Below are 59,276 nucleotides of genomic sequence, written 5' to 3'. Positions count from 1 at the left end.
GGATTTGTTTTGAAAACCTGGCAATCCTGATCTGAACGCACGTGCTGGAGATGTACTTATAATCACAGGAGCGTTTTTACTGATGAGATGCACATGAAAATTGCATTTGATTTTTTTGCACAGCCCTAACATCTAGTTAACAAAGCTAAACAGCGCTGCCCTTCGTGTAATAAGTTACAGAAACTGTTAAACGCACCAACTTAAATAATAAAATACACTTACCGACTGTGGGAACTGCTTCATCTTTCAAGAATAATCTTTGTGCGAATCCGGCATTAAACTGATTGAGATTGAGGAAGCTGTCCTCAGCAAAATGTGCTGCACATAGTGTTACATGTGGATTATAATTTTAGGGAACCGAGTTAAACATAAATTGTAACCATTGATCTCTAAGTACAGCGTCCCTGGGAAGCCCAAACAAAGGTGATTTGAGACGACTGGGTGAAGGAGGAGCTGGAAACAAGTGCGAGTTCAACAATTTAATGAGAATAAAACAAACAAACAAGAGTACAAAACAATGCTGGGAAGACGACAATCCAAGATGGTGGTGAGACAGTGAGTAATCCGGATGGTGATGGTGAGTTGGCAGCAGGAGAGGCTGGCACAGGAACTGCAGGGAATCGAGCCGAAGGTAAGTGGTGATGCTTGCGGAAGTGCGAAGTGTGGATGAGGTTCCGGGGGAAGACACGAACATCCAACGCAGAACAACACAGAAGATAAGTTACCATACACGGATCAATGTTTTCACAAACACAAGTCCACCAGGTACTGGAATCCTCGCCCCCTCCGTCTCGAGTCCAGAATACGATTAACCGAATAAGTCGGTTCTCCATCTACGAGACACGGCGGTGGGGGAACCGGAGTAGGCAGATTAATACGTGCATAAAACACTGGTTTAATTTTGGACACATGAAAGGCGGGGTGTATCCTCCTGTATGCTGGAGGTAATTTGAGGTGGACTGTCACTGGACTAATGATTTTGGTGATAGTAAATGAGCCAATAAATTTGGGAGCTAACTTGTTAGATACGGAATGCAGAGGAATGTTACTGGTAGAAAGCCACACTTTTTGACCCACAACGTAAATGGGAGGCTTTGACCGGTGGCGATCGGCCTTGGCCTTAGTGCACTCCCTCATCCGGAGCAGAGTCTCGCGGGCAAATGTGTGAGCGGAGGGGACTGCGACTTCAGATTCCTGACTGGGAAAAACTGGTGGCTGGTAACCTAAATTGCACTGGAATGGAGAAAGGCTCGTGGCTGACACTGTTAACGAATTGTGAGCGTACTCCACCATAGAGAGTTGTTTAGTGATGATAACCCGAATACAAGCTAACTGATGCTCCTAGCAATTTACAAAAATCTTTCCAAAATTTGGATATAAATTGAGATCCCCTGTCAGAGACCACGTCTACCGGGAGGCCATGAAGCCGAAAGACGTGATCTAGGACAGTGACCGCAGTCTCATTGGCTGTCGGTAATTTCATTGGCTGTCGTTCAGCAGGAGATAATCGATGGGGGAAAAACGTGCAAGGATGTACCTTATCGTCCGAGACAGCACATTGGGACAACACTACTCCTACCCCCACCTCTGATGCGTTGACCTCCACCACGAACGGCCGTGTGGGATCAGGGGCCACAAGGATGGGAGCCGAAACTAAGCGGCTTTTGAGGTTAGTGAACGCAGTCTCGGCTGTACTGGGAGAGATCAAGGCTGTCAGAGGTGAGGCTAGTTGGCTGAAATTGTAAATAAACCCAGAAACCGCTGTAGGGCCTTACGAGACTCTGGAGATGGCCAATCTATCACAGCCTTAACTTTGTCAGGGTCCATACGTATTCCCTCGGATGAGACGATATACCCTAAGAAGGGAACAGACTGTGCATTGAATATGCATTTCTCCGCCTTGACAAAAAGCCCATTCTCAAGTAACCTCTGGAGTCACTCGTCTGACGTGTGGAACGTGTTCCTGGAGAGATTAAGAAAAAATCAGTATGTCATCCAGGTAAACATGTATAAACTGATCTACCATATATCTCAACATGTCATTAACGAGTGCTTGGAAAACCCCTGGCGAGTTGGAGAGCCCGAACGGCATCACCAAGTATTCAAAGTGCCCTCTAGGGGTATTAAAGGCGGTTTTCCATTCACCCCCCTTCCTGATGCGGACCAAATGATAAGCATTACGTAAATCCAATTTTGTGAATATGGATGGTCCCTGTAACCTCTCGAAAGCTGAAGACATGAGTGGTAATGGATAAGTGTTCTTTATCGTAATGTTGTTCAGCTCTCGGTAATCAATACAAGGTCGCAGAGAACCATCCTTCCTACCCACAAAAAAGAACACCGCCCCCGCTGGAGAAGAGGAAGGGCAGATGAACCCAGATGCTAAGGAATCAGAAATGTATTTCTCCATGGCCTCCCTCTCAGGAATAGATACAGAGTATAATTTGCCTTTAGGTGGAGACTTACCTGGCACTAAATCTATGGCACAGTCGTAGGGATGATGCGGAGGAAGAGAAGCAGCACGGGACTTACTGAACACTTCCTTCAGGTCCAGATACTCTGCGGGCACGTTTGACAATACCATGTTCTCCTTCTGAAAGACAGAGACAGGGACAACAGGACAAGCAGAAACCAGACAAGACTCATGACAACTTTCACTCCACAATGTGACTGTGTTGGAACCCCAATCCACTCATGGATTATGTTTCATTAACCAGGGGTGACCTAAAACAATGGGAGCTACAGGGGAGTCCATGAGGAAAAAGGATATGGTTTCACAATGATTGCCAGAAGTGAGCAGAGTTATGGGTTCAGTGTAGTGTGTAAAGTGAGGCAGTTCCTGGCCGTTGAGTGCGGTGACATGGATGGGAAGAGACACAGGCAGGACAGGAATGTGCAGGTGAGGTGCAAGGAGTGAGTTGATGAAATTACATTCGGCTCCGGACTCCAGAAGGGCGTGACAGTCGTGTTTGATTCTCCCACCGCAGTTTCACCGGAAGGAGAGTCGATTATGTAGTTGAGGACTTCCCAGCCGAGATCCCACCCGATAGTTGCCTCAAGTTTACTACCGGGCTGGCTCTTTTACCAGGCAGAAATAGATGGTATGTCCTGAGCCTCCGCAGTACAAGCATAGTCCTTGGGACCTCCGCCGTTCTCTCTCCCTCCGGGACAGCCGAGCTCTACCCTCCTGCATGGGTTCGTGTTCGTCGACAGGACCGACCGCGTTCTCTCAACTCGAACAGCCCCTTCCTGGAGAGATGGGATGGCGCGTAGGACTGGTCTGACGACCCAGACGATTAATCCCGCATTAACTCGTAAGGCTAGGTCAATGAGACCGTTGAGTGTGGGGGGCAGCTCGAGGAGGTAGATCTCCTTTTGAACACGGTCGGCCAGCCCATGCAGGAATCGATCCCACTGCGCCGCCTCGTTCCACTGGCACGCGGCCACCAGGGTGCGGAACTGAATGGAGTAATCCGTGACCGAAGAGTTTCCTTGATGTAGGTCTGAGAGCTGGTGGAAGCTTACCCTGCCGGCCACGGCTCGATCGAAGACCCTCCTCATCTCCTCCGAGAGGGTGTGGAACGAGGCGCAACACGGATGTTGGTTCTCCCACACCGCCGTCCCCCATAGGGTGGCCTTGCCGGACAGTAGAGTTATAAGGTTCGGGGCTGTAAGGCAAAGTGCATGGAACACTTATTTAGGAAAATTCTGAAGAAAGCTGGCTCACTGGAGTAGTTTTCTGGCACCAGAAGTCGCGGCTCCGGCCGGAAGTGATCCTGGGGGGTCTCCCGGGGGACGGTCGGCGCAGGCGGTGCGATGGGCGCAGTTGGAGAGGTGAGCTGATGGATCTGCTGGGTGAGCTCTGACACCTGTCCCACCAGCGCTTGGATAGCGCGTCCGGTGTTAGAGATGCTCTCCTGCTGCTGATCCATGCGTTTGACGCTGTGGTGCATAAAGTCCGTTAAAGTGGTGGTGCTCACTGCTTCCATTTTGGTGAGAACGTTGTGTGACGACTGGGTGAAGGAGGAGCTGGAAACAAGTGCGAGTTCAACAATTTAATGAGAATAAAACAAACAAACAAGAGTACAAAACAATGCTGGGAAGACGACAATCCAAGATGGTGGGGAGACAGTGAGTAATCCGGATGGTGATGGTGAGTTGGCAGCAGGAGAGGATGGCACAGGAACTGCGAGGAATCGAGCTGAAGGTAAATGGTGATGCTTGTGGAAGTGCGAAGAGTGGATGAGGTTCCGGGGGAAGACACGAACATCCAAAGCAGAACAACACAGAAGTATAAGACGGTTACCATACACGAAACAACATTCTCACAAACACAAGACGTGAGACAAGCCAATATATAGGGAGAGTGTAATGAGTGACAGCTGCTGCTGATGACAATTAACCGAGACGCCCACAAACTAATCAGTGCAGACGCGAAACACACAGACTTCACCACAAAGTGCAAAACCCAGAAATTAACGGTTTACCAACCGTGACATGATTGGACTCCGAGGTGAAAATAACAGCGTTTCGACGACATGGCGACATACACAAACGTTGTAGGTGAATTCTGTTATATCTAGCTTTGAATTGAACTTTGAGCTTTAGAATTTTACAGATATTATTTATACTCTATCAACAACATTACACACTAACTAAAGTTTAAAACATGGGATCACGAAGAACGGGACCTTTAAGAGCGCAATGCGTTCGTGCCATAGCAGATCGCTGTTTACATGGCGGAAAAAAAGCTGAAAGCTTCTCAGGCGAAGATCTGCTCGAAACTCAAGAAAAGTGTACAATATGGGGCCTTTAAAATAGGTCAGGGTTTAAGATACCAGATATCATTGCACTGTACACACCACATAAAAATAAATAGAAAAATACATTATATACACACACACACACACACACACACACACACATATATATATATATATATATATACATAAAATTGATTACTGTGATTATTCCAATAGCAGAGTATAATTGAGCCTGGGGAAGTCAATATATCCCTTTTAATCGCTCAAACTTATTTAAGAACTATAATTTAAAAATGAATTTAAATGCAAAATTATATTTAAATGGAAAATTATACTTGCTGTAACAACATAGTCTCCACTTAGATGACAATGAAACTCTAACAGTTATTTTTGTTATTAAATAATAATTTTTACAGGACCACATGTCACACTAGTATAACAAGGCTGAATAGACAATTTGTGCATTTCTCAAAAAAAATGTATGTGTGATATTTATTTTTGATAACAGGAAAATGTATGTAGAAATCATTGTTCTATTTCAACATAACCTATTAATTTATATTAATAATAGTGTGATGAATGCTGAAAAATGCAATACATTAATTTGAAAATGTAGAAATGAACACAATCACGGATTTCATTTTACTAGATTATTGAACTGAAGTTCATCCTGCCCATTTGTATTGGCAACACAGCACTGGTTGCAAACTATGTGTGTGTGTGTGTGTGTGTTTATGCTCAATGGAGAATGAAATGGAATGTATTATTGCTGCGCATCACAGCTTGAAAGCAAAAACCCTCATATGACATTCAGAGTCACAGCTTTTCCCTTACGGTTTCTTTTTCCCTTTTCCTCTCAGCCTCTTTTGTGCTGAATCACACCATGAATGTTAATGCCAGTGTCATCACATTGCGACAGGAAATCTCTCTCTTTTTGAATGATGCAACTGTTTGGTCACATCCTGTATCTCTGTCTCTTTCTTTGCACTCAGCTTCGAATGTAAACTAGTTTGTTTTCAAAAAAGGGGGGAAGAAATCTTGGCGCGCAGGAAAATGACCCTGAAGAAAATCACAGATGTTCTTCCCAAGTGAACCCGACACCATGCACACATGCAGCGGTACAAAAAGTTTCCTTTCTGTGTTCCCTTTATCAGTTAGCATTGTGTGTGTGTTATGTAGAAGGAATCCAGCTGGACTGAGACTCACAGACCACAGCTGGACATGAACTATTATATCCTAGAAGCTAGATTTAACACACCACTCCATCACTCTTTCTACCCACTTCATTTTGAGTAATTTTCTCCACAACAGATGCATATACTTAAACACATTTATGCTTAAATCAAAAGAATGTGCTCAGTAAAGGACTCAATGAAATGGCTTGACGAGTGCAGATTGAAAAGTAAAAAATGAATCACAAAAATAATTGCGTGAATAATTTTAATGACATCTGGTGTACTTAGTCTGTTGTACAAAAAACAAAAAATCTATACTAATTACTTTTTTCATAACATTTTAAATAACAAGAACAGTCATAGCATGCTGAATAATTATCAGCTAATGTTAGTTTGTGAATTGTGAAAAGTGAAAATAAACTACTGTAGTTCGCAAGCAGATATAAAGAAGGACAAAAGAAAGTCTAACAAAGGAATTTCCAGCACTTTTATTTTTAAAATGTTTCTATTTACACAAAATCATCTCATGTTTTTAATTCAGGTGAGGAAAGGTACAGAGTTCAAGCTCAAGTTGGCAGAGACATTCAACATTTCCTACACGAGGATAGAAAGAGTACAAATTGTGTATTTATATACAGTATATTTGATTTCAAGTTAAAACATTTAGAAAGGTTCCTCAATGTCCATCTGTCATCATCTTTTTTCATTTGAAAGAGATTTCAAATGGAAACAAAAAAAGAAATATACAAGCATTCTCTTTATAATAATTTAGCAAACAATATTGACAAAAATAAGTGACAAGGAGTTGTATATATTGCTAGGCATTAAAACAGGGTGTTGTGATGACACAGACCAATATTGTGAACAGGAGGGCCAATCAGAGAGCTGTTCCCACGGAAACAACATCTTTAAATCCAAAACCACCTACCACATGACCTTTAAAACTTCTGTCACTGGTTTAAGAATTGCTATAAAGCTGTGTCTAATTGGTAGCATTTACGTTCTTCTGCTAAATTTGGGGAAATTTCCATTTTCAAACCATCAGTGGGGTTTGATGTAAGACTTCAGCATTGTGGGAGCACTCAAACAAAAAGCTAAGGTCATTCCCCCTGTTTTTTTCAGAGATCATGTGACCAAAACCAGAAGCACGAATACCAAGACTAAACGGGTTAAAGGGCACTTGAAGGGATGGTACACCGTTTCTCTGATATTTATAAGTGGGCAAAGCTACATCATTATACTCAATTCAGGAAACATTCAAACAAGTTAAAATGGCTTATAAAGAAAGCTTGGATTGATTACATTAGCAGATTTCACTCTTATATGTCCTCAAACTGTATTTTGGCTTCTGTTATAAATTACAATATACACTACAGATTGAATTTGCACTTCATTTAACCTTACAAATACAGACTTTGTCTCATTTTCATCCTTTTAAAAAAAAACAGAGGGGTTCAGTAGCTAACAGCAGTCTTCTGAGAACACAATCTTGTTGCTTTAATTTTTTTTTTTAAAGGCACTCTAGTGACCTTCAAATTGAAACATGAACAGGTTAAACATATTATAAGATACAGTTTTGATTTAAGAGGTAGCTGTGGGACATATGGCAAGGCTGTGACAGATAAAGAGGAGACATTATCTGGGAAATAATAGGCTGGGATTATAATATCTGACTGTTTTTTTTTTTTTTTTTTTTTGTCATATTCCGAGACTTTACTAATGCCCGATTTATAAAAGAGCTGAATAAAGAAATCCTTATGGCTCGAGAAAAATGCATACAAATTTGTTTTCTCTAATTTACTGACATCAAACCTAAGAAAAGCACCAGCGAAAAGGACTAAACTACAGTTTCTGCAGCACCACTCCAACTGGAGATTGGAGAAAACACATTTCAAACACACTTAACTCTGATGCATGAGCAGACACAGGGAGGCACACACTCATATTACGGTAACTGCATAGCTACATGAATTATGGATTATATTTTGGGATTATATGATAAAAATTTACTAATATCAAAATCTCACTATGGCCAATTAATTAGTATTCATTGTTTCAGTCTTAAACATATCTCTGTTTATATATGTAAAATCTGCATAATTGGTATTTTGTGACGCTTTCAAATGTGTTCTGGAAAATAGGATTATGGGATTTAGTCAGGGTAGACAACATTCAGTTTGGCATGAATGAGGCTGTAAGAGATTGACTGCTGCTAGCGCTGCAATAGGGCATATAGGGTGTCCCATTTACCATTTTAGGTTTCACTAAAGTCCGCTTTTGCTAATTTTGCACTGATGTAGAATATACAGTTACTACCCAACAGTCTATGCAGCATTATCTGACCAATGTTATGTCTTAAATGTTGACCACAAGCATTATTTTCCCATGTTCTCATGTTTTTCATTCCCATCAAATGAAAATTGGCGTCTACCCTGACTGAAGGTTCATTACGTTTATTCAGCATAATGATGGAGGATTAAGAGGTAGACACAGAGAAAATAAAGAGGAAAATAGCAGAAGATGCACCCAGCAACATGTCTTCTGTAGAACTACAGGGTAAGAATAAAAATGACAGTTACACTTTAAAATTCATGAGGAGATCCTAGCCAGGGAATGGAGAATTACGTGTTAATGTAAATGTTCAAACACTGAACGAAGTACCAAAGCAAACTGCTATCCTCCTACTCTACAGCTACCAACATGCTCTTCGTAGACATCTTCAGACAGCATAATAAGAATATTAAGTTTTAAAAAGGACAGATCCATAATGCAATATGTCCAATCATATCATACAGTCCTTTTTCAGAGAAATCCAGGGGTATATTCAGAGTTTCATATTTTGGCTGGTTTGAAAATGGAAGATGGTCCCAAGTAGTTGCAGAGTCTATATAGTTGTTGAATCAAGCTAGTTTGATGATTGTCTATAGAGAACATAAACTTAATACCAATTGAAACCATGTTGAATTTGGTTGACACCTTTCTTAACTATTGAAGGGAAAAGTGGTCCATTGTAGACTCAAAGTTGTAAATTTGTAAAATCCATTAAGGGCTGATTACAGGACATGATTACAGGACAATTTTACAGCTACTCCAAGCAATGCTGTTTGTGGTCAAAAGTAAGGGCCACTGGGCAGTTGTCAAAAAACATCATGATCTTACTGAAGGCCATGTTGAGATTCTTGGTTTGTGTAGTTCAGTTGCATGCTGTATGTTCCCTTTATATCTACATGGCTTCATTAAGTTCTTCCATGGGGATTGAAATGGCTGGCTAAGCTGTGCTGTTGGCTGGACGAAGAACAGAGGAATGACAGAGTTCAAGGAGAGGTCTGAATGGATGACTGTAGAATGGTTTACTTTAAAGGCAAGTCTGGCTGGTTTTACGCTGGAAAGATGGACTTACATTGTGGAATCTGGCTGGTTGAAAGTGGAATGGTGGACCTAAAGGGTAGGTCAACTCTTTCCCCTTCCTTGGCATTAAAGTGTGCTGGTTAAACTGAGATCTGGTTTTGAAACTCCAGATGCAGGAATTCTTTAAGGTCCCATTGATGTAACCCTGAAGACTTTTATTGAAGGTATGAAGTATGTATTTGTTTGTTTAAGGGTGTGTCTGTGTGTATTGGTGTATTGGTGTATGGGGCAGTGGAATTGTGTGGCAGTGTGTGTGTGGGGTGGGTGTTGACAGTTGTCTTCTTTGTGTACTTTTTGGGTGTCACAAGAGGCCACCCTCATTATCATTCATTACTGGTATCGAATCGTTCTTCAGTTCCCATGGGTGAATCTTGCACTCGATGTTTGCACTGGCCATGGGTATGTCGTGTGATGGAGCGCGAGTGGCGGGCAAAACAGGAAGTGGCAGTTTGTGAGCTGCAGTCACAAACTGAATCCTGCAAAGAAAAAATATTAAAATGTTTTAAAGATATTTGCTTGATTCAGTGTATATGATAACAGGGCTGGGCAAATTCGATCCTTGAGGGCGACTCTCCTGCAGAGTTTAGCTCCAACCCTAATCAAACACACCTGAAGTTGCCCAGCCCTGGTATAGAGGTTCATGGTTAAATGCAATCAACCAGATCAACAGTAGTGACACTAGGAATTGTATCTTACCTCCAGGGTACTAGAGCTTGAGCTCATTGCATCCTTTCCAGTGGCTACAAACTCTTCTCTTTGTGTTTTCATAAACCTTTTATTGACGATCTTCGTGATGTTGTCTGTGCCAATCAAGGCTCCAGGTAGGCATTCAGGCTTTGGTTCATCCATGGAGTCTGCTGGCACAGTCCTGCCGCAAACATTGTGGAGAAACTCCTGGACCATGCCATACTTCTGAGCTCCCGCTTCTCCCAGTCCGATACCTATGCTAGGATAGGAAGGTTTCCCAGCAGCTTGTCTTCCAGAGCATGGATCTGCTTTCCATAATGATTCAACACTTCCGGAGTGTTCCACCACACTGAAGAGACTGGTCAAGCCATCATTGAGGCCACTAAGCACTGGGCTGTCTCGGGTGGTGGTGGAACGTGCCCAGGCCGAACCGCTCTGAGATCCACTACGATTATGAAGATTCCATACACTGCGATCCCTTGAAGATGTTGAGGACGTCTCCAGTTTGGAGGAGGAGGTGGAGACCCTGCGGGTAAGCTTAGGTGAGCCATATTTCGGTGAGCAACATGGTCTATCTATGCGACTGTGGACTTTCTCTAGAGATGTAGAGATCTGTCGGGAGCGTGCAGATGAAAGTGAGGTGGATGGACGAGGAGACCATGCTTTCCCTTGAAGGCCTCTAGCTGTTGGAAAGGGTCCATCGGTTTGTAGGCCAATGCTGACAAACTGTGCTGTTTGCGTTCCTGTGCTTGAAACACCAACTGTCTGGCTCCCTGTATCTTTGCTGCACTTCCTCTCCAGAGAACTGGAACGAATGGCCTGTCGCACACAGTTGGTCATCTCCTTCATGTCATCACTAAGGTTGCCTGAAATTTCCAGTCCGTGGAATGGTGTAGAACCTCCCGTCCGTCCTTCAAGTAGGTCTCTATGCTGCTGTGAAAGTGAGCTAAACCACTGCTCATAAGTGGATGAGGAAGTGGTCGACAAAGGTGCAGATGCAGCAGTCTGACCTGATGGATCTATCATGGCTGTGTCTCTAGATGATGGTCCTTGCTGAGGATCCTGCTTGGCCTTTTCTTTGACTGGCCTCCTCTCCATTCTCCTCACTGTTGGAGGGCTGTAATAAATGCGAATACCCGTCTTATCTGGAGCAGTGTAACTTCTCTGGATGTACTCCTTGCTCAACTCCAGTCCAGGGAAGCTGCTGTTAGAGTTGGTGCTTGGGCAGTCCCATGTCTTAAACTGGTCACCTTTCTCCAGCATTGCAGAATCATTGGTCAGGTACTTCCAATTCTTCCTATTGAGATCACTTAAGTCAGTACGAGCCAAAATGGAGGCAGGAGCAGTAGTTTGATGCTGTGGAACATTGCACTCTGGCACTCCGCTGACCTTGTGACCAGGAAGGAACAGACTAGTGTCCAGAAGACACTTAAATTCAGAGAGGGCAGAAAATGATTTGGTCCTGTAACGAGAATGGGGATTATCATAAAACAGTCATGTCTGATAAAACAAGGCACAGTTAAGACCTTAATCAAGTCAGTTTACCTTTGCAGTCCTGAACCACTGGTGGCTGCATCTGCTGAGATTTCCTTTTCAGATGTTTTATCATGCAGAGCCTGAAAAGGAAATGTTTTATTTTAGTAAAGTTTTACAAAGGAGCATGCCATGGTCATCCCCCTGCAGAGTACTCACATTCATTCATGTGGTATTACTGAGTCAGCCAATATTCTCTTTAGGAAATGAGATCATTCAAAACAGCTAGTTTCCTCTGCGGGGGTAATGATAATTGTATGGTTCACAACGTCACCCAAATTCTCTCAATGAGGCATGGTATTAGACCTTTCTAATTCAGGATGTCAGCAGTAAAATTAAAGCACTGAGCTGGACTGTTACAAAAAGACAGAGAGAGAAAGAAGGGAAAAAACTATAAAGTCTCATCTCTTTTTCCTGCTTCATTACTCACAGTGTGGTTAGTACAGACACACTGACCACATTGTCTCAGGCTACTTTCCAACTGGACTACGCACACTGTGCACAGCCGCATGGATATGCAAAACTACAGTTTCTAGATAAGTGATGCAACATGCAGAGAGCCTGTCGGCAGGCGATTTGCGGAAATGTTTAGAGATACTGTCATATCCGTCCATTATGTGAGGTGAGCCCCAAGTAAGTAAAGGAAGTGTGGGGATAAACTATGTGGAAAATATGTCATGACAACACCCTCACAGACCCAAATAAAACAACAGATTAAAAGGACTCAGAAAAACATGAAAGTATTAATACACAACAAAACTTCCAAGCCATTTAATGCACTTGAAACTTGACCATAAAAAATCTGTTCACTATTCAGTAATTTCCTCAACCTCATGTGGTTCCAAGCTCATATGAATTGAATGTGGTGAACAACAAGAAAAATTTGGAGGAATAAATACGCTGCTTTCAGAAAGATATGTTTCATGTCTTTTCAAAAATGTACAGAAGACTTAAGTTTATGAGACAACTTTTAGGTGTTTTTGTCCCTTGAAACTTGAAAGTTTTTTACAAAAAGAAATAAACAATAATAGATAAATAACAGAATTTAAATTTTTGAGTGAACAAATCATTTAACCCCCATATGGCATCTGACCTGTGTGCCTTTGCTCTGGGCTTCTCGTAAACGCTGTTCCCATTGACTTCTTTCCTGGTTGAAGTGCTCCAGAAGCTCCAGCCGCTCTCGGCTCCAGTTCTTCTCACTGATCTGTAGTTGTTTGGTGAGGTCCATCACAGCAGCATAAGAGTCCGCCAACAGGTGTTGATGCTCCTCTCGCTCCTTTTTCAGTGCCCCCTTGAGGTCTGGAGACTCCTTTTCGCCCACAGCCACCGATGCCTTCCCCATCTTACCCTCCAGCTGATAATAAAAATAAAGTACAAAATAAGAGGGTGAGATAAAATGAGAACACTTGATGTCTTCAAAAGTGGATGATTAACCATGGAAACATCCCAATAATACACAGTAAACATTTACAGTCATATACTGACAGCTGCAGCAACCTGACATGACATTTTAGTTGATTTATCCTACACCTTTAAATAGGTGTATATATTTGTTAAAATACAAATAAATAAAAGTGCAATTAAAGAAATAGTTCAAAACGGAAATGTACTCATTCTCAGGCCATCTAACATGTAGAATTCATTTTTACATTGAGAAAGATTGTACAAAATGTAGCATTACATCACTTGCTCACCAATGGATCTTCTGCAGTGATTGGGTGCCGTCAGAATAAGAGTCCAAACAGCTAATAAAAACATCACAATAATCCACAAGTAATCCACATGACTATAGTCCATCTATCATAGTTTTGTGCATTGAAAAGCTGCATGTTTGTAATAAAAAAATAAATAATTTAGGCATTTTAATGTATGCTCCTGGTCAAAATATGAATCCATAATCCATGTCTATCCCCTGCTGGCCTTGCACATCAAATCCACAAACATTTTTTTTAGAATGGATTTTGCTTATAACTCTTTTTCACCAGAGAAAGCAATATTTGGATGCTATTGTTGTTGTTATGATATTATGGAACTCCTAGAAAGAGGTATTTTAGCTAGAAACAACCAGCTTTTATCAGCTGTTTGAACTCTCATTCTGACAGCACCCATTCACTTCATAGGATCCACTGGTGAGCAAGTGATGTGATGCTACATTTCTCCAAATCTGTTCTAATGAACAAACAAACTTGTGGCCTAATGATTAGATAGTCGGACTCATAACCCAAAGGTTGCGGGTTTGAGTCTCGTACCAGCAGGGATTGTAGGTGGAGGGAGTGAATGTACAATGCTCTCTCCACCTTTAATACTATGACTGAGGTGCCCTGAAGGCACTGATTCCCCAACTGCTCCCATAGCGCCAAAGCAAATAAAATGGCTGCCTACTGCTACGGGTTTGTGTTCACGGTGTGTGTGTGAGTGTGTTTTAGTTGTGTTAAATGCAAAGCAATAATTTACCATACTTGGCCACATCACATTCACTTAAGTAATAATTATATTTATTATTGAGAATAAATAAAAAAAGAAAACGATTCTGCTAAGTAGTATATTTAATAAACTGCTTGTTTGCTGTTTATTCAACCACTTGAATTGTTCAGGCTCTATACATCATATTGGTTGTTTTACAGCTGCTTCAAACATGGCTCATCCAATTAGATTGTCATGATACTTGGTTATATTTTGTATTATGTTCCCGGCAATAGTAATTATGAAGCCAGCCTACTCTTTATCCCCCCATCCTCATTTAAATTCCTCCTGCTCTCTAAGTTGGAGCCACAAATCTACAGAACTCATAAATTTTGTGAGTGTACGCGAGTCAGGTTATTAAAACACACAGCCTGCTGGGAACTCAACTCATCAGACAATCAGTGACTAGCTTCTCACAGTGATAATGCCTAATGAGTTTTGCTTTGGATGGCAATGAGAGGTTAATGGGTTGATGTGGTTTATTAAAGAGAGGGAACGTTTTATTTTGTTCCAGATACCTCCTCATAAATGAAAAAGGATCCAGAAAGCCTTTTATTTCCATCTGACTGTTGACGCGGCTTTGTGGATTGTGATTTATTTTAATCACGTTTGACTCACGTCATAAATTAATAATAGGTGGAAATGTGCAGCATTAACAGCATTGACTTTATAGCATTATCCAAACAAAATAACCGGTATGAATAACCTGTCTTGTTGATGCAGAATTTTCTGTGACAGGTTGTTATTAGTGACACAGAGGTTACAGCTAATTCTACACCATTCCTTGTATTATCGCATGGCTTATTCTCGGAACCACATTCTTAGTAAAACAGAGGAAGTACAGATTAAAACGAGGAGTGGCATGGAGATAGGAAGCCCTGTAATATCGACCTATCAGAGCAGTAATGGTGAAAGCGGCAGTCTAGTGTCATTAGAATCTCTGGAGAGCATAGGGCTATTGCTTTTGTTGCAATCTATGTTATGTGACCTTTTTTTCTGCTGTAACCTTTACAACAAGAAAGGGAGGAAAGTGAGTTCAACAACTGATTGCATGGCCTGGCTCTTTACAAACAGATGAAGACATCTTCAAAGTAAACACATTTGACGGCAGTGCAGGTTCGGCTCCATTAGCAGCATTTTCTTTTTTTCTTTTTTTTTATTAACAAATGTATTCTTGTGTAGAGCAACACTGTATAATGAGTACAATGGCATGCTTGTCTTATAATCTTGCTTGTAATATTTTGCCATATTACCTGCTCTTTAGATACTTTCATTGCTATCAGCCACTGAAACCTATATTGGACGAGCACTATATGAAAGTGTCAAGTGCCCTAGTGTTTACACTCCATTGGGCATTCATACTGCGATTGTCTTACCAGGATGAACATATTCTCCTTTCATACAGGACAGGTCTCGGATTTTAATATTGCCTAAAACATCCAAAGCAGTTTTACCAATAACATGCAGGTATTGTACATAATCGACCAATTGGAGGGCTGCGAGTGAGAAGATGAGATCTACAGGGAATGATCAAAGTGATGCAAATACGCGCATGTGTTCAAAAAAGACACCAAAGTAGAGAGTGATTCGAAAGCATAAGGAGCGTCTGTTCTGCACTCTATAGCTCTCATGAATGTCACACAACGATCTGTGACAATTCTGCAAAATTTCTGATGTTCATTTATGTTTATTTTGTGCTATAACTAGTAGTAAAGAGATGTGATCTGTCAAATCACATTAAAGAGCATCAAGATGGCATTTACTATTGAGTTTTTTTTATTATTGTCAGAATTTGTAAGCTGAGATTGTTTTATATCAAAAGTAATAAAACACAATGTTTATTATGATTATTAGATGGTATGCACTCTTCAAATAATGTTCAGTGAAGTTTTTCATCAACTGAATAGCTTAGAATAAATAATCTTGATCCAATAAAAATGTCGACCTAGCCCAAGCGTCCATGCAGCTGACAGGTTTACTTGTTGTACCTTATCCGTATTTAATGCACAAAATAGACACGTGTCCTAACTGCATGTGACGCGACACCACGATGCAATAAAAGGTATCTTCTCCTTGTTAATCAGAGGTTTTGTCCTAAGTAGCCACAACTGCAACACAAAAAAATTTTGCTTTTAGAAACTGGAACAACAATGATACTGTATAAACTAATGACAGTAATAATCTCGGGTACAGATTATGTGCTTTATTAAATGTTAATATTGTGTGCCATTTATAGGCAAAAACAGACCGTTTTCCAAAAGATGTACATTAAAACTGAACTCACTATGAACCAACAGTTATATTCCATAACAAAGATGGTATCAGTCATTCAGTATGTACTTTTAATAATGTTATGTGTAGTTAAGACACAGTGTTAGTAAAAACTAAATTTTCCATAGTCGAAATTCACTGCATCACTGCTTTATTCCATATTTGCTTCTCATCTGTAGCCCTCTGTGTTTATCAGACTGATGCACAAACTGTGTCTAAGTCCTCTTCCTCCCCCAGCTCATTAATTACATCATTTAAGTAGACTGTAGTCATGAATGCATCTCAGAGCAAAGATATTAAACTCATCTTTCACCATCATGCCCAGAAACAAGCCTGTAAGCACACACACTCCCTCTCGCCTCCCAGTGAAATGCCACATTGCTGCTGACACACTGCAGATGGCTCACACAGCTCTCTCCCCAGAATACTGGTGCATGTCCAAACCAACACCAGATCAAATAACAAAATTACAGGCCACATCCAGCATCTTTCCAGCCTGTGTGACAGCAAACTGATCACAATATATGTATCTGGCTTCAAAAGCTCTTCTCCAGAGGTTTCCAGAATGAATCTCCCATGAGGAATTACTGTAATCTGTGTATGTTAAATCAATGATTATGGCCCTGAGTGCAGGAGTTAAATTACCCAGTGAGATCAATGTTAAAGTAATTACTTTACACCTACAGTACAAAGTACCTATAAAATGATTCACCTCTATGGACTCTTTCAGATTTTATTTTGTTACAAGCTACAATGTATTTAACAGAGAATGTTCCCACTTGGCAAAGTACTCTGTAATGTATCTATAAAGTACTCTTTAAAGTACTTTTAATTATTAAAAAAATAAGTAACAGAAAATGACTGCATATATGATTATTCCTTCCACTATAATAAATCTTTAATAGGAGCATCTTTGTAATTACAAATTACAAATATATACAGTTTGTTTGTTTTTTGCCTATGTATTAATTAAGTTTTAGTCTCTCCATAACAAAATTTTCCTTTAAACTGCTTTCAAATCTTTAAGGGATTATTCCAGCAAAGATAAGTTTTCATCAACTGTCCACATTCCTGCTGTTGAGCTACAGGAATATTTTGATTTAAAAATATTCAAAGTTTCGAAATGCAAAGCAGGAAACAAACTGCATTTTCAGGCGTTTACTATGTAAAATGAAGACATCGAGTTCTTTAGAAACAAATTTTGACACTTGAATTAAGGAAAATACTAGTTATAAATTCAGCCATTATCACTCACCTGAGTGATAATACTCTTGAGTTCCATCCGTTCGACTTCCCATGATGCTTTAGCACGCGCAAACTGCTGCGTTAACTCCTGTGAACTCTGACGCTCCTCGCGCAGCTCAGCGCTCAGGTCTTGTAGCGCTACCTTCAGGTCCGACAGAGTACTGCTGAATCCACCAGGCTGTTGAGGACAACAGGAGACGGAAGCTGTTTACATCAACATACCCATGAAGCTTTGACCATAATAAGATTCAAATGTAAAGCATGTTAGTATTGTGCAGAAGTAAGGTGTTTCCAATCTTTGTTTTAACCCACCTGTGGACAGCTTTTCTCTGCCAGGCTGTGCTCTTTGGGTGTAGGATTGAGTGGCTGCTCCTCAGCAGCTGACATCTTGTTGTCTCCATAGTGGGAAGACAGGCCATCTTCCTCGAGCAGGATACGAAGATCTTTTACACTATTAACCTAAAAAAAACATACTGGACTTAAAAGGTACAATTTGTAAGATATTTGTAAAATATCCAAAAACTACTAGGCTAGTGTTATATATTTTGTCCAGCTGATTACTCACAATATCTCTAATGTTTTCAACTACTTGTAAATCATGAGAAAATTCCCATTCTAAATAGTGACACGGGGCAGTGCAGTCGCTTGTCAATGACGTAGTTACCCTTTGTTACCGCCTTTACTGACGTAGAAATCACATGACAACAGTGTCCTGGACAAATGCGGAAGTAGCTTCGCGTCAAACTTCAACTAGAAAGAGATGTCGATCTCGTGAGACAGGTGAGTTGTTTTGATTCGTTTCTTTAAAGAAAACATATGCTATTATAACGATCAACAAGATTTGTATTATGGGGCATACAGGCTAAATGCGGGGCATCGCGTCTCTAGACCCACACGAGGACACATCTGATCCATAGTCTGATCGCGTCTTTGCATTGACTTTGTATGTAATCTACTCGCGCAAATCATTGAACTCGCGTTAAATCCATGATTTATCTTTCCGTCTGATTGATGGCCATCAGTGGTTGGGTAGAAGACAACAAATCCCATCATTCCACGCTCCTTCTGAGCATCATCAAACCACGCGATTGTTATTGTTTTGATAGTGCGCCCTCTAGTGGCATGTCTTACAACCTGTACCTTTAAATCATATCTTCAAAGAACACGGTTAAAAAAATGTTGCCATCAGTAACGTTTTGTAATGTTTGAGAAAGAACTCTCTTATGCTAACCAAGGCTGCATTTATGTGATTATAATACATTAAAAACCAAGCGATAAAGATGGCTCTCAAGACAACAAGATGCTGGGCAGTGACAAGCTATGGAAAAAACAGTATTTTTTAAAAGAAATTGATGTGCCGACTATATTGGATCTGACTCTTCTTAGTGAACGCTTAATAGGTATTGAGTTATTTATTAGTTTTTGACCTAAATCACAGCAGAATCCATCTGTGAGGAATGTAGACTGTCAAACAAACACAACGTTAGCCAATCATAGCAGCATAGCATAGCATTTACTTCAAGTTTACAATCCGCCATGCCTATTCAAACAGAGCGTTCCCATGAGGGAGGTCAAAACAGTACAGAAAATAGCCTATTACTTCTAAATTATGCTGTTTTTATGTAAAAATCTTGATAACATTATAAGTGAAAAAAGCTGGATTTTCAGCATCATTACTCCAGTCTTCAGTGTCACATGATTCTTCAGAAATCATTCTAATATGCTGATTTAGTGCTCAGGAAAAAAATTATTATTATTATCAATGTTGAAAACAGTTCTAATATTTAGTATTTATGTGATACATTTTTCTTTGATTCTTTGATAAGTAGAAAGTTTAAAAGAACACCATTTATTTGGAAGTTGTAATCTCTTGTAACATTATAAATTTCTTTACTGTCATTTTCTGATCAATTCTATTCACTAGCCACCCACAATACAGTTTAATTAGGCTCCAAATGTGAATGAATTGTGCCATGCAGACATATGAATATGTTTGCACCATTTTCCAATTTGCATAATTCCCTCAGAGAATCAGGTGATAAAACAATGCAAACAGTATATGCAAATAAACCTGCATTCAGCATGCACAATTCATTCCTAGTGAATTCTCCAAATAAAAAAGGCTCCATACCTCTAGGATATCCTTGCTTTCGGTGTCTAGTTTCTTGCCGAGTCTCCACTGTTTGAGGAGCCAGCGCAGCTTGAGGCTGATGAGGAGCAGGCTCTCTTTGAGCTGCTGTGACTCCTGCACCAGGAGGTTTCTCTCCTGACTCCACAGCTTCTGCTGCAGACGCGTCTGTAGACTCAGACTCTGCAGCTGGAAGTCACAGCGGAGGAGAGCCTTCTGATGCTCTTCCTGAAGCTAGAGAGTAAGAACAAGAGAGACATTAAAATTGTCTGGAACCAATCAGATTTAAAGGTTAGTTTCAAGTTTATCAAGTGTTCAGTGTTTCAGAAAGATCTAAATTAGCACAGCATGTATTAACGTGTTTGCACCTGAGAGAGTTTATGTGTGTCATCGTGGCGTGCCAGTCTCTCCTGTGACAGTGCTTCCTGTGCTCCCTGAGCCTTCTCTCTCGCCTCAGACAACAGAGCGTGCAGCTCGCAAACCTGCTCTGTCAGCTAGAAAACAACATGAAAACAGAGAGAAGGAGAGAGAAATAGAAGTAATTGGTTAATGCTGTAGCTACACAGTATTTGTAATACAAATAAACTGGAACAAATGGCAAAACTTGCTGCTTTGTAAATGTCAAACGTTCCTGTCCTACAATGGGAGAATAATGTTTGCAGAGAACACAGTCTTTATTACTTGTCTTTGTAGCAGAAATGAGTCAAATCAGACAAATCAAAGAGTCTATCAGAGCTGTGTGCATTGAAACATGAGCTGAATTCCTCAGGAAGTCATAAATCAGTTCTAGTGCCACAAGAACCAAGCAAGATAACCAACCAACCAACTTGTTCACACAACAGCTTTCAACATTAACACCAATAGAACAATTATTGACAATTTTAATTCGAAGAAGAGATTGTCAAATTTATTGTTCGTGATTGGAATGCAACGCTGGACATCACATGTAAATCCAGGAGATCAAGTTAAATACTTGCATTGACTTCCCCCCCCCCCCCAGCCAGTGAAACCAGACTGAAATTCCTAAGGGGGAAGGGCTTTAAACCTTTGTCTTCACAGAAAAGTCCTTTGCCAGAGAATGGCAAAGAAACCCTTTTTATACATTATATATGGACCAGAATGAACTCAAAAAAGACTTATGAATGAATCATTCTATTGCTTAACTCCATATTCATTTACGTGTAACCCACACATTTGACTATCATGTATAATCACTTATTGTGTATGTCTTTTGATAACTATAGGATACATAGTGTTGTCTAGTATTAAAATAATCGCATTTTCTTGCTTGATATTGTCCTGACAATCATTTATTTGTAAAATATATCATAATCATGTTATAGGAATCATGTCCAAAATTAGACCCTGTGAGGCAAGAACCACATGCTTGGTAAGATAAACAAATGATTTATGATACCCACCCCAAGAACATATCTGATTGGTCAAGGCAACATTTGAGGGGTGGCCAACAGGAAAGTTTAAATACTTTGGATACGATTAAATTTTTGCTTTTAGTTCTAGTCTGCCTGCTGCTATTAGCCATGTCGGCTTTTAGTCTGCTTTTAGTTCCAGCCTTGCTCGTGCTATCAGTCATGCCTGCTCTTAGCTTGTAGCTTTGCTACCTAGCTTTAGCTTGTAGCATCTAGCCATGCGGTTAGTCATCATGGTTCTTCGAGCGCGGTTCCAGCGTGCCTGCCTGCTGCTACTTATGCCACAATGAGAAGGAACACAACCTAGTCTCGTCAAACTTTATTTCTTTTCTTTTCCGTTTGAGAGTTTCGTGTTCTGAGTTAAGTTTTGTAACGTCGACCTCGTCTGCGCGTTTGAACTCCGACCAGCCACACAACTCCAGCTTCAGCCAACGCCCAAGCACGGGCTCCCCAAGACGTCACTTCAGCCAACTGAACTTCCAGCCAATCAGCGACACCGGGATACCCCTTTCAACGGGAGTCCCTTTCACAGGAAACTAAGGCAACGTATCCCCAGATATTTGTTGTGCTGGTGTATCTAATATAATTTTAGTCACATTGAGGAACTCAATGCAAGGGCTAATTACGTGATTGATGGTTGTTCATGTTTATGCAATTTAACGTATTGCTGTAAACTTGGGATTCCATATTTCCATTCTCTTAAACTCATCTTTCCCTAACTTTCGATCTTCCTGCAACTTGTGTGAATGTGTGTGTGCGTGTGTTTATGTGTTAGATTAGTTTCTATGTCTTAGATTTATCTAATAAAGCCTTATTCATATTGAAAAGAGAAGTATCTTGTGTTTTGTGCTTACAAGTTAATGTCTTAAACTGCCGATCTTGTTACTGTGCTAATTGATAGTGTTTTCACTATAGTTTGGATATTAGTATCCAGCGCAGATTTTATGTTAAACGGCTCGTTCACTGAACCGCAGGCGCGTCTCCGTGAACAGCCGTGAAACAGTGATTCTGTTCAAATTCCCTTTAAAATCTTAAATGATTCCCTTTGAGCTAAATTGACCTGTTTCCCTTACATCTTTCTGTCAGACACAACCTAGTCCTAGAATAGCTGATTGTTTGGTCAACCAGATTTTTTCTTAGATTTTGTTTTGATTAGTAGTTTGGTTTGAAGGTGCTTGAAATTGGATAAAGTTAAGGTGCTAAAAATAAGTCAGCAACAAGCATACACTTGCTGATGGGCATCTTTGGCTGCTTTTTAAGCCACTGTTGGGTTAACTTGTTTCTTGGGACCCCTGTGTTTAGCTTAAAAATGTATATTAAGCCCTCTAAGAAACACTTCATATCATACTGAGGTGGAAAAAAACATGTCTTAAATATATAAGAATATAATATTTAGATTTTTTTTTTTTTTTTTTTATTGAACCCACCCAAAATTTCAAAACATGGGATCGGAGCTTGATCACAAGATTGCAGTTGTCTCTTTTTCTTTGTGAAAATCACATTTGCCAGTTGGTGGAAACGGTGGATGATAAATTGTTTGGGAGGAAACTGTTGATGGCTGGAGGTTTCACTGGAATGCTGCAAGGGCGTTTGGCACAGTGTTTGGGACACCAACTCGCATAATGTGTTCTTTCATGATTTAAAGCTCTGCATAATGGACTCTTTTTAATCATGATGTCAAAACTTTAAACTGTCTTCTATTTAAATACTGCATATTTCTCAGGAGTTTTTTATGACATCTTGTGCAAACCTAACAGATGACTGGCCTTCCAAATTTACTAGAGAAAATAGAGAAGTAGGCCTCAGTCTGTAGAGACACATCAGTTTCTGTATTGTGGTAAATATAGTGTAATGTAAGAACGTAGTGGGGTTAGGGCAAAACTAAACCATGTTGGCAGTGAGAACTATATTTGCTCATATCTCTGCATGGGTGAACAGGCCTTGTTTTGTTTATGAACAATCTATGAATGTCCTATTTAATAGACTTTACATTCATTACCTAATCCCTAATTTCCCAATTCCCTATGAAATTCAGATTTGAGCCTTCATTGGAAGGATGAGCAACATGCTGCCTCAGAGTTTGTCCAAAACAGATAGCTTACAAATTGTCTAGGTGAACAATGGTATTTGTTTTTGTGTGTGCATGTTTTAGTGCCTTACCAGATCAGAGTTTGTTTCCTTTAAGTCAGATTTCTCATCTTTGTTGCTGTCTTTGTGGCTGTTGCTCTCCTCCTCTGCCTTGCACGGGTGAACTTTGACTTCACAGTCTGGCTGGTCTCTAGAGTCAGGCTGTTGCATGCATGCATGGGCAAGTTAATGAAGGAAAACAAAAAACAACAATAAAAGACGAGCATGATAGAAGACAGACGAGATCAGGAGGAATATGATGAAGAAATAAAAAAAGGTGATGTGTAATATGGGTATATAAAACATTTGGAGAGATGTAAGGACAGAATAGACATATTTAAACAAAAATGACAAATGAAACATGGGGGAAAAAGGCATAAAGATACCCATGAAGCGCCAGCAAATAAAAATTCACAACACGATGAAAAGTATGTATAGGAAAAACAGTTTGGTCATTGTGGTATAAGACAATATGCCAAAAAGAAACAAAACAACAAGAAGTGAAAGCATCATCTTTGGTTTGAGGAGGAGGAAACAGGAAATGGGGTAGCGGGAAGCAAAGGAATCATAAAGAGAGGGAGAAGAAAAAGAAAAACAAAGGAAGAAATGTTGCAGCGACCACAGGTCATGGTGCCCATGCAGTGAGGAAAAAGAGAGAGAGAGAAGGAGGAAGGGAAGAGTCTGGATTGGATCTCAAGAGTTGGGCCTCTAATGGAGCCTAAATTAATGCCTGTTAGATTAAACCTCAAATGTGTCAGAAAATGACAAATCTTTCAGTGTTTTTCTGTCTAATACAACAGTGTTGTATTGGACCCTGCTGACTGATTGGTCATTTTCTAAAAATAAAACTAAATTATATACTTTTAACCACAAATGCCCATCTTGCACTAGCTCAGCGATACACGTCAGTGACCCTTACACATTATGTAATAACTTTGCAAAGGTCACACATGGTTAGTTCTTTGTCCATTTACTCCTGTTGTTAAAGGTAGGGTTTAAATCTCATCTCATTTTCTCCTCCCACTTCAAAATCGTCTGACATTGTTGCTTTACATTTTTTTGTAAAGGGGGTATGACTTTCTTTACATGTTTACTTTGTAAACACTTGGTCAATACTTCCGCCTTTCCAACATGACTATGCAATTAATGCAGAGCTAGTGCAAGACAAGCATTTGTGGTTAAAAAGTATATATATATATATATATATATATATATATATATATATATATATATATATATATATATATATATATGTATGTATATATATATATATACATATATGTATATATATGTATATATATATATGTATGTATATATATATATATATATATATATATACATATATATACATATATGTATATATATGTATATATATATATGTATGTATATATATATATATATATATATATATATATACATATATGTATATATATATATATATACATATATGTATATATATATATATATATATATATATATATATATATATATATAGTAAAAGACTGATTTATTTACTAAATAAAACCATTATTCTTTGGCTGGGATCATGTAGAGCCCATTGAAGTTACATTAAAACTGTAATTTGGACCTTCAACACATTGGTTCCCATTGAAGTCCACTATATGGAGAAAAATCCTAGAATGTTTTCCTCAAAAATCTGAAAAAAATGTATACTGAAGAAAGAAGGACATGAACATCTTGGAAGACATGGGGGTGAGTAAACTAATCCTTTAAGAGACTTAGATATTATCTTTAAAAAAATAATAATAATAATCTATAAATATCAAATATTGATTTTACACTTATTTGCTAACATGGATGGACGGATTAGACAGTTTATTATGATTGCTTGAATAGTCAGGTCAAAAAATGTATTGGAAACCGCAAAGTCAACATTTTATAACAAATTATTATACCAGTAAACAAACAAACAGACAAACAAACAAACTTATACTATAGGTTCTCATTTGAATCTACACATAAAATAACAATTACCAAAAAGGTGGAATCCTCAATCAAAATGAAAACCTTTACAACAGTTCAGTTCTTTCCCACAATAATGATTATCTACTCCATTAGAGGCCTAAATGCTATCCTCTATGAGGCCTTTTAATGCACTACAAGCATGCATTGTTATAGTGGTCAGCAACCCTTTCTAAGGGATAGAGCAGTGTAAATACAACTCAATGATCTAATCAAGCAAAGCAACAAAAAGAAAACTTGCTGGTAAAAACACAAAAAAAATCAAAAAGGAAAAAGGAAAGAATAAAGATGCAAGGGATTATTTGACTAAGAGATTGAATGTACCTTTTGTTGGGTTGTGTTCTGGTTGAACTGAGCATCTGGAGGGCATGGGCAATTTGCTGCAGGGTCTTCTGCCTCAGACAGCTGGGGCATCAGGGACATCCCTTCCACACGCTCCCTCTCCGGGGTCTGCCCCAGGGCATCCACCCTCTCACTGAGGGCCTGTAGCTGAGCCTGGAGCGACTGCAGTCTGCCATGCAGGGCCTCCACCAGGGGCAGCATGGAGCTCTGGGTCTGGCTCTTCTCTAGAACTGGTTCTGCAGACTCGTTTGTCGTAATCTTATGATAGAGGGCATCTGGTGAGATACAGGAGGGGTCGGGTGATGTCAGAAGCTGAATGGCTGAGGTAACAAGTAGTGCCTGGTCGCGGATGGCGAGAAGGTCTTTTATGCTGAGGCACTGAGCAGTATGAATGTGACTTGTTCCTGAAACTTTCAGATTCTTCTCCTCCAGAATATCATTCTGCTCATCACCAACTGGGCCTTCGCGGTGCGCCTGGCTGGGGACACACTCAGCCGAGTCCCCTGCTTCAGCATCAGTCTCCAGCGTTGGACGTGTGGATCCCTGGTTGGAGGCCAAGTCACAGCGTTGAAGGTTGGACAGAAGCACACGGTTTTCATACTGGAGCTTCTTTACTTTGCCGTTCAGCTCTACGATCTGTAGCCTGGCAACAAGTAGTTCTTTATGGCTGGCTTCGTTTAGACCAGATCCTCCATCTTCCGAAGCATCAGGGATGATCGTAGGTGAAGTGAGGGTTGTGGATGACAACGGCTCTATTTCAGTGACAGCAGAAAGTTCAGACTTGTAGTGGTTGAGCTCATTCATCAACAGCTTGTTCTGCTCTTCCATTTCTATCAAGGAGCGCCGCAGCAGATCTGCCTCTTCTTCCACAAACTGTAGGTGGCGCTGCAGCTCCATCACATTCTCAGACGTGGAAAGCAGCTGACTTCCGACTCCACCCATGACGCCAGCTCCACCCGGGGAATCTTGGATCTTCATATCATCCATTTCAGCACGAAGGCCGCGGTTTTCCACCTCCAACTCCACGATCCGTCGGCTTAGAAGGTTTGCCTCCTCTTCCACCAGTTTCAGGTGGACTTTGACCTCAGCCTCTCGGGTGTGAGGAGATTCGGCGACCTCTTCGACAGTAAGTGAGGCATCAACATCTCCGTACACAGAGCGATACTTTGCCAGTTCCTCCCTCATCGCCTCGTTGTCTTTGACCATCTTGGTGAGTTTCTTGCACATGAGAGCTGACTCCTCCTTGGCAAAGTGAAGCTGGCACTTTAGGTCTGAACTGTCTTCTGGAGGCTGGAGAGGAACATTTGCAGAGACCAAACAATTATTAGCCACTAAACACGTAAAGCCACACATTGCTGTACTTTACCAGTCCTCTTTCAAATAATATCACAATAGAAGCAAAGTCGTCAGATGTATTGTAGTATTAGAGTCCATTACCTGAGGCGATGCTTTTTTATCAGGTTTGTTGTTTGGTCTGGCACCTCTCTTCTTCAAGTTCTAGAGGGAAAAGATGATAAATTAATTTAAAACGTGTAAAAATATGAATGAGTATCTCTTGTTATCCTCCCCTCCCCAGCCACTGCACATCCACTCTATCACACATTACTTCTCTCTCTCTCTTTGTGATATTTTCACTCATAAATCATAATTTGTCAGCAAACCAGCATGGAATTAAACTGAAACACAATGGAGATAGGAGGATGACAGAGAGCTATCAGATACATTATAAAACAAATAGTTAAGTTAGTACAAGGTTTCAGCTGTGAGAAAGTACACAATATTCACAATAGGTGAATACAGACAGACTGTTGGGTAAAATCCAATTTTCACTTGCTGTTATATGTGGGCTAACAGAATGGCACAGGTTAATGGCAATGCTACTTTAAATGGCACCAAACATTAAAATCAATACATTTGTGCTGAAAGAAAATGAAAGCATTGACTTAGCGGTGTATCGACCATTTCTGTGCCACTGTTTATTTTAATTGAATGTGGTTTGCTGAGTCTATGGGAAAGAAGTCTGAACATAATGAGATTATAGCAACGTCATTTATCCCACCACTAACTCCCACTGGCCTCGATCCACAAGGCCTGCACATGTAAAAGCTGTACAGTGTTTATACATGCTGTGTGATGGGGTATTATTCTGTATATGAGTCCTCCAGCACAAACACACTCATTCACAGTCACTCTAGTGACTGAGTGTTTCCTACTCTGGCGCTCCATACACAGTTATGATAAAATTCCATCAATTCACAAGACTGATGGGACTTTACCTTTCTAATACAACAGACGTGTTTCCCAAACAGAGTTTTTTTTCTTTGACATGCAAAGTTTCACAATTTCATATATATAAACCTACAAATAAATAGGCATTTGCAAGAATTTATTTTGCCAACTGGCCAATAACCTTATAAGGAACTGTGACATAATAGATGGTTTAAAATGTTATACCATAATTGTCTGACCCTCACTGACAATTCAATTCAAAGACAATACAAGCTGTTTACTAAAGAAAAAATCATTCAAGACTCATGTTTCTTCTAACAGTGGAAGGTTTACCATCGAAGGTGTGCAAAGACGTTTTTGTCCTCCAGAAGTCATGTGGCACCATGAACATGGAATATTCCTCACATTAAGCAACCTATATGAAAATATGGGGAACTAAATCACAATATGAGGAGTTGCACTATAGAGACTGATTGATGCTTGAATTTGAAACCTTAGAATTAAATGTTGTTTTGACTGGAAAGTCCAGTTATGACATTTTGATTAACCATCTCAAGTAAAAAAAATAATAATAATAATAAATTGATGAATTGTTAATAAGATCTATAGAATGTTTTTAGAAAAGAGTGAATTTTCATTTCATAACGACTTTAATTAGAAGCATGACGGTAAATGTTTAGTCATGTTCATCATTGCTTAATTTATTGCTAGCACATGTTGAAACTCTCAATCCAAGTAGTCAGTCATCTGATCACTGAATAGTTTACCAGCTACCTGAATTTCAACACCATGAAACCTAATACAGGTACAGAAATCTAAGAACAAGCACGCACACACACACAGGTCTATTCAGCCGTGCCCTGATCTTGTGCCTGCTTGATTTATTCTTATGAAACACACTCATCCTCCAACACAGTCTGTAAGGAATAAGTTGAAGTCATGTTACAGTCAGGGGTGAAGAGTGTCACTGTATTGAACAAACCCCATCCATCCTGAAGAAACAACGGACAGCTCATTTATATCATTCTTTCTGATTCCACCTGCTCATTTGACTGAATTATGAAGACTTGAGTTAGTGGAGTGTGTGAAACTGAGAGGTCACGCTCTACTTCACACACTTTTTCCTTCAAAATCGAAGGAATGTTGCGTAAGAGAGACTGCTGCTGAAACACGAGGCTGGGTAAAGAGCTGAATGTTTCAGAGAGGATTCTCTTTCTTTAGACAGGAGCATCATTAGGATTTGAATTACATAACCTATCTATCTATCTATCTATCTATCTATCTATCTATCTACACACACACAGACACATACACACACACACACACACACACACATAAATATATATATATGTGTGTGTGTGTGTGTGTGTGTACAGTATATATATAAAGCATTTGTGTACACTGCTTCAATGAACTTGAGTCTTCATGTGGAGGCACATTTAAATAAGTCATTTGTATGACAGAACAGTTACTGCACTTTAACATGAACATGTCAAAAGGCATCACAGAATTGAAGTGTTAGTTATTTGTCTGCTGTCTCTGTCATCTCCAGAGGTTCCTGTAATCCTCTACATCCCAAATGACTCCAGAGAGTGTCACATTTCCTTTCTTAAAAATAGAAGGTGACAAAGCGAGAACACTAGGGGCCCTATTTTAACGATCTGAAACGCAAGTGTCAAAGCGCGAAGCGCAAGTAACTTTGTGGGCGGGTCTCGGCGCTGTTGCTATTTTCCCGGCGGGATAAATGGCTCTTGCGCCCGGCGCAAATCTAAAATGGGTTGGTCTGATGTAGCTTCATTATTCATAGGTGTGGTTTGGGCGTAACGTGAAATAAACCAATCAGAGCGTCATCCAACATTCCCTTTAAAAGCAGGTGCGCAAGTTCCATTATGGATTGCTATTATTATGGCGTATTTACCAGGCGCACGCCAGGAGCGGTTCACAGCCGAGGAGACTGATGTTCTTGTAAGAGCAGTGAAAGACAGAGAAGTTGTGTTGTATGGAGATGGGAGAATAATTAGCCTGAATAATTTGTGAGCTAGTTTTATGCCTATTTTTTTCACATCTTCGTGGCACACCACAATGATTTCCGTCATCTCATGTGTTAATATTTTTTTAGTGTAACAATTTCTGTGTAGATTACATGAGCAAAGTGTATGCGCGTTGTGCACGCTATACATTATGGTCAAGCATGCGCCCTTAAAATAGCATAATGAACAACGCGCAACGCGCCACTGACTTTAGACTAGTTTTTTTCTGGTCAGTGGCGCAATTGTTTAATGGAACAACAAAATAGCACCAGGGATCGTTTGCGCCGGAACACGCCTCCTTTTTTGCGCTGAACCGCCCAGGGAGCGCAAGTTCATTCACTAGTTTAGCGACGTGCTTCTGTGTAGGGAAAAGCGCGCTTTGCGCGGGTGCAAAATAGGAATGACACATGCGTCGGTGTACAAAGTCAATTGCGCTGGGTGCAAGATAGGGCCCTCGGAGGAGAGACACACTGGTAAAGATGTGGACGGATTATCTATTTTGAGAACTGCAAATAATTCCATGACAAACTGTTTATCAGGAGAGCAGTGTGTTTAGGTGATGTTAATAGGGCTGAATGAATAAAAAAAATAACAATCACAATATGGGTTTTCAAATAATGCCTTTTCAGCTAAAAAAATTAATTTGCTGCATATTGAAGAGTGAAGCACATCACTGTGTTTAGCTGCATGTGAGCAGCTCATGATCTGGGGCCTCATTTATAATTGTTGAGTACGAACAAAACCTGCCCTGAAACAGGCCTAAGCCACTGCAAAAGGTGGGATTTATAAAAAACAAACTTGACTAGAAAATTTGCGCACATGCACACAAATTCATGACCCATTCCTGGAGAAAGAAAAGTAATGAAGTAAACAATGATTTTAAACTTTTTTTCATCATTTACATTTACATTAAATATTTCAGTCTCGTTTATGGAGATAAGCTCTGAAATTATATAAAGTCATTATGCATAAGTTAAACCAAAATTATATGAATTTAGACATAGCCTATTCATAGTGGATACGCTTGATTACTTTTCCTGTGGTATGTTATGTTTTAATGACAGCGAGGAGTGCTATAGGTGCACAATAATTTATCTTTAAAGTAAACTGCACATCTCATGTTATAAGAAAATATTTTAGTGAGAACAATAATCAGTGATGCGCCCTTGCTTTGATATTTGAATAGGTCCAATGGTAATAGCTTACTGTACAACAACAGCTGCACAGAGGTGTTGATGTTGTGTGACGTCATCGCCACAACATTATGAACAATACCACTGTATTTGAAGGATACAACTTGAAGAAAATGGTCAGATTTGCTCATTTCCTTTTAAAAATAATTTGTCAATGACACGAGTCAGATAATTGTATTTACACTGCAATACATATAGGCCTATATTTTTCCAATAAAAATAACTAAAAGATGTTCACCTTATCAGCAAAACTGCGTTAATTTAATTTAATTTAATTTAAAACAATTGAAATATTATTATTATTGAATTATAAACGGTTGTTTATGAATATTTTGATACATTTATTCTAACACATAACAAGGATACCGGATGATCTTTAGCAATATAAATGAATGTGTATGGCACAAATGGCATTTATAGTCCGTATCTCATATTTCCTTAATGTCTTGTACCTTTGCCTGTGTTAAACATGGTGTCATGTGGATAGAAATATGCATAGCAATTATATGCAAATGAGGTTATGCATACTAAAACTAGGTGTTTTAAGCTGAATATAAGGTGATTTCGGGGAGGAGACAGGGTGGAGATGCTCGTACGCACAATCTTGCCCTGACTGGGATTTTTGAAAGGATTTTTGCGCAGCTTCTGCCGTACGCGTGTTTTTATAAAACATCTGCACGCATGAAAAATCTAGCTTTTGTTCCTACGTACACGTTTTATTAATAAGACCCCAGGTGTTTTCAGTCTCTCAGATTGGCGTAGTTCACAGTAAATTTTGCAAAGAGGACACTAACAATGTGCCTATATTCGTTTCAACCGCGGATAGATGACAATAAACACTATTTTTCAAGTTCAAGTCCACTGACGTTAATCTACTCTCCTGTCTGGTTCGTTTGTCAGACAAAATAGCAGATTCGGCTTTATGATTGGTCAGATCGAAAACTCCCAGTCAATTGCTCAGATTATTTAGACTACCAGGTCAGTAAAATCAGCCAAAAATTTTCCCTTTGTCTTGACTCAAATTATTGGAGGGTCAAATTCAGAAGTTTTTACACAAAGTCCAAAATACTTGTAGTTTTCAGCTGAATGCCACAAACAAAAGGTCCTGCAAAATGCTATACTATTACCACCGTGTGAAATGTTGAGCATTGCAAATGCTTTCTACTCTACATACTACTGTGTACCACTCCAAAAGCTGGACATATGCACAGACATAAGCTATGGTGAATCCATTTTCGCGTTGTATGTTTTTTCTTAATTCCCAGACCGCAGAGACACGAGTCCCCGACCGTTCCAGACTATAATGAGTTCCCATGACAACGGCTTTTGTGAGCAGTTCCCCTGTAGAGTTCAATGGAACAAATTGATGAATAAATGGGGGGAGGAAGTAGGGAGAGGGAAAACAGGAAATCAGAACCTTTCAAATCCATTTAACATGAGGAGGCCCCTCTCCTCCTGCACAAACAGGCAAAACAACTACAGAAAATGACCACGCTTCCCCAGCTTTCACTCTTACTAATTGTGCTAAAGCACAAGGGTGCCAGGAGCCAGATCATTATCAAAGCATTTTTCATAAAGCAACTGAGAGCCTGCAGGTGCTGTGTGTTTCCCACACAAATTCTGTCCCTCCGTACATGATTGGGAAATGAGATATTCTGTTGCTTTGATCCACAGCAACAGAATGTTTATTAGTTCACAACACCATGCCTTACACAAAGAACTGTTTAAATTATGTTTCTCCCCAAATACATTTCCAATCTTCTTTATATCCAAAAGCTGCCCACGGCTTTTCTGTCCACATTAACCTGAGGCAACTCAAGACCAGAATAAATTTGAACCTTCTTCTGTCCATCCTTATACACACATGGTTTTCTAGCATGTTCTTTTTTTTACCCCATTTCATGTTAACTAATGTGTCCTGGAATAGAAATATGAGATTGTATCATGATTTACCTCTCTGTGATGCTCCATATTAAACAGGCTGTTTTGGGCACTGTACCTTTAAGACCTCAATATGTAAATGACCTCTGTTGTGATTGGCTAATCTCTATGTACATAATTAGAGCATGCAGAACACTAGAGTAAAAATACATGTAAGTTGTACATCAACTACTTTACATAAAAAAAGAGAAGAAAATCCTAGTTTGCAGGATACATCTCCTTTAAGGAAGTCCTAATGGAGCATTTATGGTTAAATCACTCATACACACACACACACACACACACAGGTGCAGGCAGCTTCTCTGTCTGCCAGGTTCTGCTGCTTGCATCTGTCAGCAAATCACTGTTGCCATTTTACCAATGCGAACACAACGTGCGACATATTATGCTCATCCTGTTCTTGGATTACTTATTCAGGATAAAGTTTTGGCATTAAGCAGCATTTTCCTCCAGCTTTCTCACACTTAAAGAGTGACATATGCTTCTGTCCACCCGTGAGCAGGACGGTTCTTTTACATGCTTATCAGGCTGAGTGTTAATTAGAGCTGGGAAACACTTTTATAATTACATATGATGCCCTGAGGCCCATGAGAGAAATGCAGATATGTGTGCGTGTGGGAAACAGAAACAGAAGGGAGAAGTGATGGATGGAAATAATGTTACATGATCCTTCAGAAATCATTCTAATATGCTGATTTGATGCACATGAATAGAAAGTTGAATAGAATAAATTATGTGTGCGTATACAGTACAGACCAAAAGTTTGGACACACCTTCTCATTCAAAGAGTTTTCTTTATTTTCATGACTATGAAAATTGTAGATTCACACTGAATTAGAATATGGTGACATGCCAATCAGCTAATCAACTCAAAACACCTGCAAAGGTTTCCTGAGCCTTCAAAATGGTCTCTCAGTTTGGTTTACTAGGCTACACAATCATAGAGAAGACTGCCGATCTCACCGTTGTCCAGAAGACAATCATTGACACCCTTCACAGGGAGCCACAGACATTCATTGCCAAAGAAGCTGGCTGTTCACAGAGTGCTGTATCCAAGCATGTTAACAGAAAGTTTAGTGGAAGGAAAAAGTGTGAAAGAAAAAGATGCACAACCAACCGAGAGAACCACAGCCTTATGAAGATTGTCAAGCAAAATCGATTCAAGAATTTGAGTGAACTTCACAAAGAATGAACTGAGGCTGGGGTCAAGGCATCAAGAGCCACCACACACAGACGTGTCAAGGAATTTGGCTCCAGTTGTCGTATTCCTCTTGTTAAGCCACTCCTGAAAAACAGACAATGTCGGAGACATCTTACCTGGGCTAAGGAGAAGAAGAACTGGAGGAAGGGTGGAGAAGCTCATAGCCCAAGTTGCTTGAAGTCCAGTGTTAAGTTTCCACAGTCTGTGGTGATTTGGGGTGAAATGTCATCTGCTGGTGGTGGTCCATTGTGTTTTTTGAAAACCAAAGTCACTGCACCCGTTTTCCAAGAAATTTTGAAGCACTTCATGCTTCCTTCTGCTGACCAGCTTTTTGAAGATGTTGATTTCATTTTCCAGCAAGATTTGGCACCTGTCCACACTGCCAAAAGCACCAAAAGTTGGTTAAATGATCATGGTGTTTGTGTGCTTGACTGGCCAGCAAACTTACCAGACCTGAACCCCAGAGAGAATTTATGGGCTATTGTCAAAAGGAAAATGAGAAAAATGTAATAAAATTTAAATTTATTTATTTAGCAGACACTTTTATCCAAAGCGACTTACAGTGCATTCAGGCTATCAATTTTTACATAGCATGTGTTCCCGGGGAATCGAACCCCCAACATTGCGCTTGATAGGCAATGCTCTACCAATTGAGCTACAGGAACACTAAGAGAAACAAGAGACTAAAAAATGCAGATGAGCTGAAGGCCACTGTCAAATAAACTTGGGCTTCCAGACCACCTCAGCAGTGCCACAAACTGATCACCTCCATGCCACGCCGAACTGAGGCAGTAATTAAAGCAAAAGGAGCCCCTACCAAGTATTGAGTACATGTACAGTAAGTTAACATACTTTCCAGAATATATATATATATATATATATATATATATATATATATATATATATATATATATAAAAGATCATAAAAAGGTCACATGGGTTGAAAAACACTGCGTCCTTCAACCTCTACATGAACATATTATTAATGTGTCTGTAGCATATGAAAAGGTCTGTTCTGCCTCTTTCTTTCTTTCTTTCTCTTTGGTTTGTGAGTTTAATCTCTAAGCTTCTGTTGTGTGCACACTTCACAAAAAAAGCCTTGGCGCCACCACAGCTAAGGACACCTCCCTCTTTCTTTCTTTAATCACTTCATTTTCACCTCCTTCTTTGAGTGCACTCCAGTACAGCTGTTTCCATATTATGATTTCAACATTTAAATTTAACATTTAAATTAAACCTGATCAACCATCTCACAAATATAACAGGATGTAGACCTGTGAATACATACTGACAGTCTGTCGTCAGTGTGTTTTGTGCCATTTGGTAAACAGAGAAACAGAGAAAAAAGTGGTGGTGAATCCCACCTGTACTGAGGATCAAGTAATTGCTCCCAGTGTGGGCCAATCAAATCTAACTACAGCAGCCTGTTTCTCATTAACACCACTCACACAGCAATCAAAAGCAGTCACAGTTTGCCTTAGGTTGGGGAAATATCCCAAAAAAAACACCGTCTGAAGATCTCTTTATCTGTAACCTGAAAGAAAATTGAAACAAAGATTCCATAGATGTAACAGTCCTTACATTTTTCAACATGTAAATTGATGAAAACTGACTATAAACCTGTATAGGATCAGCCTGAAGGAATTGGCCCCTTCATCTATGATCTTTCCTAGATACCACCAAAGCTTTGGATCGAGTATCTGTCCTCGTTTTCTGCGTGAAAGACAGTACGTCATAACAGGAGCGAAACATCCAACTCCCCACAGCCAAATAAACTGCTCTTTGTCTTCGTATCTCGCCCTCCCATTTCAGAGGAATTCAATCAGGGAGCCCATGTGCTCCTTAGCGAGAATAGCAAGCACTTGACGCTCATTAGCGTGTCAGGTTGCGAACCGCATGCGGATGAAAACTCTCCTAACATTCCTCTCATTGCTCACTTGGTTCGTTCTCTCATTTGTATTAAGAACGACATTTGGCTTTCAGACTGGGAGACTGAACTTGGGGAAGTTTTTGGAATATGTGGAAAAGTCAGAAATAGGTCAGTTTCCTCAGTTTACAGCATAGCCAAGGATGGAAATATATGAGTAAGATTTGTAGTTTTGTTGACATCTGAGTGGTCTTTTCTTCACTTTTGCATAAGCAGACAGTCTGTAATAGTCCAGAACTAGAAGACATCTCAGACTGAATTCAATATTTCAGGAGAAACATTCAGGAGAACCTCTTAAATCTCAAGAGGCTATATGAAAAATCTGAGAGCGGGTGAGTAAGAGAAAGAATTACTGAGCTGGAGAAAATATGATGGGCAAGTACACACATCAGCACTATATCATAGGATATGGGATGGAGGTCTTAAAAAAAGCATACCCATTCATCTCAATGGCAATTGTTTGGCTGGACCAGAATCTACCTAGAAGCAGGCAATTTGAAAATGCACTCGGTTCTGCAGTCAGGCTGATTTGAGCCATAAATGCATCATGAAAGAGCTGACTGCACCAAAAGAACAAACCCCAGTTCAAAACACCCTGAGCCGTGAAGTCAGTCTGTTTAACTTTTTAAAGGCATACTGTCATACAGGGTTGTCAATTGAGAAGGATGCTATATATTGTTAGATGGTGCAGTTATGGCATTATAACAATGATTACAAACACCTTGAGGAGGCAGCTTATATATTTAGTTTTTTCAATGGTTCACAAACTTATCTCAAGTATAAAATATGAGTATACATGAAATACATAAAAATACATGTGCATTGAGAAGGCTACAGAGTTAGTGATGAGTCACAAAGGGGATACATTTTAGATAACGCTGCAGCAAGCTTTTGAAAAATCATTAATAGGTTATTGAAATGGTATTTAAGATATTTAGATGGTCAATAGAGAGAAACGGATTTCTAAACGGCTAGACAACAGACTTTTAAACCAGATTATTTATCCACGAGCTGTGTAATTAGATTGTGAGTCATTTAATGATTTCCTAATCAATAGCTTTTCTTTATTAATGAAGATAATTGTCTATAGCACATAAATAAACACATTGCACCTCAATCAGTATTGAATGGATTTGTTGCCAAATACCACGGTACTGCTTCAGCTGAACAAACTGAGTATGAATTCATTATGATAGCATGATGAATCAGTATGCATGCTGGTTTAAGGAATTTAGCTGCACTGTAACTCAAAGCATGAAGAAAATATATAAGTATACTGTGCACAAGCAGAGAAAATTGGTGGTTATACATGTACAGTGTATAATGGCACGTATGTTTCATGACTTTACGCACTGAACAAAAAGTTAGACAGTGGAGAAAAATAAAACATTTAAAATTAATAGATTTTATGACAGCAAAAAAAAAATATATGACCTGACCAATATGACCAATTAACTTATTTTCGAGGTAAGGATCAAGTAGCATTCACATAAATTCTCAATCTAAATAAACATGACTGTTACATAAAATGTAATCTTGCTCAACACATATTTTTGTGTATATTGTATGTACACCTAGGCCTAGGTTTAAATAAAATAAAATAAAAATAATAATAAAACTATTATTAAAATTATATATAAAAAAATTAAGCAGATTTTGCTCCAATTTTTTAATTCCTGGGTCACTTTCAGCTTTTTTCTTTCTACATCTAGTATGTACTGTGCAGTATGTAGTGAGGACTACAGTAATACCCTGTTATAATAGAGCTGTAGTTTCTGCTGGTCATATTTCCTCAGATTATTGGTCTAGACAGATTACAATGATAAGGTGAGCAGGTCACTTGATGCAGTAATAAACCCATTCTACTGAAGAGAATCGCTGACTGTATAATTCTGATGTGAGATTACACAATCAATCTCAATCTCTGCTCACCTCTCGAGTCATTATATCTAAACCAGAAGATCCTAACTACAATCACACTTCTCCAAAAGCAGTTCAGGAGCTTTGTCTGTAATGAACCCATCACATTTACAGATGACTCGTAAATCTATATTTAAACCACAGGATCCCCTTTTTGAACGTGCTAAAATAACAAGAGTCTGCAGATTCCAACAAGCCATAATGAATAACCCTTTAACAAATCAGTGAGGTGTACAGACGCAGATGAATATTGAGTTAGTCTTGTGCAAAGGCAGTGAAGCGAACACTGTTATCCATGCTCTATATAAATCAATGCAGCAAAGTGCATGCACATGCTGTTCTATAGCACTCAGTGTGTGTGTGTGTGTGTGTGTGTGTGTGTGTGTGTGTGTGTGTGTGTGTGTGTGTGTGTGTGTGTGTGTGTGTGTGTGTGTGTGTGATGAAAGTGGAAGATTGTTGGTTGACCCAGATTAGGTTCACAGGACAAGGAGTTCCCAAGAGCCTGGATATGAGGAGACATGTCTTATATAAGATCTGTCTCATACTCAAAATCAAAGCAACAGCTTACCGATCTGATTAGGAAGAAAGCGGAGGATTTGAGATCGAACCACTTAGCTTCACCTAAGGGACCAGTGAATTTGATCAGAGGGCAAGAGGCGCTTGTTGTGTTGTGTAATGATGTAAAGGTCTGAACATGTGTGTAAATCTGGTAACAGGAATGAAGACTTGTCTTCTCTATAAATGCTTCTTTTACACTTTTTAACATCTCACACACTATAAACGATATCTATAAAAATAAATGTTTTGTGCTGAATGGCTTGATTCAATAATATGGATTTTGTTTAGCATAATCAGTAGCATTGCAAATCAAATTCATTTAACCTCAGTCCTGGGAAACACAAGTGGATGGGAGCTGCATGACACAACTGAAATAGCTCTGTAGATCAATACAAGCTCTCCGTGAGAGAAAGATATTCGCACAGTTGTTAGAAATATCTGTGCCACAAACACACTTTCAGCTGATTATAAATCTTATAGCTCCTACTTTTTTATTAAGTTTGGGGTGAGTAAGTTTAAAAAAAAACTTTTAAAAAGGCATTTATTTGATCAAAAATACAGTAATTTTGTGAAATATTATTACAATTTAAAATAACTGTTTTCTATTTTAGTATATTTTAAAGTGTAATTTATTCCTATGATGTAAAGCTGAATTTTCAGCATCATTACTCCAGCTTTCAGTGTCAAATTGATCCAACAGAAATTATCAAAAATCACAAATAATTTGCTGCTTAAAGCATTTTCTATTATTATCAATGCTGAAAACTTGAAAAGTTGCACAATATTTATGTAGAAACTAGTGCTGTTTAATTTAAACGATTAAATGCGATTAATCACATCCAAAATAAAAGTTTTTGTTGACATTTTATATGTGTGTGTACCATGTATATTTATTATGTATATATAAATACACACACATACAGGATATATTTAGAAAATATTTACATTTATTTACATATAAACATTTATATATTTATATTCTTATATTTTATATTATATATAAATATATTTAATATATAAACATAACATATGTTCCTTAAATATATACACGCATGTGTTTGTATTTATATAGACATAATAAATATACACAGTATATATTTATATATTATGCAAAGAAAATTTTATTTTGGATGCGATTAATCGCGATTAATTGCTTCACAACACTAGTAGAAACCATCAGGATTCTTTAATGACTAAAAAATTCAAAAGAACAGCATTTATTTGAAATAGAAATCTTTTGTCACTGTTTTTGATCAATTTAATAGATCCTTGCTGAATCAAAGTATTTTTTTTAAATCATACTGATTTCAAACTTTCCAAAAATATGCCACTAGGATCAAACAATTATTAAAAAAGAAATAAAAATGAAATTATAATAAACTATTCAAACAAGTAAACAGGCTAGTATGTATTGTCTGGACAATATTTCTAGCTTGCAAAAAGATTGACACAGCAGGGAACCTGACAGATCTAATCTTGTCCGACATGCTAAACTTCTTTCAAACAGCTGATCTCAGCTGGTTTCCACAGACACAATCTTAATACATGACATGCTGCTCACCTAATGCAGTTTGTGTGGACATGTATCCAGGAGACAACTCAATTACCCTGCCATTAGAAGTAGAAATAGCCAGCCAGTTGGTGCATGCATGTGTGTTTTTTGTGTGTGCATGGGTTTTATAAATGACCTACAAGCGCTGCAGCATTGTCATCATTATCAAATCTAATAACCTCTAGCTGCATTATATGTCCTTCTGTATGTGTATGTGTGTATCATATTTAAGGCTCCAAACATCAGTCAAACACATATTTCCCTTTCTGCACTTTCTTTGTCTGTCAGTTCTGCATACTGCTGAGCTTCATAAAAAACGAGCTTGCCACTAACTCCCTCCCAACATCCTCTTATTGTTTGTTTTACCTGTGCCATTTGTTCAGTCGTGTAATTCTCAAGTGGAAGCAGTTGGAGATTACAAGCTGTCTGTCTGATGTGTACAAACATACACACACATACAGAGCTATGAAGTGTTCATATAACATCAGAGTTTAGGTTTAAGACTTTCATTTAAATGTGCAAGTCTAAATCCTACAACTGTGATTGATGTGATTGATTCATGTAAGCACTGACATCCCAGATGCTTTTAAAAAATTAGACCATTTTGTTACCTGACCAACATGGGTCTGGTGATCTGACATTCAAAAATAGCTCTTACAGATGGCTCAAAAAGGAAAAAGAGGAAGACATGATAAATGGCAAACAGCAACATCAGAGGTGTGTGTTGCTTTTATTCTGTAGAAGTGTGTATGACAAGCCAGAAAAAAAGTACAACTTGTAATGCATTTATTTAAATAAAACACAGTAAAATTTGAAAATAATTTTAGTTTCCTATTTTAGGAATTGTAGTCAACCTGCCATACCAAACAATAGCACAGGGAGATGCCAAAGACTGCATATAAACTACTGTACGGTTTCATTCAGAATCACTTAACACCAAAATACAAGTGAAAAATAAACCCATTCTGAACTCAGCGATGTGAAGGCGGCTCGACGCTACAGTAAATAGTTCCTCTGTCAGAACGCTGTTTGGAGCATCTGATGGCCATATGTGCGTAAATACCACTGATCCTCACAAACTTCTCAGAAACACGCGGGCATCCATTATAAAACACTCATTTTTACATGATTGAACATATTAGTCATAACATTAGTGAATATATAACATTTTATTTTTAAGCTATCTCGCACCTCACTGACCTAAAGCGCGATCTACCTTTGGGGCTCCCCTGCTCTAACATATATAGTACAGTCCAGGCCTGAATGTGTGTGTTCAAGAGTTTTGCATGCTTCAGTCTTGTGTGTCTTGTGTAGTATGTTTGGTTTTTCATGCATATCTTTACTAGAGCATGAAATCACCTCTCACTCCCTGAGGAAAGAACATGTTATCTGTATGTGGATGTGTGCTAGATTTAACCAGGGTTTGGTTGCACTTCCTGAAATGCAGGAATAGTAGCCTAAAGGTACAGTAAAATATTAACATTGGTGTTTGCTAAGGCAATCCTCAATATTACTGTTCATGCTCATACTCATTCAATATATATTTGGACAAGCCCCTAACTCCAAGTAGTAAACTATAAAGATATAAATGATACTGGTTGTTAAACTGCATGTAATTTTAGAGTACATCAAATCTTAAAAGTGTGCAAAACTGTAACTGTGCTTGCAGATTTGAAGCTTTACTTTAAAGTACATTTGAAATCATTATGTTTTAAAGAAGTATGCTTTGATGAGTTGACTAATAACTAAAGCTTGTTAAGTACTTAATTTCAATGGTAGAGTGTTATCAATATCACATTTAAAGTTTAAATGTATTCAATTGAAACTTCATTAAAAATGCATAATTACAAGTTTCATAGAGAAATTATATTTCAAGTATTTTCAGTTTATTATAAATGCTTGTCAGTACATTTGGCAGCACAAAAGTAATTATACAGCTATGTACTTAAGTAGGTCCACACATCACTCTAAAGTTCACCTTACGGTATTTATAATAACTTTAATCTATAATGTATTTTAATTTTATAGCAATTAACATGCAGTTATGCGTCAAACACAGCCAGTTAAAACTTAAATATATTCTTTTAAAATATATAATTTCTGTAAAAAAGTACCTTTTTCGAAAGTTCTTCTTTTTCTTTTCAAAAAGGCACTTCTTGGTCTTTGAGAAAATAAACACATCCAGGTCACACGTGTTCGAGTGTATCTGTGTGCGTTTCTCGCTTGCTTTTATTCTCTATTTTTCCCATCATGTTCCAGACCAATACAAAACCTTGAATGCCACGTGCTTTGATGCTGCTGTACGGATCAGACCTTACAATACAGAGAAACACAGCAAACACAGCTGCCAAACCTTCCCAGACTCAAGACCTCACAGCCCAGCAACAATCCTGCCTCCATTTAACTCTCTTCTTTGTGTTATTTACAGCAATGTAAATATTAGATACAATGAAAACTAGATATTGTAAATATAATCTGAGAACACTCGCTTTATTATGAATGTGTGCATTGTGCATTCATGTATCTAATTCATTGAATCATATTATAATAGACAGAAAAGGGCAATTTAAAATGCACCACAACAACCACACAAACAAGTACTACAAAGTTTCATGGTACAGGACATTTTACTAGGGTTATTGGACCACTAATGAACCATTAGTATCTTCAAGGTACAGAGAAACATGTAAAGACCGTTGTACATGAATAGAGTGATCATTCAGTACCACAGTACCACCACTGTAAGAGAAAATGTCAAGACTCGTATATCTGGAAATTATTTCTTATAAAAGCTCACTGCACTGCGCTTACTGGCTTCTCTGACTGTTCTGGTGAAATAGTCATCCAATAGTCTGTGAGTCAACGGGTCAGCGTTTCATTATTCTCCTTCTTGAAAAACAGTTACATGACCACCTGCTAAATCCCACATCATCCCTCAAACTTTCAGGGAGTTTTCAGCAAACTCTGAATATTCTGGATTGCTCAGAAGTCCTTAAAATCCTCAAGTGATTTTCCCAACAAGGGGGTTTTAAAGATTAAATGGCCCTGACGCATTTCTCCGCTGACTGTCCAGCTGTAATTTTTCCTCATCTAGTGTTTGTTTCCATCAGAGCAGAGTTAATGAACCCTGCTCCAGAGACCCTGCACTTCCTTCCTTTCTCAGGGTTTCCCCTTTAGAACGAAACAAAGATAGGAGCTTCCTGAAAAATATAAATAAAAGTTCAGTCAGCCTCATAGGACTGTTTCCTCCAGCACAGTCTAGAAGGGCTCTGGATCAACAAATGAGCTCTATATAGATAATGCCACTATTACATGCTGTTTTTGAGACACATTTGGGCTCTGAATGATAAATTAACAAATGAGCTCTTGGTATGAATGTGTATTTGGAGAAAGAAACAGCAGTAATAAGGCTGCGCTCTTATACTAACCTTTAACTGTACCGAGGCCTATTAAACACCTGTAAAACAGGCCCTATAAAACAGCCCCTCCACATAGCGACCACCATCAGAAGCCATAAACACACACACACACACACACACACACACACACCTCTTACACTCACAGCAGCAGCAGCAGACATGTGAACCTAATCACCCAGCTGCAGTACAGATCGATACCCATTGTGTGTTAAATGAAGTATTGAGAAAGAGTTTGAGAATGAGGGATGGAGAGCATAGACGGAGAACTATAAGTATTTATAGGACGATTTTTGGGTGTGGTGCTATCTAGGTTTAAAGGCCTTATATCAGCAAGCTTTCATTTTGAGTGTTTATTTTTGTGTCAGGAAGGGAGGTCTTTGATGGTGATCTGATGACATCAGCGGGTTCTCACTGACCTACTAAAAGTCTGAGAAGTCTCTTTATAAATAAAGCGATTAGTGATCATGGGTGAGGAATAAATTAGAAGTTTATTTTCTGTCCATTCTTCCTTATGGCATTCCCCACTGACATTTCTTTAGTTTAATAATTTAGCACATGCATCATCAGATGTAACTTTACATCCACTCAAAGCAAATATTCTTTTAAATGTACAGTAAAAAAAAAAACATCTTGAACTATCCAATGACCAGCAAAGTAATACAGTAGTTAATCGAGTAGCCTATAAAAGATGGTGTTACAACAGAAAATATAACACAAAACACCCTAATGAATAGCAAAATGGCAAATTACATATTTAGATAACATTTTTAATTAAACTGAATTAAAATAAAGTAAAATGTAATGTTATAGTATTTTACAGTAAAATATCATATAATGCAATGTTAAACCACTTACAATGTTTCACCCTATAGTATAACTTACAGTTAACCAGGTAAGGATATTTTTACTGTTCCATTTTTTCAAGTTTCGTTCTTGTGCACATAAATTGTGCAGATCCATGTTTGTAACAATAGAACAGAAACATTGTCTATAGAAGTAAATAAATAAATAAAAATTTACAGTCAGTCCTTATCAGGAACTTGATGTAATTTATTAAAGAAATTATCAATAATGAATAGACATAACTAGGACAGCTATGTATGAAATCAGTCAATTACAAATACAGTTTAGCTATCATTATACAACCCATTAGAATTGATTTTTTGCTCTAATAACTGTTCATGCATCTCTTTCATCCTGTACTTTGTTGCATGTCATTGTGAGATATCATGTTCAGCCAGATCATCTTCTTTTACTTGTAATGATCCATCGCTTCTTTCCATTCTTTGAGTCATCTGTTGTCTGAAAGGCTCTACTGGCTCTTTTCTGGAAGTTCAGTTGAGGATGAACTCTCACTGTGTAGCATAAGTGCCCGCTATGCCAAGAATTCAGTCCTGAACAACAGAGAGCGGCACGCATCCTGCCCTGGGCTTACAGCCAATAAGAACACAGAGCAAACCTGTGAGCCGACCCAAAGCAGCGCAGCCGAGCGAATCAGAGCGCTGGCATTGACTATCACAGCGGTATACAACACCCCGTAAAATGATTCTCAAAGAAAAGAGTGAACCGACCAATAATGACCGTTGCTTCATACAATAATGCATTCATCACTTTTTTCATCATGTAGCAGACATCGCTAATAGAGCACAGACCAACCATTGAGCCAACACAGACCATCCTGCCAATGATCCATTACTCAGAACACAAAGGATCATTTATTACCAAAAGAATGCAGGACAAAACTGAGAATTAACCAAACACAAGTAGCATGCTTTATGTTCATCCTCGTTAAACTGTCAGTAGAGAAAATCTAATGCTAAATTCATGTGCTCCCCGTCCACCCTCAAACCCACCCACCCGAGCTGACATTTACAGAGCGAGAGTCAACAGATCGGTCCGAGCGAAGGGCTCTCAGCTTCTGCCGTAACACACACAGAGCTTTGACTACAGTGAAGTAAAACGCAAGTGTCAACATTAAGAGTACTGCCCCAGGCCAAATCAAGTACAATATAAACACTTGTCTTTTCAGAAAACTGCCCTGGAGCTCCTAATGAAGCCTTTTCAGAGAATCTAAAACTAATTATTGATCCTATTTTCCCCAATTAGCAACTTCTTACAGAACTCGCATTGATTTCCATCATTGCAGCTACAATAACCAAAAACAGGTAGTTTTCCAGCTCCAAATGGCCAACTTGTGGCCACATGCATGTGACTTGTGATTTAAAGTCTTTATTAAACAAAACAGATAGGCTTATGAACTACATTACCTGGTGAAAGAATGGCTTATTTACATTATTATTTTTAGTGGTGTATTATAAGGCATCATCATTATTTTAATGATGAATGGTAAAAAAAAAAAAAAAAATAGATATTTGGGGACCACGGTGTCATAGAGATTTAGAGGTGGGGTCAATCAGTAACCCCCTAGCACACAGCACACAGCAATGCTTTAACAACCACACAGAATAACTTTATCAAGCGCATAGCAATCCAGACCACCCTAGCAGAATCTTTTCTTTGATTTCATCAACGCACACCATGCTTCTTTCCTGTGGTAAAATTCACAGCAGCTCATTGTGTTTTCCACAAATTTGAGATGTCATACTTCAAATATCTGCAGCTCGTTTTAAAGCCCACTTGCTATCTACTCAACATCCTGAAAGCTTCTGGAATGACCAGTTATCTCTCACCTCTCTGGCCTTCTCCATCTCCGCTTGCAGGACCTGCTTGGCCACCTCCAGATCCTGCAGTTTCACCCTCAGCTCCTCGTTCTCCTGCTCCAGACGAGATCTCTTCTTCTCCACAGCGTCCAGCTCATTGTGCAGACGGATGGACACGTCTTTGGCCACCTAAAACAACCACAACAGTTTTTATGAGGGGAGCATTAAAAATATAATTTGGGATATAGGTACTCTGTGAGCTGCCTACAGAAATTAGCTTAGTGAAAAATAATAGGCAAGAGAAAGTATATGTATTATATTTAAATATTACAGAAATGGTAATAAACATATTTCACTCAATGCTGATTAATACAGTGAACTGTTCAGTGCTAAATACTGATTAAAAATACTGCATGTTGTAGTAATTAATCTTATCATAAAATTCATCCTCTTTTTCATTTTACTTTTGCCAGTGAAAAGTATTAAAGTTGGCTTGTTCATGAGTCTATGATTCATGTCTCCCTGAAGGTAGAGGAAAGCTCATTAAAAGCGGTTGATCGTAGAGCTGCACTAACTTCTTAAGGAGGCAATTATCAGTGTTGGGCAAACAAAGACTGAGAATCCTAACCCATATCTACCAAACACACACACATACTGGTGCTTGGACCATTTTAGCAACACAAGAACGTTGGTCATTACTGGCAATGTTTGTATGTTTCTATAGGGCACATATTAAGGAAGGATGTAGGTTTGTGTGAGAGGAATGAGGAAAGAGAGGGCAGCAGTCACTGAATGGGGTAAATGAGGATTGTGAAGGGCTATTAGGAGAAGCACAGCCCCTGTTTGTGAGGGAGGGTTTTCTCCTCTCCATGTGTCTGAACCACAGCCAATGTGCAGCTGGGTACCCACAATGCTCCACTGTACCAGCACCATGCTCTAATTCATATCAGATCTCCCCATTTCTCATTCTTTCCTTTTCTTTAAATCACCAACAGCCTCTCTGCCTTGTTCCATCAGTCTTTTTTTCCAATTCACATTGCCAGGAGCTATAAACAACTTTGTTTATCCATCAATGTGTTGTGGAAGAAACGAACTAAAAGCAGCAAAACTACTACCTTAACTACCTTATCAGTAGTGTTACAGTAGTTCACTGGTGTTTTCATTTCAGCTTTTCCAGTACAAGCTACTTTCCCCAAAATGTTGTGCTGTGGCATGATAAAATTGTGTTTTGCTGTTGCTATAAATTGGACATGCGTATTAAAAACATAATTTTACAGCAATATATATATATATATATATATATATATATATATATATATATATATATACATATATATATATATATATATATATATATATATATATATATATATATATATATATATATATATATATATATATATATATGTGTATATATATATATATATATATATATATGTATATATATATATATATATGTATATATATATATATATATATATATATATATATATATATATATATATATATATATCAGTGAATACGTTACACTACATTATCTTACAGTATATGGTGAAAAAAATTAATTTAAAAGTCCGTAAAAGTGACTTTGTGCTTCTTTAGGATGGCACAATCAAGCGATGTTCACTTGCAGATAGGGCACATAAGTCTGAAGTAACAAATTTAGGTAAATGGGTGCCGAGCCAGTGGTAGTTTTGTAGGCAAACATCAATGCCTTGAATTGTATACGAGCAGCTATTGGAAGCCAGTGCAAATTGATAAACAGAGGTGTATATAGTATAAAATATGTTTCTAGACCACAGTCCCAGGGTTTTATGATAATTGCACGTCTGTATTGTCACACAAAAGCTTTAATTATCTGAGCCCTGAAAGTGTCTGTTGGTCCAGATTATTTGCATTCACTCCTCCCTCCATTCTGTCTGGACGCCACCCACCTGCCTTTGTCTGACAATGTCACGGCTGTTGTTGCTTTTACATGCAAAAGGAGATAGACACCTCTAGATCCACAGGGAAAGGGGCAGTGAAGCACTGCAGTGTCGTGTGTGTGTGTGTGTGTGTGTGTGTGTGTGTGTGTGTGTTTAGGTGCTTAGTTGGCCACCCCTCTCACCACAGCCTGAAGTGGAAAAAGCTGCCATATCTGGCAAAACCCTGAAATCAAAGGAGTGTAATGACCATTCAAAGACTGATAATGGCTCATTTGCATGTGACCATGACTGTTTGTCAGCAGAACTTGGTCAGATATGAAAATGGCTCTGTGGAATTTGTTTGTATTTGGGTTTAATTGTGTGTGTGTGTGTCGCTCCTTTCTGATCCTGCTTTTCAGGATTGCTCCGCCTCTCTGCTGTGCAAACGGTCGTTTTAAATGACTTCCCTCCAGATCTGTATCTGGTTGCATCTGCGGGACAGAAGCCCGGCCACATTCACACTATAAACTCAACCTTGCCCTGCTTAGAAAAAAACAAACTGCCCTTTGGTTAACCTATTAGCACACATGCAGCTCAGATGAGCCATATGAAGACAGTCCAAGGGCACCAAATACTGTTGTGCTGAAAGACACCCATTAACACAGCTTCACTACATTTTTTAAATGCAGCTTCCAGCCATACGTCACTCACCCTGCCTTTGAAACTCACAAGTGAGTCAACATAAAACGGTATTTGCAATCCATTGTACTTATAATGTGATGCATTTCTGAGTGAAAAAGGATATTCAATGAGATAAAAGTAGGGCAAGTAAATGGAGACTTTAGTCTAAGTTTCCTGCTTCTCAATTTTTTATTCTAGAAGAGACCCTAGTTATCTCAAATGTACCTCCTCTAGAGTTTCATCTCAGCTTAGGATCTGGTTTTTAAAGTGGGTCTTTGTCTTGCTCTGTGGCTGTTTGACATATGAATGCAGCACAAGGCTGATTATGCATGTGCGCTCCTCACATAAATGACAATGAAGCGGTTCGACCGCGAGTGGACCAAGCCAGCTTCACGATGAGGAGCTGTTCATTACTATGTGTCTCTTTCTCTTCCTCTTATCTGCAGGATGCTGCTGTTAAGCTGATATCTGAGCAGGCAAAGTCCAAACTGACTAAACAATTCTTTCCTTGCTTATGATCATCTGTCACCATCACTTCCTCGTTATTATTCTGCCTTTGCCCAGAATATTTTTTTCTGCTCATATGTTGCTCTTTCATAGCTCATGACTAACTGCAAGTCTCATTAAAATACCACAAAATGATGAAATTTTTGTGTATGTGCATGTGGCGAAAATGATGTAATTTCATCAGCAGCAGCCTGGTTTTATTAGCATGTGTTCTCTGTACGGTCATCTCGCAGATCAACTTGACGCTAACCGAGTGCTGCATTGATGACATATTTTTGTAGATCTGCCCATAATTGAGCATCACCCTGGTTCTCTTGCCAAAAACCCAACTGCATAACAATTGTATTGTTGGAGAAAATAAGCTCAAACAAAGGTTTACGGTTTTTACACATTTTGTTCATCATGATAATTTTTACAAATGAACTTTTATGGATTAAGCATCATAAGCATAGGCTAGAAACCAACTACAGCAAGGTCACATGACTTTAATGTCACCTTCACTGAGCTTTTGAATTTCTGTAGTCCTATATAGCCAAACTAGCAGAGCACAACAAATGATCTTGGATAATTAAGATTATATACTGTATGAGTTATATCTCAGCAAATCTGAACATAGATTGAAACATTGTTTGACTCTGCAAGCTGTATAGTACATCAGGCACTAGATTTTAATTGGAGTGATTCAGTTTTGACGCACTAGATGATCAGAATTTCATTTCTGATATTTCTTGTGTACAGCTGTAATCATTCTCTGTTTCTCAGCTGTTGTTTTGCATGAGCACATGGCTGGAGAAGCTCAGATGGATAACAGAGGGAGAGGGGAAGCTCCAGTATGTCTCCAAACCCAATTTCACAAGCCACAGCAGCTGATGAGAAGGTGTGGAGCTGTTTTCCGTCCTTCCCCTGACAGATCTGGGAGATGTTGCTCTCATTGGATGAGAAATGAGGCCAGGGCTTCAGAGAGCAGGAAATGGTGCAGGGATTTTACAAACATTCAGATCCTCCATCAGCCCGTTTCACCCCCACCCCCTCCTGACCATGACATCACCCAGAGACCAGAGAGAGATGGGAAGATGTCGAACATGGGAAACTTGTATATGTTAGTCCATGGGGGAAAAAAATATTTGTCTTACAAAGCTTCTTGGTCAGAACATCACTGACCTCTGAATGGAGTTCATTCATAAGGAAATTACCAAACAATAACTGACACGTGGGTCATCTCAGCCCCAAAAAATAAATAAGGGTAATACATTATGACCAGATTGATTCATCAGCACATATTCTGTCATTTTAAGATAACAAACTTTCAGAATTCAAAATGAATGTTTCATTTGTCTTCATTGGCTTTGTTGAATACTTGATTGCGGTTATTTGCATCCTTCTGTGGTAATCAATTTCCTAAATATCTGTGCCCCCCCAGTTCTCTCTTTTTACATAATATAATATTTCATTTTCAATTATTCATGGTTTTGGTTAACATCACAGTCCCTTTCGGTAAGATTTACCTGAATATAAAGTTTCTGATACAAAAACAGATGTTCAGAACAATCGGCCTAGCAACAAGACAAACACTGAATCAATCTTCTGAGGTAATTTTCACTAGTTGATCACATTTGGCAGAAGTTGTGTTTGTATGAAACAAGGGAGTGTGTCTGTGTGAAACAAAAGACATAATAGTCTTTATGTCTTTATGTTGCGAAGGACTACAGTGAATATTGAAAAGATGTAGACCACTAATCTTAACTGAACACTGCATCAACTGGTACACAACTGAACAGAGGAGCTTGCTAAATATATGCACTATATTACATTTCTTCTTTTATTTTTACGGTCTTTATTATAGTGCTGGGTATTGAGTTTGATACTTTTTAGTCACTGATCAAATTGCTTCAATACCATTGAGTTTCAAAAAATATCTTGTCGTTCAGTTTAAAATTTTGCTACTTAAGGGGTTAATCTCATCAATGTCAGTGAGTAAATAATGCATGCTTTATGTGCTTACATCAAGTGCTGGACATTGCGGTCTAATATGTGTTTTGGCCATATAATGTTGCTGTATATATGCTATGTGTAGCCTTTTATATCAAGCTTATCACTAAACTTGCTTAGAATTTCTCTTGAATAAAAATTATTTGCACTGATTTATTGTGTTGTTGGTTAAATTTTTTCCTTTGTGCAGTGGCTCAGGAGAGGAGAGGAGTCTTTAAGTCTTAACTACTGATGTGTAAAGTAGTGGTCGATCGATATTGGTTTTTTGACAGCCGGTGCCAATATCTTGGAAAGCAAAGGGGCCGATAGCTGATATATATATATATATATATATATATATATATATATATATATATATATATATATATATATATATATATATATATATATAAATATTATTATAATTATAATTATTATTATTATTATTATTATTATAAAAAAAACATTTGACAGTGGACTCTAAATATATAAATATTTAATAAAAATATAATTACAATGGAGGTAAACACTGTAACCAACAGGGGACTCAGTTTTCTGGGAAGTTTGTGTGCGTTTGGGAATCAAATTTTTTTTTTTTCAAATAAAGCGCTGTTTTCAGCGGCGTCAAAATAAAAGTCCCACGTCGAACACATCGGCCAAGTAGAAAAACTTATCGGCCGATGCCGATATTTTAAAAATGCCCAATAACAGCCGATATATCAGCCTTGGTGATATATAGGTCGACCACTAGTGTAAAGTACTCTTGTTAAAACGGATTTCATAAAACTGGTAATGAAAAAGTAGCGTTCAGGAATCTGTATCGAACTCAAAGTATCTGTATGATATTAAAAGAATTTGAACAATACCCAGCCCTCCTTCATTATTTAATGTATATTTGAATAAATATGTCAAGAAATGTATTACAAGCACTGTTTAAATTTAATATTGAAACATCTAATTGGAATCAAAACATATTTATATTAAAAGTTGACATAAAAACGGCCTTGTTTGCAATTTAACTCTTAATTTATACAGGTTAGTTGATTATTAAATAAAGGTGATTAATTGATTAGTTTATTGTCAGTTTTGGTTTTAGGCTACTTTAAAACTTTATTGACGGTTTCTCTGTTTTAAGAAAAATTCAGTTTGTTGCATCACATTAAAGTACTGATTGGTGCATGAGTTGTTCTCATAACCCTGTAAGGCTACAAGAAAATCTGAGTTAGCGCTTCGATTTGCACAATGTTTTGTTGCTGGGCTAGGCTGAATGTAAAGAACCAATGTCCTTCCTCATTAAAGCCTATAGCATGCCTGTCAAAGCGATAGCAATGGAGTATTTCAACCAGTTGAATGCACAAGCGTTGTGAAGATCAGTGTAATCTGACCTGGCTGTGGAGAGACAATTGACCCTGTGTTAGGAGACTCCTGTCAGCAGTTAAAGAATTCAGCAGAGGCTGAGATGTCTACAGACACATCCCCCTCCTGTGTTTAATGCCACATCGATTGTGTTCTGCAGCCTCTGATCCTTACCAGCTGTGTCCTGAGTGGTGAAACTTACGTATGTGACAGTGTAACTTGTTATAGACCAATACAGCCAGTCTCAGTAGCACAAAGAGGAATCACTCTCCCTCTGTTACTGTATACAAATCAGCCATGTAAAAGAGGAATACAGGGCTGACGGGAATGACATCATGGGTATTTCTCCTCTCACTGACAGACCAGAGAAAGGAAGTATTGTGTCTTCAGCCATGTGAGACAGTTGCCTGTGTGGTGAATTACATGCTGCCTAAAGCATGATCTTACAGTCTACCGCAGACGTTTGCATCATTGGATATTTTACGAGATTCACTTCATTCAGAGAATCCCTTGTGAAAAATAAGTACACTTTAGCAAACATACAAAAGAAGTCCTTTGATATATTTTAAGTGCGGGTTGAATATACTGTTTTCAGACACTTCATTGCATGTTATTTAAAACTAAATTCAAACATAATATATTTTACATTTATATTAAATGCACTTAAGTAGAACTTAAGTGACATCTCTGTAATTTCATAATTTTATGGTTAAAGTGTGTTGCTGCATATACTGACAAGCATTTATAGTGAACTACAATATACTTTTATGTAATTTCATGCATTTAAATATATTTGTAATTACACCTTTGTAATAATGAAGTTGCAATTGAATTTAGTACATTTCAATTGCAAGTCGTGGGGAAGTCGGGGAAGTCGTGGGGAAGTCGTGGCCTAATGGTTAGAGGGTTGGACTCCCAATCGAAGGGTTGTGAGTTCTAGTCTCGGGCCGGACGGAATTGTGGGTGGGGGTAGTGCATGAACAGCTCTCTCTCCACCTTCAATACCACGACTTAGGTGCCCTTGAGCAAGGCATCGAACCCCCAACTGCTCCCCGGGCGCCGCAGCATAAATGGCTGCCCACTGCTCCGGGTGTGTGCTCACAGTGTGTGTGTGTGTGTGTGTGTGTGTTCACTGCTCTGTGTGTGTGCATTTCGGATGGGTTAAATGCAGAGCACAAATTCTGAGTATGGGTCACCATACTTGGCTGAATGTCACTTCACTTTTTTTTTTTTTTTTTAAACATCAACTGTAATATCTAATAACACACCACTTTTATAATTACAATTAGTTTTTTTACATGTGATTTGCTATTCTAGTCAAAACATCAAAATAAGTGTACTTCTTTAAAGCATGACAAAATATTAAGTGCACTTTTAAGTGTACTTAAGTGTGTTTAAGAAACCATGAAAGTGTACTTGTTCGATCTGGCCTACTAATATCCCTTTCTAATTACATTGTATTATGATCTTTAGAATGTTTATCTGTCATTCCATTCTGTCTTTAAATTCATGTTTTATTATTTCTGTTTTATGTGTTTAAGGTTTGTTTTTTATGTTCAGCGCTTAGGTCAGTCTTGTGGCTGTATTTAAATGTGCTTTTTAAATAAATGTACTTGATCTTGAAACACTCATATCATGTTTTATTTCATTAAAATTGCATTTTCTGCAAATATGGTTTCTTAAAGAGTACTTTTAAGATTTAAACATTCAAAACAATTAGGCTAAGCGCACCTAATTTTCACAAGGTGTTTGAGTCAAATTCAACTTAAAGATCAAGCAATCACCTACTAAACACAGTTAGCTAACAGAATACATTTGGTGGCTTTTATCTGTAATAAATCCCACCTTCACACCAACTGAATTTCTCCATCACACATTAACATCCTCTAACCTTGACGTCTTGCTCCAGTGTTTGGATAAGCTCCCCGTCCACTTGTCCGGTCTGGGCCACGCGGATGCTGCGTCTCTCTGCCTTCTTGAGGCGGTACTGCAGGATGCGGCAGGTTTTGTTGGCCTGATCCAGCTGCTGTCTGAGCTCCTGGAGCTGATACACATCTTCCTCCATGTACATGTCCCTCATCTCCAGCATCTCAGAGCGAAGCTCCTCCATCTCATCCTGATACACACACACACACTCAATGCATATTTTAGAAATAACAATGCATTTTGTCACTTTGACATAGACAATGATCTGTCACTAGTCTCACCTAGGATCAAAGCAACTTGAGATCATGTATGTATTATGCTGCATTATGAATTTCCTCCAGACTCTTTTACTACACAGTTTACATAATAGCGCCATGTTTAGAAAGCAGTTTTGCTCTAACCCCAAATAAACTATTTATGCCTCAAACAGATAAAAATTCATTCAGCTTTCAGAGGCTGATGGATGCGGTGGGCCACCGCGTGCTGCCACACATTTCCAGTGAATATAGGTCAACTACTGCAGCGCGCGTCACGTGCTCAGCGCGCGGATAAACAATGGAGTGAAAAGTGGGCGCGGGCGCAGCGAACCGACTGACTGCTGCAGCATCTGTACAAACAGCTGCATTATTCAAGCAACACGCGTGCAGGAGCAACTAGCCACTAGCCTTTTTAAGGCTTTTATATTAGTCATGGTAAATGAGATTGATCTGGTCCTGTCATGGTCTTGTGATAGTTTATGAAATCCAAGATTACAAAAGAATCACTGTTTATCTCTTACATATGACTCATAGTAATGGAGAAATGACAAACCCATATGATAGTAAACAAGGATCTTAAATATATGCCCTGTGAGAAGAATGAATACAGTGTTTCCCGTTTCAGGGGGAAGGAACATAGACATTTAGATAATGATATATGGCAGAAATACAGTATTATACTGGTTTCCCTGTGACTAGTTTCCACCTGAAAATTATACAGTTGTTTTGAATAATTTCATTGTAAAACATGTTTTTATTTTTTTGTTTGATTTTCAGAAATGCAGTAATAAAGCATTTTCATTTTGAATGGGTTACATTTTTATAATATAGTAATAATCATGAAATAAAAGATTCTGAAATCTTTTTATATACTAATATTTTGGTTAACTGTAACTCTACTGTATACTTTGGAAAAATGTTAAAGGTCTTTAAAGATTCAGCAAAGACCCTCCCTGTGCATCAAGCACCGTTTTGGTTATGTTTGGTTCTTATGATTGTTATTTTGGAGGTTTTGATGTTGCATTAGCCTATTGTGACCCAGGACCACAAAACCATTCTTAAATCGCTGGGGTATATTTGTCACAATAGCCAACAATACATTGTTTGGGTCAAACGTATCGATTTTTCTTCTGTCAAAAATCATTAGTATATTAAATAAAGATTATGTTCCATGAAGATATTTTGTAAATTTTCTACACATAATTTTTTGATTAGTAGTAGTATACATTGCTAAGGACTTCATTTGGACAACTTTAAAGGTGCTGTTCTCAATATTTTGATTTTGTTTGGCACCCTCAGATTCCAGATTTTCAAATAGTTGTATCTCAATCAAATATTGTCCTATCCTAATAAACCATACCTCAATGGAAAGCTCTTTCAGCTTTCTCAGTTTCAAAAAATTGACCCTTATGACTAGTTTTGTGGTCCAGGGTCACATACAGTATGTTCTTGAGAACAGTGTTTTGGTTCTTGGCTGTTTAAAGCACCAACACATGTAAGATTTCTTAAGAACTAGACAATAGCATCATGTTGAACCTTAACCTGAATGTGGCAGCTAAGATATTTTGAAGGAAACTGTGGTTGCCATGGTGCTCATTTTATTTAACAATAAAAATATATGTATAATCATTATGTTACCTTTAAATAATCATTCTCCGACCTGAGTTCCTCTATTTCCCTGACTAGTTCCTCATGCATGCCGTCCATTAATTCCTCAGTCAGGTCCGAGAACGCCAAGGACGTGCTGGCGGGCATCCTGCTGTCGACCGAGGTGAGCGAGCGCTCGTCGCCGAGAGAGACGCTCCCCTCTGCGGTCTCCATCCCCAGCGAGAGTCGCTCTTTCTCCACGCTGCTCTTGGTTTGACCACTCGCTGGCGCTTTCTCTCCGTCGATCCCCCCGCGGCTGCTGGTCTCGGTGTCGCTGCTCAGCGCATCTGTGGAGACTTTATTCTCCTCGGAGGCGCAGTCGGAGAGCTCGGAGCTGCTGTCGGTGGGGGAGAGTTTCCCCGCAGCGCAGCCGGAGTCCTTGCTCAAATCATCCGATCCGATGCTGGCGTCCGAGACTTTTCTCCGACCGCTTTTATTGGACTTCACGCAGCTCTTCTGAGCACCGGGCGCGGACAGCGCGGGTTTGCCGGTCGGTTTACTCTTCTCTGTTTTTGTCTCCTTCCCGGTAACCGGGCTCCGTCTGGACACGCGGCCACCTAAATATATGGCCCCCGGTTTCACGCTCAGCGTCGGCGTGCCGATACCGCCGCGGATTTTCGTGAGGGACCACCCGGGCACATCCTTGGGTCTCGCTGGAGACGGTGCCCGGTGTATTTTCTTTCTCTCGGTAACTTGTAGCGGCTGCGCGGGCTGCTGTTGTGACGGCTGCGGCTGCTCTTGTTCTCCAATGCTGCTCTCCATTTTCTGCTTTTGCCTCTTCTCCTTCGACGAGACAAAATGCGTCGGGGAACCGGTGTCAACCTTTGTCTTGGTCATTCATTCCGTTTACGAGACCCGAGTATAGCTGAAATGTACCTCCTCTCCTCAGACACAGAAGCTGAACCAGTAAACGCTTCACACTAGATCAGCCGACATCAAAACCTCTGTAAATCCTGACGAGAATGTAACGGATTGGCTTGAGATGCTTCTGTTTTCTTCTGTTTAGCTCGTCTGTAGGGTGTCCCGATGTGCGTCCTCGGTTGTGAGCCTCGGCTGCTGCTCTGTTGAGTGTCGGCTGGAGGCTTAGTTCAGTTGGGTTTCTTTCTCTCCGCCCAGTATAGTCAGATAGCGGCTCTGACCGTGACGAGTGGATCTGGAGAGCCTCGCGCGCAGAGCACTACTGCCACCAAGACACGGCACGTGAAAAGAAGTCGATGCATGAAAAAAAAAAAATCCTAAATAAGTGTTTGGAATCGACAACCGGTTCTTATATAAACAATCCCAAAGTAATGCTGTATTTCTGCAAGCAAAACAGAAAACACTTATTTCTTTTCTGGTAGCACTTTATTTTACAGTCCTGTTCCTCATGTACATAGTATGTACTTATAGTAATTACAATAACTTTGTAATAACTAGATACTGACCCTGAACTTACCCCTAAACCTAACCCTATACCCCATGTAGTTACCATGTATTACCAGAACTTAGATAAATACACTGTAAGTACACTATAAGTACATGTAAGTTCATAAACTGTAAAATAAAGTGCAACCGTTTTTATGTAAATGCACTTTTTTTTTAATTAACAAATCCAAACAAAACATTTCCATTAAGAAAAGAAAAATCTTTATCAATATTCTCCATAACGAACGAAGAGAGGTCTTTCCACAACAGTTTAGGGTAAGGGTAGTGCCAAAATAAATGCACTATGTTCTCTGGGAGCTGTTTGCAAAAAATAATGGTTTGTATCAATATATATTTTTTATATTCCTTAAAGAAAGTATTAACAAAAATACAGTAAATATATTTCTAAAGTTGCTGTTGACTTGAAACTTTCATCAGATGTCGGTAACAACCCTAGTAATCCATACATAGAAAGAAAACAAAACAAATAAGATTAGAAATTCAGTTCTGCATAATAAAATGGAATGACACAGGGGAAAGGTATTGAATACTGGATTTTGGGCTGAAACTGTTCTATAGTTACTTGATGATAAATACATTTTTCTGTGCTGAATACTGCCTCCTGCAGTGGAATGAGGCAGGAATGTGAACACAGGTCACATGCGCCATAATTAGTCTATAAAGATGGCTTTATTCAGAGACTGTCCTCCTGGCCGAACACTAGAGCCTTAGAAAGGGCCCCTTCTGGGACCCCGACAAAGGTGGCGCTCCCCGAACTTCACATAAGCACAAAGTTAATAGTGCTGAAGACAGGGCAGAGAAACTGGTTGCTGCTGTGCTAACTGAGCCATTCTCAACTCTGCATGAAAGAAGAGGATTTCTCCCAATCCTCCAGAGTCTTTGAGACGGAGGCAGATCAATGAGAGGCTTTACTTAATCTTTTATTGATTTAAAAAGAGGAACAGGCCTTTTATTCATCCACAGGTGATGATGCATTCCTGTGTATGTGCAGTCTATGCTTCTTTTTACAACAAAAGCAAAACTGGCATTATTTGTCAGAAATCAAAATAACACAAGTGTGCTGATGGCATTATTTGCTTCAAAACTGCTGTAAAACATATTTATAGTACTGATAAATAAGAAGTTTTGAATGGATAATGGAAAATTGACTGCATTTGTTTCCTGTAAGACAGCAATTATCTGTGCAGTGTTGAAGCGTTTAGGGATTTTGTTACTGTTATGACTGTAATGGCTGTCAGCAGCCTTGCCACACTAGACTGAGGAATGCAAAACCCACAGGGAGACACAGGAAATATCCCCTGTGCTGCTGGATATTACATATTTCATGGTGGGCTTACTTCATGTAAAACAGTATTTTAGTCTCCTGTCCTATATACTTGGCCTGAAAAACTGTGATTAATGATCCTAACAGGATCTCTGC

At 38.9% G+C, this 59,276-nt stretch overlaps 1 protein-coding gene across 1 annotated transcript; it reads right to left on the bottom strand.

Annotated features, from left to right (window-relative positions):
- Positions 1-6,403: 6,403 nt before the first annotated feature.
- Positions 6,404-57,562, bottom strand: mtcl2 (microtubule crosslinking factor 2). The gene is made up of 14 exons (XM_026199471.1): positions 56,423-57,562; positions 54,493-54,717; positions 46,216-46,374; positions 26,993-27,052; positions 25,538-26,845; positions 23,264-23,392; positions 20,042-20,167; positions 19,677-19,907; positions 17,858-18,004; positions 17,556-17,723; positions 12,660-12,920; positions 11,579-11,649; positions 10,043-11,495; positions 6,404-9,822 (listed from the first exon to the last, which is right to left on the bottom strand). Exons 1-14 carry the CDS (start codon positions 57,266-57,268, stop codon positions 9,670-9,672), a joined length of 5,337 nt encoding a protein of 1,778 aa, XP_026055256.1. The 5' UTR covers positions 57,269-57,562; the 3' UTR covers positions 6,404-9,669.
- Between the last annotated feature and the right edge of the window lie 1,714 nt (positions 57,563-59,276).

This window comes from Carassius auratus, chromosome 23 (genome assembly GCF_003368295.1).
Source record: "Carassius auratus strain Wakin chromosome 23, ASM336829v1, whole genome shotgun sequence".
Lineage (NCBI taxonomy): Eukaryota > Metazoa > Chordata > Actinopteri > Cypriniformes > Cyprinidae > Carassius > Carassius auratus.
The sequence above is the reverse complement of the archived record's forward strand: the minus strand, read 5'-3'. Positions and strand labels throughout refer to the sequence as shown.

Excerpts from the sequence above, each read along its gene's own strand:
- mtcl2 (XM_026199471.1), bottom strand. The coding sequence starts at position 57,268 with ATGACCAAGACAAAGGTTGACACCGGTTCCCCGACGCATTTTGTCTCG. Across the intron at positions 20,168-23,263 it reads AGGAAACAAACTCTGATCTG|CTGACAGAGCAGGTTTGCGA; the intron begins GTAAGGCACTAA and ends GTTGTTTTCTAG. Across the intron at positions 11,650-12,659 it reads CCCAGAGCAAAGGCACACAG|GCTCTGCATGATAAAACATC; the intron begins GTCAGATGCCAT and ends TTTCCTTTTCAG.